Source organism: Bos indicus, chromosome 12 (genome assembly GCF_029378745.1).
Source record: "Bos indicus isolate NIAB-ARS_2022 breed Sahiwal x Tharparkar chromosome 12, NIAB-ARS_B.indTharparkar_mat_pri_1.0, whole genome shotgun sequence".
In the NCBI taxonomy this organism is placed as follows: Eukaryota; Metazoa; Chordata; class Mammalia; order Artiodactyla; family Bovidae; genus Bos; species Bos indicus.
The window spans coordinates 34,996,598-35,068,686 of NC_091771.1; the positions used below are offsets into that span (position 1 = coordinate 34,996,598).

General features: G+C 48.3%; 1 long non-coding RNA gene across 1 annotated transcript; it reads right to left on the bottom strand.

Moving 5' to 3' along the window:
- Positions 1-25,930: 25,930 nt before the first annotated feature.
- On the bottom strand, positions 25,931-48,739 carry LOC139186211 (uncharacterized). The gene is made up of 3 exons (XR_011569758.1): positions 47,843-48,739; positions 33,709-33,884; positions 25,931-29,724 (listed from the first exon to the last, which is right to left on the bottom strand). It is a non-coding gene; the product is annotated as an uncharacterized lncRNA (long non-coding RNA).
- Between the last annotated feature and the right edge of the window lie 23,350 nt (positions 48,740-72,089).

Here is a 72,089-nt window from a genome sequence, read left to right on the forward strand (position 1 = left end):
ATATGTATATTCATAACTCATTCATATATATTCATGTATATATGTTCATAACTGAATGACCATGGTGTACACCTGAAACTAACACAATATTGTAAGTGAACTCTAATAAAAACAAAGAAATGAGAATGTGAGCATCTGTCGTCTGCTCCAGAGAGCTCCAGTTTGGAGGACTAGAGCATGACGTGTCATAAACATCGAAACACTACAAATCTCACTGGTATGTGTGGATTAGAAAAATCGAGGAAGACACCTGTGGACCATTTCATCCCAAATGTGCTCAGCAAGGCTTCAAACAGTTTTCCTAAAACTGAAAAAACAAGACCGTGGACCAAAGGCTGATGCGTGCAAGAGCCTTGGATCCAAAGACTGATGATACTGAAAGTGTGGGAAGAAACATTTTCTGAACTCTAATACGGTGCCACCCACACAGGAAATCCAACAGACATATTAATTATACCCGGCATGTAATCCCAAAGACCCAGAGAATGTGCGCTGTTTATTTGTTCTTCTCGGGACAGGAGGCCGGTAAAGCAAGATGCTATCTGCCCGAGATGCTGAGGTCTGCTGGGCTGTTTCCATCTGAACAATCTTGTCACACTGATTTTTCCCCAAATTGTTATCGTCTCTGTAAATAAACTCAAACTTTCATTTCAAAAAACTGGCCCAATGCAGATGGTTACTAAACTCAGCTCCGCTGCGGGACCTATTGCTCAACTATGCAAAAGCGTCCCCAAAACAAGTCTGCCACTCTGAGCTGTGTTTTCAGTCTTTTCACAAGTCTGCTGTCACACACCAATGTCCAGGTTGGTCTATTATTTTTTCTACTTCCTGAAAGGAGATGGGCCTGTTTCCTGGACTCTCTCCCATCCCAAATGCAAAAGCCTAAGCAATTTAAAAACGCCTGGTGCTGAAAGAACTGAGGCGGGGTCAGAGAATGACTGAAATGTAGACCATCTTAAAGAGCCTGGAAACCCTGGGAGCCTGAGCCAGAGCTGGCACGTTGGCTTAGCACAGATGTGACTTGGGTAGGTAGGCGGAGACCTTACAGCATGGGGGTCTGACTCCAGGTCCCCGGCATTCACAGGTTTGGACTTGCATTTGGGCCTGGGGGAGTGTCTGCCTCGGAGGTGCTCGCTGAACTAGTTGACGTTGAGGCTGCAGGTGCTCCTGGGGGCTTTGCACCGGCCCCAAGGTCACCCAGCAACTCCCCCCTCGCTTGGCCTGGCAGACCAGTCTCATGTTTCCTGGGTCCCCTCCCACTCCCCCACAGCCTGGCACAAGCCTTCCCTCTGTCTGGAACTCCCTCCCTCTGACTATGACTCTCGATTCCAAAATCAGCTCAAACGATTCTTTCTCGACCCCCAGACGAGGCAGGGTTCCCTGTTAACAAGCCTCTAGGGCCGTGTCCTGGCCCTGCCCAGTGCCCAGCAGCCCTGAACATGGGTTTAGTGATGACTCCTCTGCTCTGAGCGACTCTGGAGCCTGGCCCTGAAAATAGAGGCTGGCTGACCATTGCGGCCTGGCAGCCTTCTACTCGAGTGGGGACTCTGTCCTGTTGTGTCAGCACTTCCCAGAGAACCTCGAACACATAGTGTTTCATAAATATTTATTGAATGAGTAGCAAGGGCATTTATTGTGTTGGCCAAAAAGTTTGTTTGGGTTTTCCATAACATCTTATAGGATAACGGGAACAAGCTTTTTGGCCAACCTAATATTTCTAATTTATAACATGACATGGAGACAGATAATCAAGTAAAAAGCTATGTTTTGTCCTTTAAAAAATCCCTGTGGTTTTAAACAAAATGCCCATGATATAAAATGATTTCTTGAAGAGCTAACACGCTTCAACCCTTCCCATCTCTTTTCTTCAAGAGCACCTCCCCAAAACAAATCAGATATAACATAAAGAGTTCGATCAGCCATTGCTATGGGTTTGCTGTATTTACCGTGATCACAATTGAAGGCTTTCTTTTTTAAAAAACTAAATCCAAACTTATAAAAAAAATCTAATTTGAATTTGGGAAGCCTCCATAAAATAAGTGTATTGTTGTATATTTTCATCCCCAAACTGAAATAGATTTCAGGAGACCATTTTCTGATGATCAGTCCAGAGGCATTCAAGCTGGTTGTTGTTCAGTTGCTCAGTCATGTCCAACTCTTCGCTACCCTATGGACTGCAGCATGCCAGGCTTCCCTGTCCTTCACCATCTCCCGGAGTTTGCTCAAACGCATGTCCACTGAGTTGGTGATGCTATCTAACCATCCCATCGCCGCCTCTCCAGCCATTCAAATCTCGAGCTGCTGGTGTTAGTGGGAACAGCAGTGCATCCTGCCACAAGGAACACCTCAGGCAGAGAGACAGAAGCTGCCAGGTGGAAGAGCCCAGCACGCTGAGTTGCCTTTCCTACAAGAAACAAAACAGGAAAGTAGAGAAGACAAAAGGAAAAGAAGCAAAGAGAAAACACTGAACAAATCACACTGACCGCAGAATCATCCGGTCACGTGGCCTTGTGGGTCTCCTGCTGCACAGAACCCAGATTCCTTCCCCTGTGTGATGAGAAGGTCCATCCTGTAAGGTTGATCTCCACAATTCCAGATGCTTCATCAAGACTTCATGATCCTAAATTTTCCAATACAGCTGCTGCCAGAAACTGGAATCCTGAAACCAACAACGTTGGACTGAATTTCCCATAAGCTGGACCCACTGGTGAACTCAGTTCCCACATTTCACCAGTGACTCTCTCCTCACCACCTTTACAGTACTGGGCTTCCCAAGTGGCTCAGATGGTAAAGATTCCACCTGTCCTTGCAAGAGACCCCGGTTCGATCCCTGGATCAGGAAGATCCCTTGGAGAAGGAAATGGCAACCCACTCCAGTATTCTTCCTGGAAAGTCTCATGGACAGAGGAGACTGGCAGGCTACAGTCCATGGTATCGCAGAAGAGTCGGACACAGTTTAGCAACTAAACAACAACAAACAATAGTATCACCACAATTGATTATTGATATTCACCTGACCTGCCTCTTGAGAAACCTACATGCAGGTCAGGAAGCAACAGTTAGAACTGGACATGGAACAACAGACTGGTTCCAAATAGGAAAAGGACTACGTCAAGGCTGTATATTGTCACCCTGCTTATTTAACTTCTATGCAGAGTACATCATGAGAAATGCTGGGCTGGAGGAAGCACAAGCTGGAATCAAGATTGCACAAGGAGAAATATCAATAACCTCAGATATGCAGATGACACCATCCTTATGGCAGAAAGTGAAGAGGAACTAAAAAGCCTCTTGAAGAAAGTGAAAGAGGAGAGTGAAAAAGTTGGCTTAAAGCTCAACATTCAGAAAACAAAGATCATGGCATCTGGTCCCATCACTTCATGGGGAATAGATGGGGAAACAGTGGAAACAGTGTCACACTTTATTTTTGGGGGCTTCCAAATCACTGCAGATGGTGATTGATTGCAGCCATGAAATCAAAAGACACTTACTCCTTGGAAGGAAAGTTATGACCAATCTAGATAGCATATTCAAAAGCAGAGACATTACTTTGCCAACAAAGGTCCATCTAGTCAAGGCTATGGTTTTTCCAGTGGTCATGTATGGATGTGAGAGTTGGACTGTGAAGAAAGCTGAGTGCCATAGAATTGATGGTTTTGAACTGTGGTGTTGGAGAAGACTCTTGAGAGTCCCTTGGACTGCAAGGAGATCCAACTAGTCCTTTCTAAAGGAGATCAGTCCTGGGTGTTCTTTGGAAGGAATGATGCTAAAGCTGAAACTCCATACTTTGGCCACCTCATGTGAAGAGTTGATTCATTGGAAAAGACCCTGATGCTGGGAGGGATTGGGGGCAGGAGGAGAAGGGGACGACAGAGGATGAGATGGCTGGATGGCATCACTGACTTGATGGATGTGAGTTTGAGTGAACTCTGGGAGTTGGTGATGGACAGGAAGGCCTGGCATGCTGCGATTCATGGGGTTGCAAAGAGTTGGACATGACTGAGCGACTGAACTGAACTTATGGTTGACTTTATTAAGAAAGATCAACAGGAGAGCACAGAACTTAGCAAAGAATAGAGCTGCAACCATACATAAGTCAAAGCTCTGTTGCCTGAAACTCTCCAAGGCATTCTGGGCTTCCCTGAAATATATATATATATGTATATATACACACACACACACACACACACACACACATATATATATATAATGGAATATGACTTAGCCATTAAAAAGGATGGAATAATGTCACTTGCAGCAATACCTATGGAACCAGAGGTTCACTGAACATTTTCATTTGCTACTTGCTGCCAATTATTCTACTTTGTTGGCTATCAGAAGTTCAGACCCTTTATTAACCAGCTTGCAGTAGAGATCCCTGGCTCTGGTAAATGCTGAAATAAAAAGAAGCAATCAGTTAAAAGTTTGCTTTTATCCCCAGGGAGGCAGCTCTTCATTTTCAATGAGGAATGACCTGTCAAATAAATCAGGCTTTCACAATGATTAGAAATACACTGCAGATTATTTTGCCAAAAAGCTTATAGTCCACTGAAAACTCATGTGAAATCGGGAGGAATTTGGTTTTTTCCAGCCTCAGCTGAAGATAAAGCAGAGCTGTGAAGGTGAGGAGGTCTGTGATTCTTGAAGCTCCCAGGAATTTGGGAGGTGTGGTAAAAAAATCACAAAAATCCTATCCCTGATACCTTTCTCTTGCTCTGAGGCAAAATCGTTTGTAAAAACGTTCCTTTTGATTTCTGTTATCCAAATAATTCCAGCTTAAATTGGAACTCAAATATTAATCTGATAATGACAGCGTTGAGACACAGTCTCTGACGATTGATCTCGAATGACTTACAAGGCTTTACTTTACCCCATTTTCTGCATTCCTTTCCATCCCCTCCCCACCACCTCCACCATCATCTGGGAGCAAAAGAGACCCTCAAGTGTGTGTCTTAGGGTGATTACTATGTGCTTGGGAACATCCTTTAATTTAAATTTTGTCTTATTTTATTTTTAGCTTCAAAGCTTCTGCAGGAATGAACACCTGTCTTTCAGGGCATTATCAGAAATTGTCAGGTACCTGACGCACTTTGTTTTGTCAAGTCCTTTGACAGTGACACTGCGGATAGAAGTCACATTTTAATTAGTGATCAAAGCGAGGACACCTGTGAGCTGGGTGAGACTCTAAATTCTCTGATATTAGGTTTACACATCTGAAAGGACCCTTTGATTCTCCCATGTGTTTGTCCTTTCTGGGAGATCAACTCTTTTTTTCTTTTTTTAACAAAGGCAACATGTTTAGCTAATCTGAGCCCTGAAGTTACAGGTGACAATGTCTGTTCACACAGCAATGTTAACACCTTATAAAAGTGGTACCATGTCACAGAGGACGCCAGGATATGCTCCAAAAGACCCCCCTGCACTAGAGATGTGATTGGCTACTTAAAATACAGGGACCCCTAAGTGGTTTCAGAAACCTCGGGGCCTGAACACCAGGGTAAGGAAACTGTGCTTGTGGCCTGTTACTATAAGGGGAGAAAGTGGGACGCACAGAGACAACTCAGGTTCAAGGTCAACCAGAATCAGTCTGTGTTGTAGGCAGAACTCATTTATTTTACATAAACTAAAATACATACCTAGATGTATATGTTTGTATGACATGGTATCAACCTATGATACATAATTACTAATATAATATGCAAATCAGTATTAATATAGTAACATTAATATACTAACATGTTCACAAGTTATAACATATATATACTATTATAAATGTGATATGTACTATTAATATAGAGCAATTTTATATACATATTTTATATATATATAATAATTTCTGTGGTGAAAATGGGATAATTGAAGCTCAACTATAAAGGTTTGAACTGACAGGTAAAAAAGTAACTTGGGATCTCTGTTTGCTGCTAAGTCAATTCAGTTGTGTCCGACTCTGTGCAACCCCATAGACAGCAGCCCACCAGGCTCCTCTGTCCCTGGGATTCTCCAGGCAAGAACACTGGAGTGGGTTGCCATTTCCTTCTCCAATGCATGAAAGTGAAAAGTGAAAGTGAAGTCGCTCAGTCGTGCCCGACTTTTTGAGACCACGTGGACTGTAGTCTACCAGGCTCCTCTGTCCATGGGATTCTCCAGGCAAGAGTACTGGAGTGGGTTGCCCTTGCCTTCTCCTATATTCTCCCTGCTGCTGCTGCTGCTAAGTCACTTCAGTCGTGTCCAACTCTGTGTGACCCTATAGATGGCAGCCCATCAGGCTCCACCGTCCCTGGGATTCTCCAGGCAAGAAAACTGGATCTCTGTTTAGCTACTATAAATAGTACTTTAAATATTTACGAGAGTGGAGATACAAAAAAATACAAAGAATAAGATCTAGAAACAATCCTCCCATGTTTTGATGTACCTTTACACAATTTTTGAACCTGGACAGAATTTTTCAATTTGGGCCTAATGAATGTATCATTTTGTATTCTTCTTTCTTACAATTAACCCCAGTGTTTTCCTTTAATGTTAAAGTTGTCCATGAGGACTTCCCTGGGGGTGCAGTGAATAGGAAACCACCTCCCAATGCAGGGGGTGCGGTTTCAATCCCTGGTCTGGGAAGATCCCACATGCTGCAGAACAACTAAGCCTGAGCACCACGACTACTGAGCCCGTGTGCCTGGAGCCCCTGCTCCGCAACGAGAAGTCACTGCAAGGAGAAGCCCGCCCACCACGACAAAGAGTAGCCCCTGCTCACCACAACTACAGACAAGCCTGTGAACAGCAATGAAGACTCAGTGCAGCCAAAAACAAATAGTTTATTTTTAGTTGCCCATGAGCATCATCTAATGACTGTATCATGATATATCTTATTACCCATAATAATATACTTGCTTCTTTCTAATTTTCTGCAAGTATGAAAAGACCACAATGAAATAAAGTAGAACCAGTTAGAAAGTTCCTGTTGCGTGAGGCTAACCTTTCTTTCAAAACAGCCGTATCAGTCACAGCTCTACCAGCGATACATACAAATGCCTACCTACCAGTAATTGATATTTCTTTTCATTCTTTGATACTAGTTTCATTTTCAAATTTCTGCACTATTTTGATTACCAACATGGTTATTATTTTTTATCAGACATTTTAATTTCCTCTTTTCTTGTTTATATATCAATATGTAGTCTGATTGACTATAGGTTCCAATTATTGATTTGCATGAGTTCTTTATATATTAAGAAGAGTAATTTTTCATCATTAGACTTATTGTAGATAGTTTTTTAAAAACTTTGTCAGTGGAGCTTTTAATGCATCAAGATATATAAAGATTTTTAAAGTCTCATACAAGCAAATTTGCCAGTCTTTCCCTTTGTGATTCCTCCCATTGCTTATTATTGATACTTTAGAAAGTCTTTTCCCTTAGAGTTCAGATAAACATTTGCCCCCGTTTTCTTATTATTTTATCTTATATTAGCTCTACCTAAACTCATTTTCTATAAATTCAATATTTATGACAAAGCAAAGCTTTTCTTCTTCATTACAATGTATTTTGCAAATATTTCCATTATTTTGCAGAAATCAACCAAGAAGAAACTAGCCTATCCCCCAACTAAGAAAACTATGGAAGTGTTAAGCTACTCTCAATGGAGTTTAAGGAGTTCTCATGCCCTTCCTGCCCGGAGTTCATAAAGGACAAATGCATAGGTTTAAGTCACAGACTGCGACACAAAGAATGATCATTTCTCACCGAGTCACAATCTGGATACAAGGTTTGACTTTATAAAAGAGACGGGCATTGTGATGGGCTGTTTTTCTAACAGGTGATCTTCCAGTTCAGTGTGACAATCTGAATATGTTTTGAAGGGTTACAAATGCTCCTTGAAGAGATTTGATGAGAAGCAGCAGCTTAGTACTTGTAATGAGGCCACTCGCCTTAAAGCAGCTTTCAACATCTTTTGGAGAAATCACCCTTTAAAGTTTCACTGATCTAAGTGACATAAGCACAGAAGTTAGATTCCCTCTGGCCTATCCATGACCACCGGGCAAGGGGCAAAGAGCAGGACCACAGGGCGATGGAGAATCCAGAAGCAGAGTCATTGCCCAGTACTCGCCCATCAAAGAGAAGGAGGCCAGCCAAGAAGAAGCCAAGACTTCAAACCAGACACAGGGGTCCGTGGAAATGGGCGCAAGCTGACTGGTCCTAAACCAAGTGATCAGACAACTATTTTATTCTTCCTCAATCACCAGAAATGGCTGGAGTATCCACTCCTCCTTTTTGTCCGTGATTTCTGAGTCCAAGGGGAAAAATGCTCCTGGAAACACCATTCATTCAAAATCTCACTTACTGTGAGACCATATATTAAGGTCCAATCTGGATTTTACAAGAATGAGGGGAAATTGCTTTAAACCTACTGAGAGAAAGGGAATCTAGCTGTTACTCAGTTGTGTCCGACTCTTTTGACCCCATGGACTATAGCCCTCCAGGTTCCTCTGTCCATGGGGTTCTCCAGGCAGGAATACTGGAGTGGTTTGCCATTTCCTTCTCCAAGGGATCTTTCTGACCCAGGGATCGAACCTGGGTCTCCTACACTGCAGGCGGATTCTTTACCATCTGAGCCACCAGGGAAGCCCATATGTTCAAAGACGACGGTCTAAAAGTGAGGCTGTGGTTAAAAGAAACATAGTGAGAATAAATAAGTTTCACTTGGGAAAAATGTAGGACATGAGAAGTAGATGAGAGGCGAGAGAGATGGATTCGGAGGAGCATTTCTGGAGTCTTATCCACCTGATCAACCCGATAATCTCAACCTAATTCGTGGACAGAAACAAGACTTTGATGGGCTATGGTCAGTCCCTCCATCGCAAAGAGCTTCCCAGGTGGCTCAGCAGTAAAGACTCTGCCTGCCAATGCAGGAGATGCAGAAGACGCGAGTTCAATCCCTGAGTCAGGAAGATCCCTTGGAGAAGGAAATGTCTATCCACTCCAGTATTCTTGCCTGAAGAATCCCATGGACAGAAGAGCCTGGAGGGTTACAGTCCATGGGGTTGCAAAGAGTTGGACATGACTGAGTGACTGAGCACACACACTCTATTGCAAAATGTTTGCCTAAGGCGGTACCAGTGCAAATTATAGTATATGAGACCCCATGTGAGGCACTTACTGTATTACACTAGAGACAAGCCCAGTTGTCCTACATTATCCACAGCATTCTCAACTGGGATCATGAAATCCGGGCCTATCAGAGCATAAACGTGTCACGATCTCATCTGTGTAGACTGGGGTCATGTACTGTTACTTTTTACTATCTAGAAAATAAGAAATTTGTTTCATTAAAAATCCAGATCCCATATACCATTGTCTCACATTTTTAAAAAAGGGTAAGGTAAGTCAGGTCGCCAAGGACTACTAGAGATCTTAGAGGAACAGAGGAGGAGAACCGTAAATTACCAGCATACTTTTCCTGGGTCTACAACACGTTAAATTGGCCCTTCTCCTCCCCCCACCAGCTGCCACTCCCAACCTGTAGCCCCTTAGGCGCACACGTAATTTCACTGTAATTTAAGCAGAGCCGGTTGTTTTTTTATGGAAAGTTAAGTGAAAGCACACATGTAGGCATGATCATCTTCTCAACTTCTGAGCCAAAAGCCTAACAGAAACATTTCTCCTCCTTGGAAGGGGACTGTGGACGCAGAGGGGCCAGCAGTTCCATGGAGGAAGTCAGGCCCCAGAGAGCCGTCACCCACCACCCCAGGAAAGCGCACTGACTCCACTCTTCCTGAGTCTTCAAAGGAGGAAAATCAAATCTGGCTCCGGCCAGAGCTTCGTGCCTCTTCTCTTCCGGTCTCTCCCGAAACCCCCCTTCAAGGGGGACTTGCACATGCAGAATGAACAGTGGTTAAGGGCGATCACGGTCTGCATTTTGCTTCTAATGGCCTGCACAACCCTGAATTCTGCTTGTGAAACAGGCAGTGGGAAAGGCCGTATTTCACTGCTCCCAAACGCCCTTGCTGGTGTTCTCTTTCAGCCCCCATCTAAAAGCTTTACTTTTCACACGCTTTCAGTGCTGGGCACCATGGATAAGAAGGAAGTAACCCAGGGCTTGGAGGGCGGGGCTGATGGGAGATTCCCCCCCACCCCCACTCCGAGGTCCCTTGCCCACCCAGGATCCTGCTCATTTGAGAAAACAAAGGCCAGCAGCGGGGAGAGGAGGAGAAGGGGGCACATTCCTGGGACTTAATGGTGACGCCTCCACGGTGCATGGAATCCCAGCGGGCTGTTATCTCCGTCTGCTCCAGAGCCCGGGGGAGGGGGACAGGGGAGGCCCCCAGATTCCATCTCACTGACATAGAAAGGGCAGCTGGTGCAATTTCCCTTTAATTTCCCTTTAAATAATGTTTGGTGCCTGCGGCCCATGTAATCTGCCCTCCAGAACAAAAGGCAGGGAAGGAGGCCTGCCAAAGCGCCTGAGGCCAGGAGGTGTGAGCCCTGAGCCTTTCCTGGTAGGGCCTCAGCACTACCCCCAACTCCACACACATCCCTCACCACTCCCACCGGCTGCTCCCCCAGGGCCTGTGGCTGCCCAGCCCCACCGCCTGGTTTCTCAGTGAACAAATGAGGGTTGTTTCCTGTGCTCCTGGGAGGTCAGGTCCTGAGCCTTCTCTGACCGACAGGCTGGGTGCCACAGGAGAGGTGCGGGGGTGTCACCGTGCTCACCCCCGACCCCCAGCCAGGAGCCCAGGTTCTCTCTCAAGTCCCCCGAGGATCTGACTCCTTGTTTCTAATGACAAAACCACAAGAGCCTAGTGATGCTAGTCCTCAAGTCATCGACTGGCTGGGGAGGAGAGGGCGTAAAAACAGCAGGTGGAGTATAAATCCTACACGTTAGACACTTCACATGTGAATTCCACCTGTTAGAGCAATGTACCCAAAACATATATAATAAATGCATTTGGTTTGTGTTGCTATGGATAATACATGGATTTATATTTATACACACATATGCATATCAGTATTGTAAACTGCAGGAACAGCTACTCAGGGTCTCTAGTGTTAGTGTGACAAATGGCTTCTGTTCTCAAGAAGCATGTGCCCTGTGGATGCCATCTGGGCGCCTGGTGATTCCTTGGAAGTGCTGGCACCTCAATCTGTTTAAATATACCCATTAAATATACCATTCTGGGATGGGCTTCCCAAGTGGCTCAGCAGTAAAGAATTTACCTGCCAAGCAGGAGGTGCAAGTTCAATCCCTGGGTCGGGAAGATCCCCTGGAGGAGGGCATGGCAACCCACTCCAGTATTCTTGCCTGGAGAATTCCATGGACAGAGGAACCTGGCAGGCCACAATCAATGGGGTCAAAAAGATTCAGACATGACTTAGTGATTAAAAACAACAACAAAAGTCTGGGGTGTCTCCATGTCAGCGCCCCGTGACTGACTTACAAGTCTCACATTTACTCTGCATCCCAGCTCCCCATGGAATATTTCACATCCACGATCCAGGAAATGCAGGTGATAAAAGCAGGTGCATTCCACAACATCAGTTAACCCGTGGAGGTCACACAGCTGACCCAGTGCATCTGGACGTGGAGCCCGGGTTCTGGGTGGGCAGGTCACTGCTGGGCCATATTCAGTTCAGTTCAGTCACTCAGTCGTGTCCGAGTCTTTGTGACCCCATGGACTGCAGCACACCAGGCTTCCCTGTGCATCACCTACTCCCAGAGCTTGCTCAAACTCATGTCCATTGAGTTGGTGATGCCATCCAACCATCTCATCCTCTGTCATCCCCTTTTCTTCCTGCCTTCAATCTTTCCCAGCTTCAGGATCTTTTCTAAGGACTCAGCTCTTCGCATCAGGTGGCCAAAATATTGGAGTTTCAGCTTCAGCATCAGTCCTTCCAATGAATATTCAGGACTGATTTCTTTTAGGATTGAATGGTTTGATCTCCTTGCAGTCCAAGGGACTCTGAAGAGTTTTCTCCAACACCACAATTCAAAAGCATCAGTTCTTCAGTGCTCAGCTTTCTTTATAGTCCAATTCTCACATCCATACATGACTACTATAAAAACCATAGCTTTGACTAGACCGACCTTTATTGGCAAAGTAATGTCTCTGCTTTTTAATATGCTGTCTAGGTTGGTCATAGTTTTTCTTCCAAGGAGCAAGCTTCTTTTAATTTCATGGCTGCAGTGACCATCTGCAGTGATTTTGGAGCCCAGGAAAATTAAAGTATGTCACTGTTTCCATTGTTTGCCTGTCTATTTGCCATGAAGAGATGGGACCGGATTCCATGATCTTAGTTTTTTGAATGTTTAGTTTTAAGCCAGCCTTTTCACTCTCTTCCTTCACTTTCATCAAGAGGCTCTTTAGTTCTTCTTCACTTTCTGCCATAAGGGTGGTGTCATCTGCATATCTGAGGTTATATTTCTCCTGGCAATCTTGATTCCAGCTGGTGCTGCACCCAGTCTGGCATTTCACATGATATACTCTGCATATAAGTGAAATAAGAAGGGTGACAATATACAGCCTTGACGTATCCTTTTCCAATTTGGAACCAGTCCATTGTTCCATGTCCAGTTCTAACTGTTACTTCTTGACCTGCATACAGATTTCTCGGGAGGCAGGTCAGGTGGTTTGGTATCCCCATCTCTTAAAGAATTTTCCACAGTTTGTTGTGATCCACACAGTCAAAGGCTTTGATACAGAAATAGATGTTTTTCTGGAATTCTCTTGCTTTTTCAATGATCCAACAGATGTTGTCATTTGATCTCTGGTTCCTCTGCCTTTTCTAATTTCAGCATAAACATCTGGAAGTTCTCAGTTCATGTACTGTTGAAACATAGCTTGGAAAATTTTGAGCATTACTTTGCTAGTGTGTGAGATGAGTGCAATTGTGCAACAGTTTGAACATTCTTTAGCATTGCCTTTCTTTGGGATTGGAATGAAAAATGATCTTTTCCAGTCCTGTGGCCAATGCTGTTTTCCAAATTTGTTGGCACATTGAGTGCAGCACTTTCACAGCATCATCTTTTAGGATTTGAAATAGCTCAACTGGAATTCCATCACCCCCACTAGTTTTGTTTGTAGTGATGCTTCCTAAGGCCCACTTGACTTCACTTTGCAGGATGTCTGGTTCTAGGTGAGTGATCACACCATCTCAGTTATTTGGATCATTAAGATCTTTTTTGTATAGTTCTGCGTATTCTTGCCACCTCTTCTTAATATCTTCTGCTTCTTTTAGGTCCATATCATTTCTGTCCTTTATTGTGCCCATCTTTGCATGAAATGTTCCCTTAGTATCTCTAATTCTGAGAACATAAGCCAGGCAGGACAAAAGTATGAGAGCGTCACCAGCAGAAGCACCAAACTGGTACCCAAGGCAAGACCCAGCCGTCCCCAAGGAAGGGCTCCCTTCAGCTCCATGACACAGTTAAACACTGGTCACAGGACTTCCCTGGTGTCCAGTGGTTAAGACCCTGTTCTTCCACCGCAGGGAGTGCAGGTTCAATCTTCTGTCAGGGAACTAAGATCCCAAGTGCCTCACAGTATGGCCAAAACAAAATAAAGCTATATTAAAATAAATAAATAAAATGGTGGTCACATGGTCAGGTGTTTGACTTTGGACAATTAAGTTCATCTCCTTAAAATGTTGCTTTTCTTGAATATAAAACAGTGATGATTAAGGTCCTCAATAAAGACGTGTGATGAGGAGCAGATAAGATACTGTGTGTGAACTGTGTTACTCAGAATCCGGGCACAAGGGATCTTGAGAAATGGTATTACTGTCACGGCAGTCAGTAAGGTCCCCTACCTCGTCTCCAGAAGCACCCCCATAATGTTCTCTATTTAACATTTTAGAAGGTGCCAAAAAAAGATGATTCCAAAGAAAAAACAAAGCCCTGTGATCAACACATTTGCTTCTACATAAGTTTAAATTTGGAGAAGGCAATGGCACCCCACTCCAGTACTCTTGCCTGGAAAATCCCATGGACGGAGGAGCCTGGTAGGCTGCAGTCCATGGGATCGCTAAGAGTAGGACACGACTGAGTGACTTCACTTTCACTTTTCACTTTCATGCATTGGAGAAGGAAATGGCAACCCACTCCAGTGTTCTTGCCTGGAGAATCCCAGGGACGGGGAAGCCTGGTGGGCTGTCATCTCTGGGGTCGCACAGAGTCGGACATGACTGAAGTGACTTAGCAGCAGCAAGTTTAAATTAAGACTTGAAATCTTTCATGCATCATTCTGCGCTGACATCTCCTCCCTGATCTCTGCCATGGCCGAGCCCCGACGCTCCCCACAGGGACAAGGGGGTCCTGATGGCCACGCTGATCTGCACAGAATTCCAAGGCCTCGAGAAATGGCATGTTTTTCCCCACCCCAGGGCCCTAGAGGCCCATTTGCACAAAGATGCTGAACTTGAACTGGAGGATTACGGGCGTTTTGAGGTCAAGACACCACTTCCATGTGACAGGACAGAGGAAGCACGCTGCCGCCCTTCTCCCGACATGCAATGAGTCCTGAGAGCTCGGAGCAGCAGCAGGTAGGATCTGTGTCTGTTTGGAGACGACAAGAGGGAGGCTCGGGGAACTGCTGTCAGCTGTCTGTGGGCACGGGCGGATGGCACCACTGTCCAGGGTGAGTGGCTGCTTCCTGGAGCCCAGGTTCTTCTCTGCTCGCCTCCCTCACAGAAGGAAGGTCTTATTTCAGAGCAGCTTGGTTCCCGGCCGTCCAGTTCTTCACAGATCACTGACATCACATCTACCCAACCTCACACTCCAGCCACTATTTACGAGTGGTGTTTATAAGCCCCAGAGATCTCCTGGCAGTTATCCACACAAACCTGACCCGAGCCATCGTGAGTCGTTAATCGAGACCCGACACAGGGTGCCTCCAGCCCCTCGTGCGGTGGTCCACCTCTGGGCTCATCGAGGGCACCTTGAACGTCAGCTTAGAGATTTGTCAGCTCCCGTCACCAGCCTCCCAGTGATGACAATCAACAGCAGAGCTGAACTCAGCCAGGGAGGCCGCACAGCCGGAAACCGTGGGGAAACGTTGAAAACAAAACCAAAACAGAGACAGAAAAAACCCCGTCAATTTTAAGAAAGATTTCAGCAAAAATAAGACTTGTCCCAACCGATGTAATGAAGCACCCAGACCAGGAGGCTGTGAGTCAGCCCCGCGCATCAGCCCCGCCTCAGCCAAGCCCGGGCTCCAACCCGGCTGGACCCGCGCCCCCCCAGGGCCCCGCTTCTCCCCGTGGACCTGCCACAGCCCTCAGGCTGGGTCAGCCGCACAGCTAATGACCTGTCGGTGCCCACACTTCTCACCTCTCACAGCCGGGCCTGTCACAGCTGGGCTCCCGCTGGCCCAGCCCTGTAATTTAGCTCAACAGCTTTACGGACGAGAGGAAACAGCGAGCGTCCTGGAGCCCCCACACTTGCTCCAGGAGTTCATTTCCATCCCAGGCTGGAGACACATGCCAAGTATTTCAGGCAAACAGCGTGGGCAGGGCAGGCCCAGCTGGGCACTGGGCACCACTGGCTCTGTGCTTCTGGTCATGGGGGGAGGGGTGTGCGTGTGTGTCTGTGTGTCTATGTGTATGTGTGTCTGTGTGTGTATATATGTGTGTCTGTATATGTCTGTGTGTATATGTGTGTATATGTGTTTGTGTGTATATACATGTGTGTGTACATGTCTGTGTGTGTATATATGTGTCTGTGTGTGTATGTGTGTCTATGAGTATGTGTCTGTGTGTATGTATGTGTGTCTGTGTGTGTCTGTGTGTCTGTGTGTTTATGTATGTCTGTGTGTGTATGTGTGTCTATATGTATATGTGTGTCCGTGTGTGTGTCTATGTATGTGTATCTGTGTGTATATGTGTGTGTCTATGAGTATGTGTCTGTGTGTATATCTGTGTGTCCATGTGTCTGAGTGTGTATATGTGTGTCTGTGTGCATATGTGTGTCTGTGTATATGTATCTGTGTCTGTCTGTGTGTTTATGTGTATGTGTGTCTGTGTGTATATGTGTGTGTCTGTGTGTCTATATGTATGTGTGTCTGTGTGTCCATGTGTCTATGTGTATATGTGTGTCCGTGTGTGTGTCTGTGTATGTGTGTCTGTGTGTTTGGGTGGGTGTGTGTGGGTGGGTGTGTGTGTGTGTGTGTGAGAAAGAGAGAGACACAGAGAGAGAGAGGAGCCTGCCCCCGGGGTGGGTGGGTGGTGTGAGCAAGTGCATGTGTGATGCTTCGAGAAACATGGGAGGTATTTTTTATAAACAAGCACAAGCTCTGCCCCCAAACCTGTGGTTGGGGACTGCTCCCCACCCTTACACAGAGGCCCTGAAGTCCATGCTGGCTGGTAGGGAAGCCCCAGGCTTGCAGGGGAGTTGCTTCAGCCCCCCAACTCTGTAGCTTCAGAAACACCCCCAGCCTGGGCAGAATGGAGGGGCTGCCTCTCCCAGAGCCCCTGGCCCAGCCCAGGTGGCAGTGTCCTCTCAGTGAAGACCCTGAGCGCCCTGCATGCAGACCTGCAGGGCAGCCATGCTGGAGGCATGTGAGGCTTCAAAGCAGTTTCCTGTCCCACGTTCTCCCTCTGCACCCCCTCGGCACCCAGGGCAGGAGAGTCTTCAGGGGAGGGTGTGGGCAGAGGTTCCCAGAGCCAGCCCACTTTGTCCAAGAAGCCGTGGGCCTGGGGGCACCGGGACATCCCCCACGACGCCTGAGGGCAGCCCCACTGGCCCATGGGCCCTGAGGTGGTCACACGGGTGACCCCACGGTCAGGGCTCCAGCAGAGAAAACAGAAAGTAAGCTGTAGCGCAGTTATTCAGCCCTTAAGTTGGGCCTGACCCCTCCATCTAGGACACCGCCTGTCCCCTCCATCCTGCCAGCCTGCAGACAGACCATATTTCTCCCACTGGAAACACCCTCTCATCACCCTGGGGCCATACGGCCGCTCCCAGCTCCCTCCACCAAGCTGCTTGGGCGCAGGTCCTGTCCGTGTCCACCGCCCCCCTTTCCATTGGGCACCCCAGGCCCCGTCTCTCCCTCAGCTCACTTGCAGCCACCTGGCAGACTCCCCAAGAGCCTCCAGCCACACACTGGACCCACGGGGCCACCATCAGTCAGGGGGCAGGACAGAGAGTTAAAGGTCAGCAGCGCTGAAACCCCAAGGCCTGGGGGCAATTCCAGCTCAGAACCCAAGAGTCACTGATCAGGTCAGTGTCTTCCTCCGGGGCCTCATATTCCCTCTGCAGAGTAGACCTCCTGGAGCAGCGTGACAGTGACACAAACGTGTGTAAGGACCCAGGGCCAGGAAGGCTCCTGTGCACCCTATGTCGGCCACCCCTGGTCCTTCACTTGACTCCCAGGACTCACGCCGGCCCATCCCTTTCCGGGCTCTTCCCTGTCCCCTCTGCCCACCCCAGGTCACCTCCCCAGCCCAGAGAACTCCAGAGCCCCAGAGCTCACCCCTGACCTTCTCTCCTGGGACTTCACCCAGTCTCATGTCTTCAATTCCACCCGAATGCTGACACTCCCAACTTATAGCCCAGAACAAAGTCCCAGAACTAAGCGTGAGGCCATACACAGATGGCCTCCTTGCTATCCAGACCACTGCCCTCAACAGACATCGCAGCCCAGCTTCCGGAGGCTCAGGGACTCAGCGGTAACGCCTGGCCTGGCATGTCCTTGCCAGGGTTCCATACCACGGCCCCTCCCCTGCTCCCAGCCTCGCCTGTGTCCTTCTCAGTGAGGCAGCCGGTCTGTGCTACTGCACTTTCCACACTCACACCTTGTGGTGTGTGTTTGCAGTCTCAGGGCCTCTGTCGAGGTGGTCCCATCTGCCCAGAAACCCTCCCTCCCTCTTCTCTTCCTCCCTGAGAATTTCAAGTCCTTCTCCGGCCACTGGAATACAGGTGGTTTCCTCTAGGAGCTATTTCTTGAGGAAGTAAAATGTGTTCACCCAAACTGGTCCATGTTCAGTGGCATCTCGTGGGCCCATTTTGGTCCAGCAAGGCAAGCTCCACGTGACTCCACGAAGGACGGAGAGCATCATGTTCGTCTGGCCTATGGCTGTGTCACCAGGACCCAGGACAGAGCCGGGCATAGGACAGGAGGGCTGTGGATGCTGGAAGATTCCCTGATCATCAGTGACCGACTCGGGGGACCAGGCCACCTTGCTGACACTCCCAGGCCACTCTCCAGTGGTGCTTCCATTTCCCTCTTTGAGATGAACACCCAAAGGCCCCTTCCAGGGTGCATGGGATTCTCTGACAGAGCTTGATTTGTCTCACTTGTCTTTATCAAATTGTCACCAGGTGTGAGAATTATCCATTTTTATCATCCCAACATGTTCACTGATTATAACAGTAGGTCGCCACGTTAAACATGACCCAGTAAGGGGAAATAAAATGTGTTTCACCCAGACTGTCAAGACCGAAGACAAGCAACATTCATTTTCTATAGATGACACATAAAGGTTTAAGCCAGTCCCTTTCTAGATGACGTTATGATTTTGAGGGTAGCGAAGACATTAGGAAAGATCACATGACACTTCAATTAAAAATGCCCTTTGTTTCTCTGCTGGGCCTGTCCAAGCTCCCATGGTTCACCGAGGAAACTGCCTTATTAAGGGAATAATGGGTTCCATGCTTGCCTCAGCCAAGAAACAGTGCCTGCTGTTAATTAATCTTTCTGGGACTCTGACCTATTTGAATTTGGCCAAAATGCCCTGAGAGGGGATTTTCTTGACACATACGACTCAGCTTCAATGGGGAAGAACTGGAGTCTTCTCAAGTATGATGTCCTCGTAATAGTCTCTATCAGCCTGGCCTTGGGGTTCGTCGTCTTGAGTAAAAAGAGGGGATGGAGTCAGGCTGAGCATCTCGAGGGGTCAAGGTGAGGGAGACCCTCTCTACACTCACTATGAACATCAGCCAGTCCAAGAGCAGGGCTGTGTGTGTGTGTGTGTGTGTGTGTCCATGTGCACATGTATGCATGCATGTACATGGGCGTGTGCATGTGTGTGAATTATACTGCCCACACATTTGGTCTCAAAGAGCAAGGCAACTTCTCTCTCACAGGATCTCATCTTTTCTTCCAAAACTCTATACATGGTTTATAAGTTAATTCCGTTCATTAAAAGATCAGTGAATCAGTCCCTTGACATCTTCTGCAAATTGTGCTTGTGTGTTTACATGTTGTTCAAGACAGAGGGTCTGAAGCTGATGTCTGATTCTCAGAGAGGTCTAGCCCTGCTCCAAAATTAAGAACCACTGATTTAAATAAAAGGAAGAAAAAGTGGTGGTCAGGAGCGCTACCTCTGGAGGTGAACTGACTGAGATGTTTACCCTCTGCAAATCTCCTTAAGGGAACCACGATCCCTCTCCCGTGGGACATTCCTAGGAGTAAAGGATGTGAGGCAAGTATAACGCTGTGAAGGTGTGGAGGCACTAACAGTGTTGAGCGAATAACGAACACCAGTTTACACTGTGTTCATACATCCTAGCCCCTATGGAACCAGTTGGAGGTGAGGCCAGGGAGCAGGGGAATTCTCCTGACCTTGACTCAAGTTCGTGGCACCTGGGTGCTGCTGTCTGGAGGTGTCACCTGCCCGAAGACTGAAGGCAGGATGTGACCTCCTAGTATCTTTCATCTCAGAGGCATGGCTGTGAGAATAATACTGTCTGTGACCAGGGTGCTGAAAGAGCCTCCAGGGAGGGCACCACACCTGAGGATCCCCTGACCCCTCCTGGGGGTCTTGTCACGAAGCCAACCACGGCCAGCACCCTGGCCTTGGGGAACCACAGGGTTATTCATGGCGCTCAATAGACCGCAGGTCTCCAGAGCCACGTTTGGGAGCAGTCTACTTTCCGCAGCCAAGCAGAGGGAAGAAGACCTCGGTTCTGGCCCCATCATAGCCCTTCCCGGCTGAGGAGCTGCTAGGCGGCAGGGACTGTTCTCCTAGCATCTCAGCCCATCTCCAGGTAGACCAGGTGAGCACTGTGTGGACCACAGTGAATCTGATGAGGTCCCGATTTCAACCTGGGGGTCGTGAGAGAATCACCCACACCCGCCACCACCTCCGTCACGTGTAGGGTGACCTCTGGGACCCTCTCCTCCAGGACGCCTGGCAGTGAATCAAACGCCAAATGGCTGATGTTCACACTTGAAAGCAATCATGTGGCCTGTACTGCTTGCTCACAACAGTTCCTTCTTTCCCACGCTCACCCAGGCTTGCCGTAGACAGAGCAGGCTCCCCCATCCCACAGCAAGCTTGGCCATGTGGCTTATTGCCGGCCAGCAGAGAAAGCGGGCAGGTCCAGCTCCGAGCCCTGGCCTCAGGCATCATCACCTACTGGTCCAGTCCTTCTGCCCACCTCTGCAGGGCCATTTCTGCAGCCTGAGTGCTAAAAGGAGACCTGCTCGAATGGGTCCTGATCCTGGAGGTCATGACCAGCTGAGCGGTAACCCACCCGTGGGCCCCACCTTGAGTTTAACCCCTGAGATATCAAGTTGTCTACTATCAACCATCACTTGCCAGAGCCTATCAGCTGACTCATCCTGCCCCCGAGAAAGCCTTGTCTGCCTGGAAGTGGTTCCCACACTGCCCGATTTCCCAGGCCTCCCATGAGGCACTGGGTCACACACCATGTTCAGCAGCTAGTTACCACTTCACGCACCACATCTTCCAACCAGAAGGTGGGCCCTGAAGGCAGGAGACACGTCCTGCACCTGTCTGCATCTCCTACTCTTTTCAGAGTGTGCTGTTGCTCAAATGTTTTAGATTTTCATCATGACATCTCCCGAATGCTCCACAAGGACCATCCAACCCTGGCCAAGGAAGTGCGCCATCCCCACACGATCACTGACCAGCAGAGTCGGAAAGGGCCTCAGCCATCAGAGCCCACGCTCACTGACGACCCCTGAGCCCCAGAAACCGCTTCAGGCACCTGACTTGAACTGGCTTCTCGCTCACAGAAGCAGGTGAGGGAGAGATGGCCGATCTCCCAGATAGTAAGGACTGAGTGGCGCAGCCAGAGTTAGACTTGGGCGTCTGGGTACAGGTCATGCCAGCAGCTGAAGATGCTTGGACATCAGTGCTGTCCGCCCCTCTGAGGTGCGTGGACCTCTCCTCAGGAGGGGCTCCCGGTGCCTGGGCCAACTCCTGATGCACAAGTGGGGCTCTGCTCTCCTGAAGGGGCACCGGCCAGGCCTATTCCCACAAGCTGCCCATCGAGCCCCTGAAGCCTGCAGACACGTCCCCTAAGGTTCTCCTTCCCAGAGAAAGAGAGAGACAGCCAGGCTTCCCTGTGGACCGAGGGTCATGGCTCCCCAGGCCCAGCACACAGCTCACCACCACCAACATGGCCTTGCCCACACTGTTCATTAAGGTGCTCTGAAGTCAGTAAAGCCTGAGCAGACATGGAAGCCCCACAAGTGAAGGCTTGTGACAGGGACCTACCCCAGAGAGTCCTGAGAGGTCCTGCCAGAAGTAGCTGAGAGGCAGCCCCGGCTTGGACGGCACCACTTGGGACACCTCCTCCCCATGGAGGCCCCGACAGACATCCCAGGGGTTCACCCGGCCACATTCAGTTTTCAAACAAACCAAAAAAAACACAGACTATTGATAAAAGTGCTCTTCCATTATTTAATCCCTAGTTCTCTAAACACATCAAGATATTTTTGGCATCTTTTTTCTGGGTCTAAGAAAATCCAAGGGACTTTCCAGGTGGCGCTAGTGGTAAAGAACCTACCTGACAGTGCAGGAGCCACAGGAGACACGAGTTCAAACCCTGGGTTGGTTGGAAGACTCCTTAGAGTATGAAATGGCAACCCACTGCAGCTTTCTTATCTGGAGAATTCCATGGACAGAGGAGCCTGGCGGGCTACAGTCCATGGGGTCCCAAAGAGTCGGACACAACAAAGCATACACACAATCATGGAAATAGGCTTAATTTGCTAGTTAAGAAACAAAAAGTATCAGATACGGTTTTTATAAAACAGCCCTAGGAGAACTGAAGACACATCTACCCTATCGAGCCAGCCCTTCCACTCGTGCAAACAGAGCTCGTACAGGAATATCAGCTACCACACCGTTTGCAATGGCAAATATACTAAATGCCCATCTGCACTGACCAGTGCTGTGCATGTCTGTTCACAGAAGGGATGCCCCTTCACAGTCAGAAGGAACCAGCAACACCAGCCAGCGTGGACTGCGTCAACATCCCAAGACCAAGAGAGTCAAGCTGCAAAAGTACACAGAGAGCATCACATCATTTTTATATATTTACAAATATGCCAAACTAAAGTGTAAAACTACATTCACAGAGGGTAGAAGCCTCAAACCCCACCAGAGAACAACAAACAGTAGACTCAGACTCTGCTTCCTCTGGGGAGACAGAAGGAGAGGTGGGATCAGGGAGGGGTGCAGGGTCCTCAACTCGGTTGACAATATTTTCTCTAAATAATATTGTAGGAATTATAATACAGGATAAAAGTCTATAGGAAACGTAGTAAAACACTTCAGACAAAGTTTGGTGGAAGATACCACCAAGATACAGTGTTTGGCTATTACTATTACTTAGTATTATTTACTAAAGTGTAGTATTATTACTGTGGGTGGTGATGGCAGCCATGAAATTAAAAAGACACTTGCTCCTTGGAAGGAAAGCTATGACAAACCTAGACAGCATATTAAAAAGCAGAGACACCACTTTGCCAACAGAAGTCTGTATGGTCAAACCATGACTACGGTTTTTCCAGGAGTTGTGAGAGGTGGGCCATAAACAAGGCTGGATAAATTACAAGCTGGAATCAAGACTGCCAGAAGGAATATCAAGAACCTCAGATATGCAGATAACACCACTCTTTTAGCAGAAAGTGAAGAGGAACTAAAGAGCCTCTTGATGAAAGTGAAATAGGACAAAGAAAAAGCTGGTTTAAAACTAAACATTCAAAAAACTAAAGCATCCAGTCCCATCACTTCATGGCAAATAGAAGAAAAAAGAGGAAACAGTGACAGACTTTATTTTCCTGGGCTCCAAAATCACTGCAGATGGTGACTGCAGCCATGAAATCAAAAGATACTTTCTCCTTAGAAGAAAAGCTATGATAAACCAGACAGTGTATTAAAGAGCAGAAGCATCACTTCACCTAAAAAAGTCCGTATAGTCAAAGCTATGTTTTTCCAGTAGTCACGTATGGACATGAGAGTTGGACCATAAAGAAGGTTGAGCACCAAAGAATTGATGCTTTCCAAATGTGGTGCTGGAGAAAACTCTTAAGAGTCCTTGGACAGCAAGGAGATCAAACCAGTCAATCCTAAAGGAAATCAACACTGAATGTTCATTGGAAGGACTGGTGCTGAGGCTGAAGCTCCAATACTTTGGCCACCTGATGTGAAGAGCCAACTCATTGGGAAAGACCCTGATGCTGGGAAAGGTTGAAAGCAAAAGGAGAAGGCGGTCAACAGAGGATGAGATGCTTGGATGGCATCACCAACTCAATGGACATGAGTTTAAACAAACTCCAGGAAACAATGAAGGACAGGGAAGCCTGGTGTGCTACAGTCCACGGGATCACAAAGAGTCAGACACGACTGAGCAACTGAACAATGACAATAAAATATTATTTACTATATTTTTCAGCATAACTTAAAAATTTTATACTGAAATAAGCTGTTGTTATTCAGTCTCTCAATTGTGTCTGACTCTTTTCGACCCCAAGGACTGCAGCATGCCAGGCTTCCCTGTCCTTCACTATCTTCCCTGTCCTACACTATCTCTTTGCTCGAATTCATGTCCATTGAGTCGATGATGCCATCCAACCATGTCATCTTCCGCCTTCCCCTTCTCTTTCTCCCCTCAATCTTTCCCTGGACCAGGGTCTTTTCCAAATAAATGAATAAATAATATTATGAGTTTTAAAAGGTTTAAGTTTTTTAAAAGGTTTAGCATTATTTCTCAAGTTAGAGGAAGAGAAAAACTTTATGGTGTACTGAAAAGTGTTCAGTGAACTGGAGGCTACCACGATGGTGGTGAATCCAGCATTGTTCTTACCACCAGGACCTAAGAAGCAGGAAAGACATAGTGAAATAGGATAGGTAACCAGAGAGCAAAACAACGAGAAAGTAAGGGCAAATACCTGACCCAGTAAGCGTTTGATAAATAATGGATAAATTAGTGAGTACACTGGGAGAAGGCAGGTGTAGGTGGAAGCCTGTGTGTTCCCGATCCTGAGCAACAATAAAAGGCCTCCAGCAACACTAGGGATCTCAGCGTGAAGAAACCACCAGGCAAGGCCAGGGAGCAGTAATCATGTGGGCAGACAGAGTGCCCCTCGTGGATAAGACACAGGACAAGAGCAGAGTTATCAGGGATAGAAACCTGCTATTAAAGACCCAGCACAGGGTCCATCTAGTCAAAGCTATGGTTTTTCCAGTAGTCATGTATGGATGTGAGAGTTGGACTATAAAGAAAGCTGAGCACAGAAGAATTGATGCTTTTGAACTGTGGTGTTGGAGAAGACTCTTGAGAGTCCCTTGGGCTGCAAGGAGATCCAACCAGTCCATTCTAAAGGAAATCAGTCCTGAATATTCATTGGAAAGACAGATGTTGATGCTGAAACTCCAATATTTTGGCCACCTGACACGAAGAGCTGAGTCCTTAGAAAAGACCCTGGTACTGGGAAAGATTGAAGGCAGGAGGAGAAGGGGACAACAGAGGATAAGATGGTTGGATGGCATCACCGACTCAATGGACATGAGTTTGAGTAAACTCTGGGAGTTGGCGATGGACAGGGAGGCCTAGCATGCTGCAATCCATGGGGTTGCAAGGATTTGGACACGACTGAGCAATTGAACTGAACTGAACTGGACTGACAGAGACCTAAATAGTAAGCAACTCACACGCACGCACAGAAACGGATTGAAGTGGGAGGAGGGGGGAGAATGCGGCAGAGGAAAGATACAATATTGTTCATCAATTATGAAGTAGCTTTCTCCAAAGACAGGCTGAGCATTTTAACTTATCAAAAATGATCACACTCAATCATCTATCTGCAAGTGACTTGCCATGTCGACTCAGACCTGCCAGGATGTGGGGCGCCAGCTGCCAGTCCCCACCCCCTCACCAGGTCACCCCCCAGTCCTGCCTCGAGGGTCCCCAGCTTGCTGGGGTTGATGCACAAGGATCAGGTGAGGTCCAGACCTGGGCCATTCAATTCCAGGGCAGAGACAGCGAGCTGTGTCATTTAAAAATCTAGCAATGATCTGCATTTTAAACATATGTGTTATTAGGGAGTTGGACTGTAAAGAAGATGGAACACAAGAATTGATGCATTCAAGCTGTGGTGCTGGAGAAGACTGTTGAGAGTCCCCTGGACTGCAAGGAGATCAAATCATTCAACCCTAAAGAAAATCAACCCTGAACATTCATTGGAAGGACTGATGCCGAAGTTGAAGCTCCAATATTTTGCCCACCTGATGCAAAGAGTCAACTCACTGGAAAAGACCCTGATGCTGGGAAGGATTGAGGGCAAGAGGAGAAGAGGGTGACAGAGGATGAGATAGTTGGATGGCATCACTGACTCAATGGACATGAGTTTGAGCAAGCTCTGGGAAACAGTAAAGGACAGGGAGCCTGGCATGCTGCAGCCCATGGGGTCAAAAAGAGTTGAACACAACTGAGCGACTGAACAACAAATAGGAAGTAAACGTTGGGGGTAACTGTTTTGACGGCTAGCAAATATTTCCCATCCTTACTGTGGACTTGAAAATGCTGATCTCTTAAGGCAGCGATTTCTCCTGCCATTTAATTCTGCTGATGCATGTGCACCCTGGTCAATTTCAAGTCTTCAAATGCCCTGAAGACGCCCAGCTGAGATGTCACCGTGTCACCTTGCGTTCACCTGGCTCCCCCGCCTGCTGAAGTCGCTGTCTCAGCAATTTCCCTTCCTCCTGAAAACTCCAAGGACAGGTCAGCACTGCTGCTCTTTGCTACTCTATCAACTTACTCCTATCACTAAAATGTCACAAGCTAGAAAAGCTCCTTTAAGATAAGCACACACACTTCGCAGGGTGTATCTGTATATACCTGCCTCAGCCTGTCCCCTATGGTCACCATTTTTCCAACATCTACACACTACACTCTGAGGATCCACATAACAGTGAGAGATCAACAATGCCACATTACTGAACTGGGTTTTCCCTACATTTCAGTCTATTCTTTCCACATAAATATTATTCACAAATTTCTGTTTCTACTGCACATCTCTATTTACTAAAATCAGGTTTGAAACTGCTTCAGAAAAAAAAAAAACTAGACATTTAAAACAAAACACTCCATTCTGTAAAATATTTTCTTAATTTAAGGTTAAACTTAGATGTCCTACAACAATGAAAATCCTTATTAGAAGTTGAGGCCATTCCCTTATTCATCCATGCTCTCTTGGCGTGCTACAGTAAACATTTTTCTAAACAAGGAATTCAGTGTCTTTGCAGTGACCTAGAGCTGATTAAGAGGCTGATTAGCTAAAACCCAGTATCTCCAAGAGGTCTATTGTAACCAGAGACTGGTGGTATTTCAGAGCTGAAGACTATGGTGGAGACTTCTGGTCAATCATCTTAATTTAACAGAATAAGACACTGAGGCTTGAGCTTTATCAAAAGCCCACAGCTGGTTGGTGGCAGAGAAAGGAGAAGGGACCCTGGGCATGGGGCTGTGTTCTGCCACTGAAGTTCCCCTACCTTGTTATTAAGGTGGGGGTGGCTCTGTTGTTATTTGACACAGAAGAAGGAATTCTGCAAAGTTGGCCTTAAAATGTGAATTAATTAATGACTGGAATCTTTAGCTGATTATTTTTCATCTTTGTTTATTTATGCCAAAATGATTCCCAAGTTAGCGAAAAAAATGAAAGCCATTCTCTACCAATCTCTTTTGGCATGGAAAATATTTTTCTTTATAAAAGAACCTAAGAGAGATACAAAGATTTGTTGAAAGAAATACTATCTTAGAGATAATTCCCTTGAAAGAAACTTAATTTAGCAGGAGATAATTAAGATCAATTGGATAATGATACAGCAAAAATTTCAGCAGCAAAAAAAAAAAAATTAAAAAACCCTGAAACAATGTAGCATTTGTTTAGTGTGCTCCCACACACACTCATTCACATACACTCTCATATCCATACACACACACACACACACACACAACTTTAATAACTTTCAAAGAAAGATAGAAAATGACCAGAAGTTGAAAGAAACACAAAGAGCGAAGGAAATACAGAATTGTCCACAAAAGAAAGTCATGCCTGTGTGTTCTGCTGGCTTTAGGGCCCTCATAAGATGAGAAATTGATTTAGAAGTCTCCCCCAAGAGTGCTATTTGGTTGAATAGCTGGAAAAGCTTCACCATTCAGAAACACAGTTGGGAGACGTCATCGTGAGCAAACATCACGTGATATAATATAGGATAAGCAGTAAGCATTGTTTCAGGTTAGTTGGAAGAAAGACATCTTTGCTTAAGCAGTGAAACCTCTTTAAAATTCACTTCAAAGGCTGTATTCTCTTAATGATAATACTTTAAAAATGATCATTACTTCTCCAAGTATGCATAATTTTTTAAAGAAAAAATTATCACAAGAAATTAAACATATACTTTAAACATGCAACTCTGTGAGCATAAAGGAAGTCTGCAGATTTTGTAGGCAACTGAATGGATGTAGTTTCCTCAATACAACCTCACTAATTAATCAAGATTCAGAACTAAGACAATTCATGTATTCTTTCATAGCCTGCCCCCACACTCCAAAAACAAGTAGTCATGTTAAGATGTTTTAAAGAATATTGCTGTGGCTTTTTGCTGTGGTCTTTTCAAAACCTGGGCTTCCCTTGTGGCTCAGCTGGTCAAGAATCCGCCTGCAGTGTGGGAGACCTGGGTTCAACCCCTGGATTGGGAAGATCCCCTGGAGAAGGGAAAGGTTACCCATTCCAATATTCTGGCCTGGAGAATTCCATGGACTATGTCCGTGGGTTTGCAAAGAATCAGATACAGCTGAGCGACTTTCACTTTCACTTTTCAAAACCTGAAGCAAAATGTACAGATTTTTGGCAAAAAGATTTCCCCAAGCTCTCAGCTCACTTCCCATAATGAACTTGTATAAAATATCAGAATACCTGCTTTGGGGATGACAACAAGCAGCAACAACAGCTCACATTCTTCACACGTGGCAGATAGCACAGCGTACTGTGTATAGCACGACATGGAGACCATTGTGTCAGGGTCCTTCAGGAAGTCAGGCACAGCACTAGCACAGGATGGATTCATTTTACTCATAGGTGGACACCCAAGAGGGTTGACAGCATGGACAGAACAGATATTTGTCCACAAATGTTCATAGCAGCACATCGTGGAAATAACGCATGTCCATCAACAGATACATGGATAAACACGATGTGATGCACACATGAGATATTTTCAGCCAAAAACAGAATGAGGTTCTGACACAACAGGGATGAGCCTGACCATTATGCTCAGACACAAAAGGATGACGGCTGCATGATTCCCTGCAATATATGAGGCCCCTGCATGCATGCTAAGTCACTTCAGTCGTGTCCAACTTTTTGCAACCCCATGGACTGTAGCCCACCAGGCTCCTCTGTTCATGGAATTCTCCAGGCAAGAATACTGGAATAGGTTGCCATATCCTCCTTCAGGGGATCTTCCTCACCCAGAGATCAATCAATCACTCTCGTCAGCAGCACAACAGAGCAGGTGTTAACAGGCATACTCCACTATTATTTAAATCAGAGAGATATGTGCAGTTCACAACTTATCCCAGCCTTCATTGCCAAGGTAAAGGAATTTTCTCAAATTTGCATGCCACATTCAGATACCTTCATTCCACAGAATAGATGTAGCCACTTACGTGCACACCATGAAATGGTAAAATCACTGTTGAAATTTTTTAAGATCAGGACTAGAACAGAGTAGCAGGTGGGGAAGTGAGCACCTGTACGCAGGATATAAAACCCTGCAGAGATGGCAAACAGGGTACGAGCGAGGGTACAAACATGACTGTTGAACAGTTTCTCCACAGAGAAGACCGGCAGTTCTGGGCAGAGAGCAGAACTCCGCCCAGCACGTGCTCTGAAGTCGCTCCCTCGCTCAGGCGCACACAGCAATGCTGGGAGATGGTGAACCAGGGCCTTTACGTGCTGCCTCAGCAGTGCCATGAGCTTTACAAAGTTGTGTCTTGGAGAAGCCCCAGATTTAAGGCATGCATGCTATATCAAAGCCTGTTTCATGATTTTCATCGTGAGATGGCCAAGGCAATGTGGTCCCCAAAAGCTGCTTCTTGAACATCCTCAGAGCAACTCACATTTACCTCATTTCTGCCAGCTTGTTCAGAAAATAATTTTTTAATAAGACACTGTGACAGCAAAAGAAAATCCATTCTTGATGTTTTTCCCAATAATTCTTTTTTATTCTTTGAGGCAGCTCCCAGTCCTGGATGACCAACCATCCAGAGTCAAAAATGCAGACAGGCTGACCTGGTAGCAGAGATAAATCTCAAACCAGATGCAAGATTTTTACCCACATTTCTGTAGATTTTACAATAGACTGTGGTGCTGCAAGTCAGTGTTTCCACTGGAAAGAGTGGCTCCCATCCAGGGCCCAGCAGGGTATTTTTTTCCAGTAGGAACTAAGAACCAGCTCTCTTTTCCAAGAATCTTTTTCTTCTGCAAGAAGAAAGAAAACATCATGTACGTAAGACATGGTCAGGCTCAGCCCTTTCTTCGCACTTGCTCACACCTGCTCCTGAAGAGCTAGTCTGGGAACTCAAACCTCCACCAAGTCCTCTCAGCTTGTTCAAAATTTCCAAAGAGTTCTACACCTTGGCTGCATCTGTGTAAATATGGCCCAACAGTTCTAGAACAAACCAAAAACACTTAAGCTCTGTAAGGATACTCTCAAGGCAAAGCTGCTGATCGAGAAGAAAGCATGGGAAGTGCTTCGTGCAGGTGAGCAGGATGCTGTCGATGCCAACCTGGCCATCTGGTCCTGCCGCGACGCTGCTGACGGAGCAGGCGGATGGTGAGACCCGTGCCCTCCACTCCTTAAAAAACATTGCAAGAGACATGCGTCCAGCATTCCCTTGTGGACCGTGGAGATAAACAACCAGAGGAGATGTAAGGACACTGCGGTCACTCCCTGCCGACACCCGGCTCCATGGAAGGTGGGGGTGGCATCTCCCCTGTGGTCCACGGGAGACTCACCTGTTGTGCCTGTACCCGAGTGGCACAGGTGCCATGCAGGAGACAGGTAGAAAATCGGTAGGCCTAGCTTCTTTACAAAATAAGGAATCTGTTTTACAGGGAGCACCCAAGACTCTGTAGTCGTAAAAGAGGACAGACACGGTCAGGAGGTGGTTGTGTTTTTGTCCCAACCATCCAATTGCCTGGGGACACGCAAACATCTAGAACTGATTCAACTTTGTGGAAAATTTTTTCTCCGATGTGTGGAGTTCTGCCTTATTGAGGATAGTGCACTCAATGTCAAGCTCACCTTTTAAGAAAATTCCTGAAGGAAATATTACCTCTTATAATAACTTAGGTTTTACCAACATAAATATATCAAAGTATCCAAAACCATAAGCAGTCACTTGAATCTTTACTTTCCCTACAACATACATATATTAAAATATATCCTTGACCTGAATTCAAGGATATTTCTCATCAAGGGAAAAAAATGGAGTGTGATTAATTCAGGACTTAATGTAGTATTATATGATGTATCCTGACAACACAAATGCTTAGAGACAGTGGTGGCATCTGTTAGTTACTGAGGGCTCCCGTGCCCACACATGGGACAGATCACCACCAGAAAGGGACCAGGACACGGAATATTAACCATTGCTGTAGCACTGGAGAACCTCAGAGCAGCTCAGCTGACAGCAGGTGTGTAAGATTCCTGAACTCAGTTCAGTCTCCTGACTGTTACACTTCTACAAAAGTGAGCAAGGCGCCAGGGCAGAGAGATGTCCCAAGCCTGAGCCGCAGACACAGTTTTGGAGGGAAACAGGGACTAAAGAGACACTCCTGAGACCGCGTGGTCTGTGTCCTACGCACTGAGCAAACTCTGAGAGTGTGCAAAGAGCTGAGCCCAGCTTTACCAGGAAACGTGGAGAAGGCAGGGCCTGAGAAAGGGTGTGTGAGCTCTGATTTGAAGAGTGAGGATTCACCATGAAGGTACGGGGCACTGAAGACAAGAGCCCCCCGAGCAGAGGTGACATCCGTACAAAAGCAACGACTAAGACTGTGGCCGGGCACCCCCTCCAGCACAGCCTGAGACAAATCAGGCAGCACCTCTTTTGTTCTCCAAGTTTGTGTGAAACTGGAAGGCCTCATATCTTATCAATTCTGTAATGTGTGTACCAGCGTCGCCACAATTAGGATGGATGTTATGATCATGGAGTGCCACAGTTTAATGGGCCAGGACTTTCCTAGTCACATCCCCTATTGCCCTTATGTCACGGTTTTGATGACCACTTAATGTCAGTAAAATCCAGTGTTAAATTAGAACCCCTGTCCTTTGGGGTAAAACTATTTCTTTCAATTAATTCCCTATCTAAGAGGGACTAAAATGTATTTACAAAAATTATACATTTATTTTACCTATATAGAATACATAAATATATATCAGTATCTAGATATAGATGTATCTTATTTTATAATTTATGGATTTCTACTTCTCTAGTACCATTTTGATAATATTTTCTAATAAAAAAAAAGGATTGTGCTGTTTATAGAATTTCTTTAAAATATGAAAAATAAAAACTGCCATGATGTCAGCATCCAATGTACTATTCTTAATTGTTGTTGCTGTTTTAGTTGCTCAGCTGTCTCTGACTCTTTGTGACCCCACGGACTGTAGCCCGCCAGGCTCCTCTGTCCATGGGATTTCCCAGGCAAGAATCCTGGAGTGGGTTGCCATTTCCTCCTCCAGGGGATCTTCCCAGCCCAGGGATGGAACCTGCATCTCCTGCATTGGCAGGTGGAATCTTTACCAGTGAACTGCCTGGGAAGCCCACTATTCTTACTATTTTGCCCATTTTTATTCCAGTCTTCCTGGCGTACGTATGATGTATGTGGAGAGAGTCTCGGAGAAAGAAAGAGAGAGAAATGGAGAAGGCCTTGTGCGACACAGGAATTAGAAGTGTGGGTCTGACGCCATAAGTCAGGGCAGCGGGGCAAGAAGAGAGCCATTTGGGGAAACAGTAGTACATTCACAGCAACTGTTCCAGGACACCAGTATCAAGTGGAAAGGACAGAGAAGGGTAGACAGGCCCTGACGTCAAAGCAGGTAAGATGGCTGCACGTGCCTCGGTCAGGAGTGCGGCGACAAGGGCAGCTGTCTGAGAAAGCAGGGAGCCCCCGCGTCCACACCAGACATGCCTTGGGCACCGAGGGACCCTGTGCATCCATTGGCACTGTCCTCCCCTTGCTCTCCCACGTGAACAGGCCCTTCTGGGGCCAAGGTCGGCCACATCTGACTCTTCACCCACCAGGCTGTCACTGCCAGCCAAGTGTGTGCTCCGGGAGGACCCCAGAGCATGTTTGTATGCTGACCACCTGAACTATGGTGACCACCGGGTGGCTGTGACCTCAGAGTCCCAAGGCTGTGCATCTGTTTGTGAGCTCACTTACATGGTGACCCTTTTTAAACTAGCTTTGAGACATTCCACATTTCTGACATTCTATCAGTAAGAGAATGTGTCAGCTCACATACTGGCTGGTTTACAATCATCTGTTTTTTGAATCCCAAGGGATTCTAAATATAATCACATATATATATATACACACACACACACACACACACACACATATATATATATAGTGACTCAGTGATGTATATCACTGAATCACTTTGCTATACACCTGAAATTAACACAACATTGTAAATCAACTGTATGCCAATAAAATGAAAGTAAGGGGGCTTCCCTCGTGGTTCAGTGGTAAAGAATCCACCTGCAATGCAGGAGACACAGGTTGGATCCCTAAGTCAGGAGGGAAATGGAGAAGGAAATGACAACCCACTCTGGCATTCTTGCCTGGGAAATCCCATGAACAGAGGAGCCTGGTGGGCTACAGTCCATGGGGTCACAGAGTTGGACATGACTGAGTGAATAAACAACCACCACCACAAAGTAAGAGGACCTGGGCGATCTCAGTGAGAATTCTCCTAGGACTCTGCAGGCTGAAAAACACCCCAATCAACTGAAGTGCAAGCAGACTGGAGTTGAACACCCAGTTGGTCTGACCTGTGGGGAAGAAGGACAGACTGAAGCAGGTCTTGTCTTGCCTGGCACATCAGTAACACCCCACAACCACACAGCCACGGTGAGGCCTGGGCCTCCCTGTCCTTCCCCAGTCACCCGGGTGGGGACAGAGGTGCTGAGAGTGGGCAGGGAGGCTGGGGGCTGGAACAGTGCAGCTAGAAAAACCCAACTGTTTCTGGACTTTAACACGACCCCTAATTAGCTCTGGGGACGGCTGACAGGGACGGACAGCACGGCCTAACAGGCACTGGGTCTGGGGAGGGGCGACTGATCAGCACAAACAATATCTTCGCTTTGGTCCAAGCAGGTTGGGCCCGCTGCAGCCTCTCAGCTCTGAAGATACCAGATTCAGAGACAGGAGGTCCAGACACAGAAGCAGGCTCACCTGGAAGGGTCGTCACAGGGTCCTTCTCAGTCCTCCTCAGGACAGTGATGATCATGGGGAAGAGAAGTCTCGCATCACAGAGGAAGGGGTGTGCCAGGCCATGACACTGGATACCCGTCCTCCAACACCACGAGGGCACCTGTCCTCCAGCACCTCGAGGACACTGGGTGGCTCCCCTTTACAGGAGAAGGCGAAGGGAGTAAGAAAAAAAGAATTCAAACATATTCTTCAAAAACACTGTTGTGTGTGCTGTGTCCCTGGCTGCAGGCAAGGAGGTTCTTGTTGCTGTTCAGTCACTCAGTCATGTCTGCCTCTTTGTGACCCCATGGACTGCAGCATGCCAGGATTCCCTGTCCTTCACTATCTCCCAGCGTTTGCTCAGACTTATGTCCCCTGAGTCGGTGATGTTATCTAACCATCTCGTCCTCTGTCGGCCCTTCTCCTTGTGGAAGGAGGCAGGGATGCAGAAACACTGAAGGTTTGTTCTCTGCCCTGGATGGGAGCTCAGTCTAAGGGAGCCATCAGTTCATGACAATTTCAATTTCTGGGTTTTCTTCCAGTATTTTTAGGAATGTACAAATCCTTGGCAAAAAACATTAATGAGGCAACTTTAACAGCAGACTTGACTGTTTTTTAGGAGTATCTCTGTAATTCTAGCTGATTAAATGACTCGATACATGGAATTCTAATAAATTAATAACATCCTATCATTTCCTCCTAGTCACTCTGGCTTAATAGCACAGTATCACAGGTTTTCACCTGATTTAATGAGAAAATAAAACTTAGCATGAAGAGAGAACAATGATCGTAAATACCTTGCCCACCAAAAAAAAAAATTCTGAAACATCACAATATCTGGGCAAACTGTATTTGCTTGATTCATTATCTGCAAATGAAAAGAAACAAGCTCTTGATTTAAAGGTAGAATTTTAAAAACTTTTTTCAGAATTTGTCCATTTATACTGTCACCATTGAGAAATTTCCCGTGAGCGCTGCTCACATCAGCCTGGAGGTACAACAGCAAAGGGCGCTCCTAGTCCTTGTCCCCAGACTGCAGGACAGGTAGCCACTTCACTATTTCACAGAAAACGGGGGTTTCACCCACTCACTCAAGCACTCCAGAGAGGGTCCTACAAGCCTGCGGCAGCCATCACCGTGACCACCCATAATCTCCCCAGGTCCCGTAATGGCATCACAAGTTACTTTCCAAATAGCAGAAATAAAAAATGAAATGTGTATTACAACACAGCGTCCTTCAAAGAGTTGAATGCTGTTAAAAAATTTAAATATCATTAGCAAAAAAAAAAAAAATTTCTGGAGAAGGCAATGGCAACCCACTCCAGTACTCTTGCCTGGAAAATCCCATGTACGGAGGAGCCTGGTAGGCTGCAGTCCATGGAGTCGATAAGAGTCGGGCACGATTGAGAGACTTCACTTTCACTTTTCACTTTCATGCATTGGAGAAGGAAATGGCAACCCACTCCAATGTTCTTGCCTGGAGAATCCCAGGGATGGGGAGCCTGGTGGGCTGCCATCTATGGGGTCGCACAGAGTCGGACATGACTGAAGCGACTTAGCAGCAGCAGCAGTAGCAAAAATTTCAACCCTAGTGATTCTAACCTTGTATTAACATACACCGCAAACTACTAGGATCCGAGGGACGTGATAGGCCTTTTATTTTTATCCTGAACATCTGTCCAGTACAAAAGGTTTGGAATTCTCAATCAAGCTCTTCCAGAAATGGAAAAAATTGAACATAACCTAGAAGCTATTCCACCACCCACCCCACACTTTAAACAAAGATTAAAAGAAAGATGCTGTAAAAATGTTTTTGACATTTCCCATTTTAAAATATAAACATGCTTGTGTATTTTAATACTATAAAACAGATAAAAGAGAGGGTAATATTTTTAAAGGGTGGAATACTTTATGCTAAAGTAAACAAAACAAAAGAGCCATCCAGGAAGTCAGAAGTTATTACCCATGAGAAGCCACATGTTTTTTTCATTACAGAGATGAGCAGGTCCAAGTGCGCTCGACACGTAACGGCCAAGGCTGGGTCCTGGGGTGGCCACGCCCATCTGCTCATAGGATTCGGGCCCCGGGAGGGAGAGCTGACCGCCCAAGGCCCGGAGGGACATTCCCCACAGATCTCAGGTGAGAAGGAGAGCACACTTCATCCAGCCCTGCTTCCTGCACTGAGCACACACACACATATGTGCACACGTGTGCACACATACATGTATGCACACACGTACACACAAAAGCACACCCACACGTGCAAATGACAGGTGCTGCTCCGCCCTCACCTTAACAGCAGGCAGGTTGCACCGCCAGCCACGCGGCGCCCGTGGCCGGAGGCCAAGCTCAGAGCAGGAGCACCATCTGGCAGAATCTGGAAAACAGCCTCCTCCGCATCCCATGAGCCACCATTGCTCAGGGTCCAGGCCACCGCGGTGGCTGCAAAGCTCAGGAAGCAGCTGAGCGCCCAGCAGAGACAAGGGCCTCATCCAAGGAGAAGCAGGTATGAGGGGCGAGGGGGAGGAGTCGGGCTTCTCAGCGCCCTGGGCGTCCCCCCAGGTGCTGCTCACTCGGGTGAAGTGTTCGTGTCCCTGCCCTGACCAAAGGCAGTCTCACCTACAGAGCTCGGACACACCATACCAGCACGGCATCCTCAGGGAAGAGACGGACACGTGAGGCTCATTAGCTGGTCCCCCATGATGTGGACCTGGCCTGCTGCGCTCATTTCTATGAAGACTGTGATCTGTCTTGGTGACACCTATCCAAACCTTAATAACTATCTCACAAGATGTATGCTTAGCAAACAACCTGCCTGTTCAGTTCAGTTCTGTCAGTCGTGTCTGACTCTTTGTGACCCCATGGAGTGCAGCACTCCAGGCCTCCCTGTCCATCACCAACTCCCAGAGCTTACTCAAACTCATGTCTATTGAGTCAGTGATACCATCCAACCATCTCATCCTCTGTCGTCCCCTTTTCCTCCCACTTTCAATCTTTCCCAGCATCAGGGTCTTTTACAATGAGTCAGTTCTTCCCATCAGGTGGCCAAAGTATTGGAGTTTCAGCTTCAGCATCAGTCCTTCCAATGAACATTCAGGACTGATTTCCTTTAGGTTGGACTGGTTGGATCTCCTTGCAGTCCAAGGGACTCTCAAGAGTCTTCTCCAACACCACAGTTCAAAAGCATCAATTCTTCAGTGCTCAGCTTTCTTCACAGTCCAACTCTCACATCCCAAATGACTGCATACAACAGAGCATGCATGCACATGCACACACACACAAGTTTGCGAATGTACACACACTCGTTCACATGCCTCACGTCATCAGCATACTAATAGAGAGCACTAGCCATCCTCTCTGTGTTCCAAGTCCACAGTCTCCTTCCCACCAGCAACTCAAGGTCACCAAGTCCCATCACAAAGTTTCGAGATCTCGCCCTCTATGCTGAATACTGTACCATTCTGAGCACAAGTAAGAAATCCCACAGGTAACTGACCAGCTGTCTGGGTTTGGGTGGCTCCCCTTGCTACCCACTACCCCCCAGGAGAGCTCACTTGGAAGTCAGAAAGTCCAAGGTTCTAGTTAGGAGCTAACTAAAATGCAGCCCTGAATGAACTGTTTATTTCAGATATGTCTGCCCCAAACTATACAGAATGGACTTGTTTTGTTAAGCTGAGGATTTTTCAAGCATGATTTCTCTGAAAAAAATGTAGTCAGAACTTTACTTGACTAAACTTCTTATTTTCAGAGAGTTATAAAGTGGGCTTATCCAACTGCAGCTAAAACAGACTCACCACACACATCACAAGCTTCCCAGATGGCTCAGTGGTAAAGAACCTGCCTGCCAGTGCAGGAGACAAGGGTTGATCCCTGGATCGGGAAGATCCCCTGGAAAAGGAAATAACAAATTGCTCCAGTGTTCTTGCCTGCAGAATTTCCAGGGACAGAGGAGCCTGGCTGGCTACAGTCACACAGAGGGTTACACAGAGTCAGACACGAATGAATAAGTAAACAGCAACCTGAACACATCCAAAATTCAGGGGTGTGAGCTGGGTGGGGAGTGGTGCTGTGCACACACCCTCCCCTTGGACTGGCCGCCCCCCAAGAGCACACTGGGTTGGGAATGGTTGACCTGTGGAGGGCTCTGCACTGCGGCAGAGTGAGCCCAACAAGGATGACGGGGAGGGTGGAGGTCAGCCAGGAAGGCTGCACGTGGGTGTCCGGTCAGCCCAGCTCAGGGCCACACCCAGGGCTTCCCCTGACTACAGACCTCAGCTCACAGGAGGACCCTGCCCCTGAGAAACAGTGGCTACAGACACTTCCAGGACGTGTCCGGAGGCCTGAACTGTGCCCCCCAGCGGCCTCTTCCACCAGCGGAAGCCCTAAGGTCCCCTGAACTAGTAACTGCTGAGAAGCTGGCGGGCTGGGACGTGACCTTCACACGTCTGTCCAGGGCTCTGTCCAAGGGGGTGGACTCTGCCAGCGCCACTGACAGTCCCCGCCCCTATCCCACCACTTTCTGTTTATATGTCTGCAGAAGGTATTTCCCTTCTGGAGAACAGAAATTTCGATTTTAAAACTTAGATTTAAATTTAGATTTTAAAATTATAAAACACCCTTGAGTCCTTTATTTTCAAAAGGCATTTTCTTATCGAAGAAAAACTACATTTATCTGAAAGGAACTCATAGCTAAAAGCTACTCCCTGGTTGTCAAGAGTCATCACCCATGGACACAGCTCAGTAGGGTCGGCGCACATTCAGATGGGCCCATTCTGAAAAGGACAAGTCGCAGAGCCTCTAACTTTTTAATTATACAAAGTTTATTTTCTCATATTATATATGAAGCTTACATTTATATATCATGTATATATGACATGAGAAAGTGGAATTTTTATACCTCTAGCACAATTTGTGACAGGTTTTCAGTCTTACTTGTCCATAAAGTAAGACTGTGTTAAATAAGGACCCTCCTAGAGTGAGCAGAGGAGATGAGTGCTCGGCCGAGGCTGGAAGGAAAGGGAGCGGGCCTCTGCTGAGCTGTAGCCCAGGCTGTGTGGATGCTTGTGTGTCCATCTGTATATGGTCTGTGTGGACAGGCAGACAGACAGAGAGGGAGACAGAAGATGTTCTCTGTGGTAGAGAAAAAACCCTCTTACCACATTCCTATCACAAGATTTTGATAGTTAAGGCCACCCAATCCCATTGCTTCATGGCAAATAGATGGGGAAAAAGTGGAAGCAGTGACAGATTTTATTTTGGTGGGCTCCCAAATCACTGCAGACGACGATTGCAGCCATGGAATTAAAAGGCGGTTGCCCCTTGGAAGGAAAGCTATGACAAACATAGACAGTGTTTTAAAAAACAGAGACGCACTTTGCCAACAAAGATCCGAATAGTAAAAGCTACAGTTTTTCCAGTAGTCATATATGATGTGAGAGTTGGACCATAAAGAAGGCTGAGCAAAGAAGAATTGATTCTTTTGAATTGTGGTGTTGGAGAAGACTCTTGAGAGTACCTTGGACTGCAAGGAGATCAAACTAGTCAATCTTAAGAGAAATCAACTTTGAATATTCATTGGAAGGACTGATGCTGAAGCAGAAGCTCCAATATTTTTGGCCACCTGATGCAAAGAGCCAACTCACTGGAAAAGACCCTGATGCTGGGAAAGACTGAAGGCAGGAGGAGAAGGGGACAGCAGAAGATGAGATGGTTGGATGGCATCACCGACTCAATGGACATGAGTTTGCACAAACTCCAGGAGATGGTGAAGGACAGGGGAGCCTGGCATGCTGCAGTCCATGGGGTTGCAACAAGGAGGTAAGGAGAGCAAGGTCACTCGTGAATCTACAAGCCTGCACGTGGAGACATTGGCAATGGATGAGTAAGGAAGCCTTTTCCCTGTCTGTGGCTCCATCGTGGGTGGGGGTGGGGGTGGGGTGCAGTTCTGTTTAACCTCCAACTGCCTGGCCTCAGGCCTCTACACCAGATACAGGAGCAAGGGCTCCACCGACCCATCTTGCGAATGTCCTTCCAGGGCCCAAGTACACCCAGGAGGTGGCTGATCGCAGTCAAAGAAAATCTGAGAAAATCAGAGAACACAATGCTTAGGGGGACCAGCTTCTGCTCTGTCTTGTCTTAGTTTGGCGAGTACACTTCACTGCTGGTGCTCTGGTTTCTTATTTGCCACAGGCTAGGCTCACCCTTCTCCAGTGTTTTCTGGAAAAGCGATTTTTACTGGAATCCACGTGTTGCAAGGCACATGGTCCACAGCCGTCCAGCTCAGCCGAGCAGCGGGGTGGTCCCCAGCGAGGGCCCAGGTTTGCCTGGCACAGAATTACACATCAGGACAAGAATGTGACCCTCTCTGCCCCTCTGCTCCTGGAATATCACAGTTATGCAAATTCCTTGTGTGCAGGCTGAGGAATGTGCCCCATGCGTTTGCAGGGGCATGGAGGAGCCGTCGTCCCCAGGACAGAAACACGGTCATTAAATCATCTCCAGGAACTTGAGCGTAACTGATGTTGCTATGTCCTCTTCGTAGTCTGCACCTCCTACCTTGAAGAGAGTTCTAGACCCGCGTCCTTCTCAAGATCTCTGCTCAGAGCGCTGTGTTTCAGAACAAAGGGAAGGTGAACCCCTCATTAGGAACAAAGTTATAATTCCCTGTTCCTGACTTCCTCCAGCACATTTGGCGCTTGGGACACACCAGGAGCAGACTCTCATCCCGGGAGTCGATAAAACCATCATTTGGGGAAAAACAAAACAAAACAAAAATCTGGCCTTAGGAAATGGTGAGTCATCTCTGTGATCCTTCCAGCTGTGCTTTGCACTGGGGGTAATAAATCACGCGTAAATAATAATCACCAAAATCAAATGTGTGCATGCGGGAGAATTCCTTGTCATTGTTCTTCACTAATAACAGTAATTTGGATAAGTGAACTGTGTAGATATCAAATGTTCCTCATCTGTAGCTTTCAATTAGCAGGTCAAGCATTCCTGCTTCACAGGACACCACGTTTCGCTTGATATTTCCTCCCTTATCACATGGGAGGTCTCGCTTCCTTTAGTTTCCCGATGCCTTTTACTTCTCTTTGATTTTCTGGCCTGCTTTTCCTTTGATGGCCCACACTGCACCAGACTGGGCCACTGCAACAGTCCCAGGGCAAGGTCAAGCAGGTGGGAGTCTAAGATCAGGCAGGTGGGCACCCCAGGTCAAGCAGGTGGACTTTGGCTGTAGGAAGGTGACGCTGTGCCTTCCTGGCTCCTGTGTGGGGGCCCAGCCGGCCAGCCGAGGATGCCTGGCACTTCCTTCTGCTGGCCTGGCAGCAGGGCTTGTAACCTTGGCGAACAGAGGTCAGGGACCCAGCAGCATGAGGAGTGCTCAGCCAAGGAAGCACTGGGCAAGATGATTCGGGAAATTCAAGGAGAGCAGACGAAAGGAAGGACCACGTGGGTGCAGACCCTTCAGGAAACTCCATCTGCAGACCAGGTTCGCCATAGGTGGCAGCATCATGCATGTAAGAGCTGGAATCACGTGAGAGAAGGAACACGGGTGACTCAGGAGGGGGAGCCCTCCTTGGGGTGGGGGTTCTGCAAGTGCCTCCGGGGAGCGGGGCTGCAGCAGGGACTCTGTCCCAGCGATGGCTCGTTCCTGGACTGTCCATCTTCTCCTTAAATGGCTGGTGCAGGCCGAGTCCAGGATTAGACTGCTGGTAGGCTCTCTGATGTTTCTTCAAGCTCACAGGGCCCTGATGCCGCCACAGCAGCTGTGGGCTCAGCCTCAGGGAACAAAGAGCCCAGAGGCCAGGCGGCCAGGTGGTGAGGGAGGCCGGGTGCCAGACAGGCCGGGCTTTCAGCCTCACAAGGCCGGGGATCTGGGGGGCTCCAGCCCTGCCAGCCCTCAGTACCTGGCACTGTCCCCTCTCTGAGGTCCTTGGAGCCCGAGCGCTGAGGGTGGAGGGCCTGGCCCAGGGTCTCAGCCATGTGCTCTTCAGCAAGCTTCAAAAGCTCTGACATGGAGGTTTCTGTGAGGCCCCCAGAGGCACTGGGGTGGGCTGTCCCTGCTCAGTCCTCAGGGCTACAACCCCGGCCACCATCCCCGCTGGTGGCAGGGATCCTTTCAGGAGCAGGGGTTTGGGGGGTGGGTGTCTAGAACTCACCAGACGAGACAGACTGGGGAGCCCAGAGCAAGCCCTCAGTGTGTCAGCGTAGGATGGGCAGCAGGGCTGGGACAGGCCCCAGATGCACGAGATCACCCGGCCCTCGGGGGAGGTGGCGGCCCAGCCCGAAGCGGCAGGCCCGGGGCGGGCCTTCCTGCTCCCCCGGAGCCCCATTTCCGGGGTCCTGCCCTCCCGCCTGCCTTTCTCTCCTTCCAGGAGGCACTTTAGGACAAGGTGGGCCCTCCACCTCCTACCTGCTGGCCCTGAGTGAGGGGCTCACTCATGTCCAACATTCTAGATAGGTTCTTCCAAACTAGTAACAGCAGGACAGGAAATGGAGATTTCAAATAGAAAAATCGAGGACTACGCAACTGGGCTGAGCCCAGTCTGACGTCCGGTCACACTGGCAGAAGAGGGGTCCCGGGGGCTGTCTGAGCTGTGCATTTCCTAGAGCCTCGGGTCCTCTTGAGTGGAACCCTGCCCCGTCCCCCTCCCTCCACGAGCTTGGGGCTGGGCTCCGAGCCTGAGACGGGGCTCCAGTCACTTTGGGGACAGGGCAATGCTAACCTAGATGCCCTGGTCGCTCCCAGGAGGACGTGAGGACCGTCGCCCTTAATCCGAGGGAGTGCCGTCCTCTGTGCATTTCCCCACCTCCCCGAGGTGTTCGTTTCGGGAACCACGACTTAGTTTTCAGAGCAGAGAACACAAAACCCAAGACAACATGGCCCTTCCTGGGCTGCACCCCACTCATGTTCCATCCCCCGGGGACATCTCCCTCCGACTTGCATGATGAGGGCTCGTGTGGCCTCTGCTGAGCAGGAGCTGCTCACGGGTCTTCCTGGTGTGTGGGTGTCGGCACCTCCCGGCCTCTGCACAGTGAGTGGCCCCCGGTGACAATCAGCGACTCTATGGAACTGATGAATCAGCTACAGAGCTTGGGGAGCAGTTGACACATTACATGTTTGCCTGGGCCTGTCTGCTTTGGACTTGCCTGATAGACATTGCTTACCTGGCCTTAAATCCTTCCTCTTCCGGTAAAGTGAAATTTGGATCAAACTAATGACCACATTTGGCTCAGAACCCATACACTTAGCACGTTTCCTGTCTCAAAATTCCTACCACACTGGGGACAGCTCCTTCATCCTCAGTGAGAGAGACAGCAACCCGGATAAACCACCCGTCCAGCCAAGGGTGGAAATTATCCTCTGAGAAAACAAGTTCAAGCATCTTAAAAATAGCGCGTTCTGGAGACTGGTCACGTGGACACGGGTATATTTCTGGACTGTCTCCGCTCCGAGGCATCTGTGGGCTCCTGGAAAGGAGCCAAGGTCCTAATCTGTCTAAATTACCTTCTGCTGGAGTGAGGGTCACCGGGTCAAACAGAGATGTGGAAAAACAACAGTGTAATGGCTGTTTTGCCCAGAAAACAAGGGGACCCTTCACAGATACCACCAGACAGGCCACAGGGCCTTTCTGAGAAGGGGGTGGGCAGGTGAAACTAAGAAAGCTGTGAGGTCAGCGTGGGTCCGTCCAGACCCCTCCCTGCTGCCCACCAGTCATGCTTTTCATCTCTCCAGTCCCCGACAGCGTCTGAAGCACTTGCTGGGGGCAGTGAGTAACCAAGATAAGAGTTCACTGATGGATGAAGGGTCTGACCACCGAGGCCATGCCAGCTCTGGGACGTGGGCTCTGCACCAAGCCCCAAGGCCACCGACGTCAGACAAGTCAAAGCACTGCGGTGATGACCCACACGCCTACAGTGACGAGCAGAAGGGCCAGGTTCACAGTGGGGAGGACAGGCCTGTCTGAATTGGGAGCGGGAGGCCAGGTCAGCATCACCAGGTCCAAGAAATACATAAAAACTAGAGTGTGTCATAGCTTGACAGTAATATATTAATATCAAGTAAATTTAGGCCAGGAATATTGGGTAAGCGTGACATTCAACAGACCACAAAAGACAAGCCATAAGACTATCCCAATAGACGCAGAAAACAGATTTGATAAAATTCAACACCTGTTCATGACTTAAAAACAGCAACTCTCAGTATGCTAGGAATAGAAGAGACTTCCCTCAATCTGATAAAAAAGCTCTACAGAAAAACCACAGCTAACATCACACCTTATATGAAAACTTCGGACTCCATCCCTATGAAATCGGGAGCAAGGCAAGAGTGACCTCTGTCACCTCTTCTGTTCACTATTGTACTGGAGATCTTAATGCATAAAGCAAGAAAGGAAACAAAACATGTAAATATTAGGTGATCACAATAACAGAACTGTCTTTATTCACAAGCAACATGACTGTCCATGTAGAAAATCCTAAAAAAATCTCCAAAACAAAAAACTACTAGAATAACTGTAAGGTTACAAGACACAAGGTCAATATAAAAACTGTCAATGGTATTTCTGTATATTTGCAATGAATGATTTAAAATATAGTTGACACAACAGTAATTAAAATTCACACCAAAAGCATAAATTATTAGGGATCTAGTCAATAAAACAGATGTAAGACTACACACTGAAACTATAAAATATATCTTAGAGAAATAAGAAACATTAATTTAATTATTAAATCAAATTACTTAGTTGTTACATTAAAATATTACATAAATAGATACATCATGTTTGTGGACAGAAGACTCACTCAAAATTTCTAAGATGCCAATTCTCCTCAAATTGATCTACAAATTTGATACAATCTCCACCAACCCCAACAATCTTTTTTCTCCAGAAATTGACAAGTTCTTTTTTCAAATGTATGTGACATGCCAAAAAACAATTAGAACACCCAGAACATACTTGAGGGGAAAAAAAAAACAAGCTTGAAGAATTACATTCTCCAATTTCAGGACTTACCGTAGAGCAACAGTAATGAGTCAATATGGCACTGAGATGGGGATAAACAAGCACATCTACAGAACAGAAGCCAGAAGCCAGGAACAGATTCACACTGATGCAGTAATTAACTTCTAACAAAGGTGCCGAAGCAATTCAGTCCAGGAAGGAAAGGAAAGTCATTCTGATGTCTGGAGCTGGGACAGTAAGATACCTCTGTGAGGAGCACGTGGTCTCCCCTCCTCTCCCCCTTAGCATGCACACGGAGGATGTGCATAATTGCAGAAGCAAAGCCAGCAAAATCTACAGGAAAACGTGTTTTCACCCTTCTGTCGGCAAAACTCTCCCAGAACACAGAAAGCACAACCCAAACCTTTCAGGAAAAAATTGAGGCTTCCTCTGCTACCAAAACACAGTACACAGATGGCCAAGCAGGGCACGGGCTGGGGGGAGCGCTCCCAGATAAATCTCCCAGAGGACCGTTATCGAAAATGCTCAGGACTACGACTGCCCAATGAAAAGACAAACACCCCAATTACTACTATATATAAAATAGATAACTAGTAAGGACCTACTGTAGAGCACAAGGAACTCGACTCAACACTCTGAAACAACTTCTATGGGAAAATAATCTAAAAAAGGGAGTATGCTAAGTCACTGCGGTCATGTCTGACTCTTTGTGACCCCCTGGACTGTAGTCCACCAGGTCCTTCTGTCCATGGGATTCTCCAGACAGGAATATGGGAATGGGTTGCCATTTCCACCTCCAGGGTATCTTCCTGACCCAGGGACCAAACCTAGGTCTCTTAGTCTCCTGCATCAGCAGGCAGGTTCTTTACCGCCAGTGCCACCTGAGAAGCCCCCTAAAAAAGAATGAATGCGTGTATATGCACAACCGATTCACTTGGCTGTACACCTGAAACTAACACAACATTGTAAATCAACCACATGCCAATAAAAGTCACCAAAAAACAGGACTGGAGGCCTATCAAACACTTCACAAAGGAGACAAATGAGTGATCAACATTCCCAAGAAAAAAGCACTCAACATAATTAGTCACCAGGAAAGGCACCATGAGATGCCTGAGTGTCCCCCCAAATAGCTCAGGCTAAAAAGAATGACAACACAGCATTGCCATCACCTAGACGGCCAACTCTCTCATCCACTGCTGCTGGGCCTATAGAGGAAAGGGAGCCATCGGTTTGGAGAACTGCTGGGAGTTTCCCCTGAAGTTAAACATGGGCCTTCACAGGACCGAGAGCCCTGTTTCGAGACACTCACCCAGGGAAAAAAATAATGTTTGAAAAAAAATAAAACAAAAACATGCAAACAAACAAAAGCCTGCATAGAGACATCTTATAACAGCTTAATTTATTAAAGCCCAAAATTAGAAGCCACCTAAGTAGCCATCAACAGGAAAACAGACAAACAAATTTTTCCATATTCATATAATAGAATATTACTCAGCAATCAGAAAGGAATGAACTACAAACACCTGCAGAAAGAAACACAGAAGCCTCTCAAAAACATGATGTTGAAGGAAGAAACCGAGATGTCAAGAGGGCCTGGTTCAGATTCTGAAAGGCCCTGAGGCAGGCCAATGGTGCGCGTGTTGACAGAAGTCAGATGTGGAGGTGCAACAGAGTCGAGGGCGACTCTGGAAGGATGTGGGCCCTCCTGTGTCGTGACCAGGGAGAATGCACATAATGCCACCACACCACACAGCTGATACATGCTAACACGTGTGTGCATGCCACTACATGTGAACTACACTGCCATCAAATAAGCTGCTAAAGTTATGTTGAAGGAAGGAGAACACGGCATTTTGAATTCTAAGATTTAAGGAAAGATAACAGTTCCCTTTTCCCAAAGTCAACTTTCAAACAGCATATCCATCTATAAACCATATTCATGAAAACAACCAAACAGCCACCAAAATCCAATATGAAAGAAAGTGAAAGTTGCTCAGTTGTGTCCAACTCTTTGCAACCCCATAGAATTCTCCAGGCCAGAATACTGAAGTGGGTAGCCTTTCCCTTCTCCAGGGGTATCTTCCCAACCCGGGATTGAACCTGGGTCTTCCACTTTGCAGGTGGATTCTTTACCAGCTGAGCCACGAGGGAAGCCCAAGAATACTGGAGTGGGTAGCCTATCCCTTCTCCAGTGGGTCTTCCTGACCCAGGAATCAAACCAGGGTCTCCCACATTGCAGGCAGATTCTTTAGCAGTTGAGCTACCAGGGAATCTGCTATAGTGTCTGTCAAAATCCTACACAGCTCATACAGATGATGTTACAGGAAATATTTGATCACAGAAGAAGTTCACAATCTTAAGTGACTATCTCAGCTTATTAAACAGGATGTGCAATGTGATTTCCAATTCATAAAATATTTCCCAGTGTGTGTGCTTACATACAGAAAAAAAGGCTAGAAAGATTTATAGCAAAACAATGACTACTTTTAGGTAGTGGAATTACACGTGATTTTATTTCTTGATGCACTTGACATTTTCAAAATCGTCAACAGTGAATATATGTTACTACCATACTGAGAGGAGAATTATTTTCAAAAAGTAAAATTTAGACCCTGATACTGGGGAAGACTGAAGGCAAAAGGAGAAGGCAGAAGAGGATGAGATGGTTGGATGGCATCACCAACTCAATGGACATGAACTTGAGCGAGCTCCAGGAGACAGAGGAGGACAGGGAAGCCTGGAATGCTGCAGTCCATGGGGTTTCAAAGAGTTGGACACAACAGAGCAACTGAACAACAGCAATAACAGCTGCTGAGAAGCTCTTGGGCTGGAACTTTTGTGAAGCTCACCTGCCTCTCTGTAATTATTCATTCTGTCCCAGTTCTTCATACTTAAAATCAAAATGTCTATGATCCTCAACCAGGTACATTATTGTCAAAGAGATGACAAAAGTACAAGTTTTCTGTAAAGCAATTTCAAAAGCCTAAGGCACTACAAAACTGTGAAGTCAGTCTGATGCATTTCTGTCCACCCAACTATAAGACACACGACTTTGGCGACTTAGACTAAAATTATCTTATCTGCCTCATGAAACCTAGTTTTCTCATATTTTCCTCCATGAAAGTCCCTTATAAACACCTTCTTACCTCCAGTCCAAGGCATTCCACCATTTTCCAGATCTCCAACCTTCTTCATCTCCCTCAGTGCCTCACGGGCAGGCTGGCTATATTGCCTGTACTTGAGTCTTGGACATGTTGCTCTGAGATTCATGGCTGTGCTTAAAGTCTACCAAAAAAAAAAAAAAATTGTAAGCATTTTTAAACCATTATAAACCCTCAGACCCTCCCTAACAGCTCAGTGCAGTTCTCTCGGGAATGACCACAGCATGCCACGGGTCTTGTTGGTAAGTATGCATTGCTCACTACGGATCTGCAAGGACAAACTCAAGTTTCATAACTTTGCTGCCTTTTCTTACTTGGACTTCCAGCCAGCACGTGGTACAAATCTGGAGAGAGGATACAGAAGAGATTTTTTTTAATTTCAAGGTCACGGTATTTGTAAAACCTTCTCTTCTGCTCTGGGGAATCTGCAGTCTCAGAAACGTCAAAGTGCGTCACGTCAGTGGCCGAGCACAGACAGAGCTCAGACTGAACTTAAAGGCTGTTCTGGAGAGTCTGGGCTGGACTGCGACCACCCTGATAGGAAATATATATACATATATATAAAGGAAATCCTGGGTGTGCCTGACAGCCACAGTGACCACACACACCCCAACTTGGTATCCATCGAGAGAGGTTAACAGACGCTCTTCAGAGATGAAGGACTGGTCTTTGCCGGAGGCACTTGGGATCGGCTTAGTCACAGGACAGCAGCGAAGACCCAACAGCAGCATTAATCACCCGAACCAATGCCTGAAGAAAAAACATTTCAACAATGCTTCAAGAGGCAAACATGAGCTGTGGAACCTGCTTCCTCCACTCCTAGGCACACCTCCCAGGGTTACCGGGGAGGCTGTGCAGGTGGGCGCACAAGTATCTCCCTCTCAGGACACAAAAACTCTCACAGCCATGCTCCAGGACAATGATTGTTCCCACCTGTTCTCAGAATCGCTCTGCAGCGTCTTTGTGGGGCTGTGTGTGCACGCGTGTGTGGTGCGCATGGCGGCACACATGTAAGACCACACAGACTCTGTACATTTCCGTCTTTATTCTGATGCACATGGAGCAGGGAGGCTCCTGCTGCCATTCACAGGGCAGCTGACTGGAGGCTGCGTCTGGCACGTCCCCGACACCCAGGGAACCCTGGTGACTGGGTCTCTCTGGGCTTTCCTGATCCCTCCTGGAAAACGCAGGTGTCTCCCTTAACTGCTCAGGGCTCATCCTGATGGGCTTTCGCTGACAGGAAGTCTCATTTTTAATTTAAAATAGTAACAACACAAGCTTTATTTGTGAGCATGACAACAGAGTTAAGAAAGTGATGGAGTGTGCGAGGACCTGGAGGAGGGCCAGGACAGAGGGCCTGTCCTTCCTCCCCTATCCTGGATGAGCTGGAGGTCAAGACTGTGTGTGAGTTTCCCAACTGAACCAGAAGTATCCCAGACGCTCGGAGACGTCCCCTCGAGTTAGGACAGACTCGAGTTATGCACAGAATGTTCAACTTGACTTCTCGGTGGAGCGCTGGCAGGGCCTCCGGAAGGGCCCGAGAAGCCCACAGCATCCTCGGAGGCCGGTCACCGGGGTCCAGGGCCAGCCGCCTGCGCCGATACTCTGAGCCGGTCCCCGTGTGGAACGAGACTGCTGACAGCGCACAGCTGGTCCCCCCAGCCGCCCAGAGCTCTCCTGGGTGCTCTCCAGGGCTGGATAAACAGCTCGGCTGGGGCCAAATTCAGTTTGGAGACTTGTTCACACTCTGACAAGTCACTCCCTCCCTCCTCAACTCCACACCCTCGCACGGCCCGGATGTGCACAGGGTGACCTTGGGCCCAGCGCCTGTCTCCCCTGGGCTCCAGGAGGGTCTGCTGCTGTAGCAGGTAGGTTGGCTCTGGGCATGCTGAGCCCCAACATGCTGACGGGGTGCCCTCAACATGACAAATCTTACCTTCCATCTTGTTTCCTAACTATGAGGGCACGGCCCCAAGGAGAAAGGATGCTTTCTCAGGACAGGACCCTGGTTAGCCAGCTCAGAACTCCAAGTGCAGCAGTGGCCTAGGTCTCGGTTCCCCCTCCAGGCATGGCTGACAGGGCTCCCCAAGATAGCGGGGATAGGGCCTGCTCGCCTGGAAAGGAAAAGCCACCAAGGTCCTAGCCTGGCGGCGGGAGAGGCCAGGCACTACCTTGTCGCCGGGAAGGAAAACACTAAGGTGGACAGAGCTGTGGTCAGAGGAGGTCAGAGCAGGAGCTCAAACACTGGCAGTGCCCTGAGAAGCGTGCACCTGAGTGACTCAGAGCTGTTCTAGGCGGTGTTCATGCACCCTCTCCTTACAACCCTGCCACCCCAGTCCCTAAAGTCTACACCCCCACCCCCTACAAACAGAAGGACTCAACACACAGGCTGTTCAGTGCTGTGGACTCAATGTCCCCCCAGGCATCTGCATGTTGAAACCTAACCCCCAATATGACGGTGTTGGGAGGTAGGCCTTCAGGAGGTCATGAGGGCGGGGCCCTTGTGATGGGGTTCATGTCCTCATGAAGGCAACCCCAGAGGGCTCCCTCATGCCATGAGGACACACGGATGGGGAATCGAGTCCTCACCAAACACTGGATCTCAAGCACCATGATCTTCCTAGACTCTGGAGGCTGAGGAACAAACATCTGTTGGTCGAAAGCCACCTGGTCTGTGGTATTCTGTCACTGCAGCGAGCAGACTGAGATAGCAGGCCATCAGCCCCATCACACCTTCCATGAGGACGAGCAGGGCTGTGACCCCAGATGATGGAGATCCAGGAGACTGAGATAGCAGGCCATTGGCCCCATTGCACCTTCCATGAGGACAAGCAGGGCTGTGACCCCAGACGATGGGGATCCAGGAGACCGAGACAGCAGGCCATCGGCCCCATCACATCTTCCGTGAGGATGAACAAGGCTGTGACCCCCGACAGTGGAGATCCAGGAGCCCTGTCTTTATGAGGACACGTGGCCCAGAAGGGAAGCCGGCCTGCAGGTGGGGGATGGTGGATACTTAGGGACTCGGCCTTTCTTTGTGAACAAGATTTGTAAGCTCCATTGGCAACCATTTCTCAATAGGAATTCATTGATGTAAATACTTTTTTTTTAATTCTCAGGACTTTGCTTATTATTTTTCTTTTTCCTAAATGCGTATTATGAATACAGCTGGCTTTTAAGACAAAGCCAGGGGCCCTGGAAAAGCAAGAGAAGGGAATTCATTTTGATTTTAATACACTTGAACTCTGGAGGCATCTTTTCCTCTCTGTGTATGGTCCAAGTAGACTTAATGCATTTAGGGGACATCGGAAAAGACCCTGATGCTGGGAAAGTTGGAAGGCAGGAGGAGAAGGGGTGACAGAGGATGAGATGGTTGATGGCATCACCGATTCTATCGACATGAGTTTCGGCAAACTTCGGGAGATAGTGAAGGGCAGGGAAGCATGGCATGCTGCAGTCCATGGGGCTGCAAAGAGTCGGACATGCCTTAGTGACTGAACAACAACAAATGTACCTATGACATTTTACCTTTGGGGGATCAGAATTTCTGCCACACAGACGTGGCACCTGAAGCAGAGATAGGCCCCACCCACAGCAGCCTGGCTGTCCCAGCCACACCATCACAGGCACCCAGCAGAGCCGGTGGTCTCAGACATGACTGCATGCCTCTGTTCTACCCAAGACACACAAGTCCCGGGACAGCCTTTCCTGGACAAGCAAACTGTGCGTACCCGTCCAGGCTGGAGCCCGAGGAGCAGGAGAGACAGGCGCCACTTTCTCCCTCTGGGCCATAAGAGGGAGACCAGCATGTCCCAGAGTCACAGCTGCAAGGCCTCTGCACAGCCGTGAACAGGCAGCCCAGCAGGCTCCCATCAGCAACAAGCCCGCTGCCCGTTTTCACATCTGAGCTCTTCCAGCCTCCTGCCAGGACTACAACACTAAGTCCAGGAATGGGGAACCGCACAGATGCACCTGGGAGAGCCCCCTGTGCTTGCTCCTGAAGAGACACATGCTGCAGAGGGAAAGAAAGCCGCCTCCACACAGAGTTCTCCTGGATTTAGAGAACACAGGGTGGGGATCACTGAGTGGGGACCGGCCAGCCAGGACTGAACCGCTCCCAGACCCACTTCCTGGGCAGACCCTGGCTGAACCCGCGGTGCAGAACTGACCACAAAGGTCTTACTTAACACGGACTCTTGAAGCCAAAGCCTGGCCAATTTCGTCTGTGTGGTTTGAGGCAAGTTTCGGTTTACTCAGGAACAGAAATAGAGAAAAAATCCTTATGCAAAAAAGCGAAACACATCAGACAGCTAAGGGGTAATTTTATCAGGCTGCTGCCCCAAGAAGGATGTGCACTATTGAAAACTTGGGGTCTTATCAGAGGGAATAAATAAGGGAGTCACTGCAGCCCCAGAAGCCACATGGGGATGGGTGAGGTGGGTCTCACCTGGCAGTGTGTGAGAACCGGGGCAGGGGGGTCCTTTGTGGGTGGCCACTGGTGGTAGCACCAATTGTGGGGTGCTGTCACAACACAGGCTGCATCCCCCAGAGCACAGGACTTGTCACCTGCCTCCAGGTACAGGGCATACACCCAGAGCCCAGCACCAGCCCCAAGGCACCCAATCAGTTGACTGGGACAGCCTCCAGGGAGCCTGACTGGACCGCTGTTCACATGGGGACACGACCCATGGCAGGCTCCACTAGCACCTTCGCTTCTTGAGAAGATGCGACCAGGAGACAGAATGGGAGGACGCAGACCCACCAGCAGAGGACGGAGAGGTTGAGAAGCCACGTGGACAAAGCCTGAGACGGCAGGGCCAGGGGTGTCAAGAGGAAGCCAGGAGGAAGGGCTGGGAACTGGGAAGGGAAGGCAAAGACAGAGAGAACCACGCTGCCGCTGACAGCTGAGGGCACAGCCTCCTGAGGAGCGGGGGTCTGGACCCTTGAGTCATCACCCCCAATGCATCCTTTATGGCCACCCTGCCCCAGAAAATCTGCTTTGAGGATCTAACATAGTCTGCGTAATTCTACTATTAATAAAAACATTAAGTGTTTTGTTTTGTTACAAATTTTACCATATACACATAAACAAAAAGAAAAATAAAAAATTACCTCTTTGGTTCCACCAGCCAGAGAAAGTATTGTTAAGTAGATGGGTTTATTTTTTTTCTGTATTTCCTCAGGCAGACTTAACCAACCATATATTTTGGTCCCACCTTTCTGAGAGGTTTAAAAAATTAGATGAGCCCACAATAAAATAATAAAAATCTAGTAAGGTTTTCATAATGCAAACTGTAGTCTGTTTAAAAGACTCAAAGATTTATTTACAGACTAGAGACCTAAGCTTTTCAAATATTTTGGTGTTGAAGTTTTATTCCTTTTATGAAATATTCAGTGGTTTTAGATCAAAGAGGGAGCAATTGTTGATCTGATTTTGATTGTTTTTTTTAAAAAATTTTTTCAAATGTTCTTCGTTTTCAGCAAAATTAAAAACTGACAAACATGTCAGGATTCTGATGTTTTGGGAAACTGTACTGTGTGTGAAATTCCAAAGTCTGAGAAGGACAGCCTCATCTGTGGGGACACTGAGGCCCCCTGGGGTGCTCTCCATAACAGAGCGATGGTTACAGAGAAAGCTCTGAATTCCCAGTCCTGACGATGCTCAGCCATGTCCACACGGGCGTCCTCTCAGAGGCACTGGCTCCCGCCGCGGCTGCAGGGTCTGGGGGAGCAGACCCCTGCCCCCCTGTGGACTCAGAGGCTGTTTGTTCATCGGGTGCTGGAGACACCACACCTGCCTGTCCCCACGACGCCTCACTGTGTTCACCACTTTGGGAGAGAAGGCACATTTCCCATGATGGAGTAAGTCACAGCCTCGGTTCCACCTGCAGGAAAAAGTCAGCTCATAACACCCCTGGCCTTCCCATCACCTCTCAAGTTACACCTGAAAAGAGAAGGAAAATGACTGAATCCACTTGCCAACAGGCAATGACCTCCAGCCCTTCAGATGACAGAGAGGGAGGGCAAGGCGGGCAGCAAGGGGGTGACTGGCCCACATCACACCCTCAGGAAAGGAAGGGTGTCATGCAGACCACAAAGGTAAACCTCACATCGGCGGGCGCCATCAACCCTTGGGAAAGCCTTTCCAAGCTTGGAGGGAAAGTGACTTTTTAGTTAGCTGTTGGAATCATGGTGGCCATCCACCGTAAGCCCCGCTCCTGGAGACGTCTGTCACAGCTGGGGGTGGGGGTGGTCAGGACCTGCTGCCACCTAATGGGAAACAGCAAGTTACCTGCCAGGAGAGTCGGTGCGGGGCTCCAGGCTGGGGAGTAGAGAGCCCCCGGCCCCGTGGCAGAGGTACAGTGGAGGACAACACCCTACCAAGCCTCTCAATGGGGAGCCCATTCCCGCAGGCCAGAACTTTCTGAACAAGCTGCAGAAGCGATTGCAAAACCTGTTTTATGACAGAGAGTAACTCGACGGGCAGGGATGTGTGTTCTCAGTACATGCAGATGTCCAACCATAACACTGCACACTGGAGAATTCCATAACTAAACAGAATGGAAAAGAAGAGGAAAAGGAATCTATGCATGACTTTGCTGTACAGCAGAAACTAGCACGACATTATAAATCAGCTCTATGCCAATAAAATATATTTAAAAACTAAAAAATATATATATATTTTAGAACAGGTCCCCTTTTTTCCATCCAAACAAACACAGACTTGAATTCAATCCCCAAATAGCATCCCAAGCCTCAGTTTTCAGAGGTGTAAAACACCTAAGCACCCATCCTTTGGCCTCTCAGGCTCAGGCCTCACACCCTGAGGAGCTGACCCTGTCAGTTACCGTCCTCTAAGTGCAGACACACGGCCATGAGTTGGATCCCAAACATCAAGCCGACCATGGAGCCAGCTTGTGTCCGTGGTCCAGCTGGACGGCGCGGCCAGAAGAGAAGGGGCAGCTCATGGGTCGCACAGGAGTCGCCTCCATGAGAACGGGGTGGCCCAGAGGCAGAGGCCAGCCTGAGGGTGGCTCTGCAGGTCGGGGGGTGACACCAGAGTAGGGGCGCTCTACACACTGGCTGTCCCCTCATCTTCACAACACCTGCAGCTGGATCTAATCATTTCCCCCAATGCGCAGCACAGGCAGGGGGGCTCAGGCCCGTGGTAGTGGCAGGACACACCCCAGGCGTGACCACCTCCAGCTGTGCGCTGGGGTCAAGCAAGGATCTGGGGGTGAGTCCAGTCTGGAGGAGCGTGGCTGCCCTGAGGACGCACCAGCCGCCAGGCTGGACACCGGGACCCACCTGCTCAGGGAACCCATTCTCTCTACCACCAGTTCTGGTCCTGGCACTGAGGGTCTCTTAGCTCCCACAGGGTTTCTCCTCCAGGCCTCTCAGGGTGCAGAACTGCCATGACTTACTCGAAATTCAGTCAGACAGTCGTGAGAGCCTAGAGGAAGCCTAAGACCCAAGCCCGTCTACGTGGCCTCTGAAGCCGTCTGCTTGCAGTCGCTGAAGGGGACCCTGTGAAGGACCCATGCCCCCTAGCCCGACCCACCTAGGCTCCAGGTCTGCTTATGGCTGAAGGACAGGGCTGTGCCCTTCGGTCCTCTCATCACCCTCAAGTCAGAGAAGGAGGATGGATGGAGTCAGGAGGGCCAGCCCCGTGCCCTGAAGGGGACCCTGTGAAGGACCCATGCTCCCCAGCCCGCCCTGCTTGGGCCCCAGGTCTGCTCATGGCTGAAGGACGGGGCTGTGCCCTTTGGGTCCTATAAAGGCAGCCTTCGGTTCTCCTGTCACCTTCAAGTCAGAGAAGGAGGATGGATGGAGTCAGGAGGGCCAGCCCCGTGCCCTGAACCCCTCAGTCTCCCACTAAGTCCCTGGGCAGACCTCCAGCAGTCAGGCTGACTCCCCCAAGGGGGCTCACTCCAGCCCAGGCTCTGAGAGGGAGGCCAAACCCCACCCTCCTTTGACTGACAGCGGGAAGGAAGCTCAGCCCGCATCTCCCCTGGGGTCACAGGGACCCACCCCCAGCATCCACAACACAGTCACAGCGAGCCGCCTGAGCCCCAGTCGGGGTCCCCAGTGTGACCCCCAGAGCCCGGGTCCTCATCCGAGTAGTGAGGACGGGGCGATGGAGCATCCCTAAGGCAGGGCACATGGCCGGGACCCGTGACCACTAGGGCAGGGGCGGGGTGGGGGGGGCGGCCTGGCCTCCAGTCCTGACGGGCTCAGCCTGGGCTCCCTCCCAAGCGCTGGCTTGTGTTCCTTCACCTTCTACTTTTTCAGTTGGATCTCATTTAATTGTTGTCATTTCATGCATTCACCCTGGGGCCCCGGGACGCCCTCTGCACCTTTAAACACGTCAGGCGCAGAGCACACAAAAATAAATTCAGTCTCAACCTTGCCACATGGTGAAAGGCAGCCACTTATAATAGAACCCTGATGTGTGTGTCCAGAACCTTTGAGGAGCACCTCCTGGGGTGTGGAGTGGGGAACGACCATGCAACAGTTTCACAGTCTCCAGAGTGAGGTGACAAGGAAGAGAGAAAAGAGAAAGAAAAACAGTGAGGGAAAAGGAAAGAAATGGATTTTGTTCTTTTTCTTCCTAACTCATTATCCTGCTGTGCTAGTTTCAAACAATTTTGAGGCCATTTCACCATAAATATTGAGCCGAATTCTACACACCTTGGCTAACAAAAATTTGTTCCAGCTGGAAAATCAGATTGCTGGTGATTACTTGATGCAGATTGCTTTATTTTTCTTTCTTTTCCCATGTTTTAAAAGTCTACATTCAATTAAATTCATCGGGACCATGGTCAGAGAACAGAAAATTGAAGATCCACAGAGAAACAAACTCAGATTCTATTTTCCATCAAATGGAGTGGAAATGCTGGAGAAGGGCATGGCAACCCACTCCAGTATTCCTGCCTGGAGAATCTCATGGACAGAAGAGCCTGGCGGGCTGCAGTCCACGGGGTCAAAAAAATAGTCAGATGTGGTGAGCAACATACATGTTTATCAAAAACAATACATGGATGATACCATGAAAAATTTCAAGAAAACTTTCACCTTTTTAAAGCATTTGCATGTAGAATGGATATGCCATGAAGGCAACTCTTTGCCTTTGCTGTCAGCATGGTTCCTGAAACCTGACAGTGAAGAATCAGTAAGTAAAGGGGGACATGAGCATAATGGGAAAATGCTCCTGTCACGTGAACCATGTTGATATCAGTTGAGTCTCTTTTTGAGGAAGTGCCTATCCGTTCTTTTTTTCATAAACATTTCCTAAGAACGAAAGTATTTCTGAACATATGGGCCATGTCTCTGTTTTGGATATAAAAACTTCTGGCATTCCATTGACTTCATTTCATTCTGAGTCATGCTCTCATTTGCTATAAACATCGGGGTATTTTGATCAATTAGGAATAACTGAGATGGTCTGAGAACCACATAGCTATCACTGTCTTTCCCATGAGGGTGACGGATGGCCCAATGGGCTGTCTTCCTAATTATTTTTAAATTTGTATTTTCTATTTATTTAATGTTCCCAAAGCAGATGGTCTGAGTAGAGTTTTTGCTAAACTCCAGATGAAATGTTGCCTTGTCCAGTGTCCACAGTAAATGAAACAGAGGTTGACCAAGCCAGGCACTCAGCTGGTTCACCCCGTGCTGCCTCTGTAACACGGTCGCTACTCTCAACCCTTAACAGGAAATGTAACCGGGAACCTGTGAGGCTAATATGGACAGTCCCTGTGAGGGGTCCATGAGCTCCAGGGATGAATGACCTTTTAAGACTGTGTCCTTGTGCCTGGTCTGCCATGCCCTGGAACTGTGTGGTCACGGGTCTACAGGTGCGTGTGCACACACACACACACACACATTCATTCTTTCCTTCAGAAAAAAAAAAATAGTAATCAAGGTCCTGCAACACAGCCTAAAGCAGTGGCCAAGACACACATAGTCTTTTTTCCCACAAAACTTAAATTCTAGTGAGAGAGGCAGACAAACAGGTAAATAACCACCTCAATTTCCAAGAAAGAGCTGGGAAGATATAAATCATGCAATTTGAAGGAAAAGAAAGCATAAAAAGGGTGAAACCTATTCTAAGGTCAGGAAGTATTTTCCAAGAGGGTGACTTCTCAGCAGAAACATGTATGTTGTGCAGGAAGAGGCAATGTGAAACGCCGCCGTCTGGGGGTGAGGTCAGTCCATCCTGTGGACAGAAACATCCCGCTTATGCTGGTCAGTGGTTTCCGCTCGCTGGGGAAACAAGAAACGGGGGGAAGGGGGTCTTGGCCCCAAGACAAGCCAAGTGGGTGCTTTATAGATGTGGGGCCTTTTCTTCACTGCTGTTTGCCAGCTTCTGGCCCGACTGAAATGGGGGCTAAGTAGAACAGGCTCTAGGCCCCCACGTCTCTGCCTGTCTTACGTGGTATGAGGCCATTTCCAAGTGGCTCCTGAGCTGTGTGTCCTCCACACCCACGCACATGGTGTGGGGGATGGATGGGAAGCTCAACCCACCTGCTCTTGGATTTTGTTACTATTTGGCTAGTCACACACAGGAAGTATTTATTTTAGAGACATTTTTGAGCACTTCTGTTTCCCCGGGGACCACCCTAGACACCAGGGGCTGAGCAGAGATGACACTGGGTCCCTCTCCACGGAGCACCTGGCTGACAACACTTCCCATATGCACTCTCTCAGCTCACACTCCTGACACCCCAACAGGTAAGGTCTCAGTCTCCCCAAGTGTAGAGAGACTCCAATCTCCCCAAAGGTCCCCAACTAGCAAGTGTCAGCATGTGGCCCTTGATACATCAGGAGGTAAAGTACTCCCAGAGCACTGCTCCCTGAGGCTCGCTCCCCATCTACTCACTCCCACATGTTTGGAATCCCAGAGTGAACTGTAGAGAAAAATTAAACCAAAGAAAAATTCAATGGGAAATTGATCAGCTTTCTTACCTATCAAGTCTAGACACACTATTCAGACAGTATAGTTTTTGTGCTTTTAACTTTCCATAATATTTCAATCCTCAGGTCTCAAACTAGAATCTAAGAAAACATTTATACACACACATTGCAAGCACACACATGTACACACAGGCACCTGGACATCTGCACACACACACACATACAAACCTGCACACACTCAAAGACACCTGCACACACACACACATACAAACCTGCACACACAGGAACACACCTGCACACTCAGACACAGGCACACACATGCACACACCTACACACACTCATGTACAAACCTGCACACACACCTTCACACACTTACACACAGGCATATACAGGCACACGCCTGCACATACTCACACACGTGTACACACCTTCACGCACATGCACACACTTACACATGTACACACATGCACACACATCTGCACACAAGCACACACATATACGTGCCTACACACACATGTACACACCTGCATGTACACACACCTGCATACACAGACACACACCTGCACATACTTGCACCTGCACACACACACACCTGCACACACATACCTTCACACACACAGGCACACATGTACACACCTGCACACACCCACACACATGTGCACACACTTACCTGCACACATCTGCACACACTCACACACACACCTGCTCCCGGGCAGTGAAGCACCATGTCAAATGAGAGGAACACATGCCAAGTGAGAGGCATCCACAGACTCACTTCGTTCCGTGTATTTTCTGGGTCATTTCTTCCAGCATAAGAGGAGTATTACTTGGTATTTTAGCAAAAGTCTACACAGCTCCTGGGTGACACAGCTAGTGGTCAACGCTGCCTGAGTCTCTGATTCCATAGTTTCAGGAGCAGATAGTGACAGTCTGAGATGTCAGGGGTTTTGCCAATGGCTGTCCAAAGCTATGTGGCCTCTGAGGACAAGAATCAGGGCCATAAGAGACAAAGGACATACACAACCTGATCCATTTGCCAGTTTAACCAAGATGGTGAGTTTTCAGCCTTTCCTTTTGTTTTGTTTGAGCCAGGGACCCTGTCTCCAACTCAGATCACACAGTGACACCACCACCAACCACCAAGAGATCAAGACAGAACTGCTGTAAGGAGGGGGCCAGCCCTCACCCTTCTCAGGAGCTGAGCAGACCCCTGAGAGACCCCCCAGTCCCCTCTGGTCATATGGATGCAAAGGCCTGTGTGACGAAGGCAATGAGTTAAGCATCCTTGAGGGGGTGGGGGGGCAGGAATCCCAAAGAGGGCACCCTGAAAGCGGGAGCATCCTGGAAAAAGCAGCAAATGAGGAGGAAACGTCAGAGAGAAGGAGGGAGGGAACATGTGAGCCGACCTAAATTGTCCTTTTTTATACCTTGAATAAATGTTGATCTTGTATTTTAAGATTTGCTTTTAACAGATAATGACTTCAGCACAAATTATAGGAAGGCCAAAAACACGAAGGATTACAGGGAAACAATATGTTCAATGTCATTTTCAAAGGTCCTTTTTGTGAGGAATTATAGTAAATTTCTCTGAATACAAAGTGACTTTGAACTAACTTGCACTGTGTGGCCGTCTGCTCTGTAACTCCGGGCAGGGCTATTATTATGCTGTCAGCGAGGGGGCCTCTTTTCTGTACCTGTCTGCTCCCTATTCACAGAAAATCCTGCCTCTGAAATCCTCTAACAAGTTGCTAAAACTAATAAAGAGGGTCATTATGCACTCTGAGAAGTCACACTGTTGTGTCGCCAGGGAGTCTTTGACTACATAAATGAAACATATTCCAGACCTTTCTTTTCTTTGTTTTGAACTCTTTTTTCCCCTACTCTTTCTACAAGAGCTCGGATGAAATCTTCGTTCCTGAAAGATAATAGACAGGCTTACTCCTCGCACTCTTTCAAACAGACCACACAACAGCAGATTTTCAGGGCAACCCAACGTGTCAAGTAGTTCTCACAGTTATCAGATCATCTGTTCCTCTTGGGGTTCAGAAAACAGGGTTTCATGCCCTTTGGGATGTGGCCGGAGAGAGAGCTGAGGATGCCTCAAGTCCCTCACAGGAACCGTAGGCCCTGCCCACCCAGCTCACTGGCCCTGCCCACCCTGTTCTGACCCCGCCCTTCCCTGCCCATTGTCCCCACCCACCATGCTCATTGGCCCCGGCCTACTCGTTGGCCCCACCCACCCACTCGTTGGACCCGCCCACTATGCTCTCTGGCCCTGCCCCCTTGCTCATTGGCCCCTCCCTGATCTGCTCCTCTGGCCTCCATTCCTCTAACCATGGAGGGGGAGGCCCTCCCCAGAAGGGACCACCCCTGTGTTTTCATTCAGTCTGAATTCTCTGAGGTTACAGAAGTTTCAGTGATATCTGAGGCTTTCCACTTCTCTCAAAGGCAGTGTTCTGTTTGTGTAACAACGATCCTTCTGGTACTTGGTATGTTGTGTGCCTGCACAGGTGACTCCCCCATAACCGTGGTCAGGGTCCCCCAGCTAGGAGAACTGGTGTGGCCGCTGAGGCTGACCTCTCACCCTGGCCTCCCTGCCTCCTGGCCCCACCTGGATCCTCAGCTCCAGCAAACACTGGGATCCTTTCTGTCATATGAATACTCAGGGCCCATCCCCACCCCTGGACCTTTGCATGTGCTGCTCTGCTCTCATCATGTACTTCCCCCTCCAAGAGCCTTCTCTGTTGCCCTCGATGAGAGCAGCCACATTCACCTCCTCCCAGCCGCTCCCCAGCTCAAAGCCTAGTTACGCACGTGAGTGTCTTAAGACGACACTGCATTATGTATCAGTGTCATATTATGTATATGGGTCAGCTGCCTGCCCCTCCCAGCAGAACTGTGAGTCCACCGTCTTGCTCATGCCATTATTCCTGGTCCCAGCACTGAGCTGGTAGACAGAGGAGCTTGCCGTCTGTTTCCTGACTGAACACACAGGTCGGAATTAATGGAGGTCCTGCATTCCCCACTCGCCTCTCCAGCTGCAGCTCTTTTTGTTCAGCCAGGCATGTACTGCAGCCTAAGGCTTTATGCACTCATTTCATATGGAGCATCTTTCCATCACAGATGCTAGGATATAAGCAAGGGATCGTTGCTGCCTGAAGGTGCTCCCACCAGCCGCACACTTCCCACAGGTGCCCAGGCATCGTGGAGTCCCCCTCGGATACTGGACCAGGCTCAGTGCAGCCCAACATCCCCACATGGAGCCCATCCCATGAATCTCTAGGACACTGTACGTTTTCCCCCACTGAATCCTTTATCGCATTTCATGTAACTGTCTCCCCAGATGTCTGCAGACTTCCTGAGGGCAGAGACTCCCTGCCTTTTTATTCTTTCTTTTCCTTTTCTTCACATTTTATTGAAGTATAGTTGATTTTCTATCTTTAGCACTTACTCCAGTGCTTTCGACATGATGGAAGCTCAACAAACATCTGTAAAGTCAATACAGTCTTCTTCCATGATTTACTTTCTGACAACTTTAAAGGCAAGCTCTTTATATGAAGTTTCCCCACAAGCACCTACATTCACAGACGCTCTTTCTACTCTAAAGTGCAGTGTATAAGGCTAACCGCAGTCTGCTAGAAACTTTGCAAGGGAGACTTTTAGAGCTAGACTCCCTCCTGGCCTGTAGCCTGTGTGGTCATTCTTCCATCAGCGAGTGGGATGCAGATGAGACTGCTCACTGAGCAGCTTCAGTTCCATGGAAAGCTAAGCCGGAGTGGTCACATCATCACCCTCCGTGCCACTGCATCTCCGCCCTGGCCCTGGCCGGCAGGAACAAGAACAAGATCTAAACCCATCGGCCACCAGAACATACTTGTTGGTGAGGATGACTGTTTTGATGGCCACATTCCACCTGAAAACCATGAGGAGCGGTCCATACACAAAGCCCGCGACAAGGCCGCCATAGGGAGGATGGGTGGTCGTGGAGGGCGACCCTCTCCTTAGAGTTCTAATAGACCATTAAAGCTGGGGTGGTACCTCTGACACTGAGCATCTTGCACTAGAGATCCAGGACTGAAATCAGAAATGATTGATGATGCACTTCTCTTGTTCCAGAGAAAGAGTAAGACAAGTAAGACCCCCGCTCAGCACTCAGTGGGAACGTGAGGCTCTAGGGATGAACAACTCGGGGTTAGTACTGAGCTGGAGCCTATGGAGCAGCCCCCAAGAGGCAGCCTTTTCAAGCAGAAAACACCTGAGCTAAGGGCCAAAAAGTATGATGTGGGAAGCCAGCCAGTGGTTGAAGGAAACGTGTCACATGCCCCCACAAGCCGTTTGTGTGTGCATGTTCACACTGAGTCCTCCGGTTCACCAGGTGCCCCTGCACTTCAGACCCTATTTCTCATGTCCCACTAGGTGCGTGTGGCTCTTACATTTTGCAAATGATGACACTGAGGCTCACTCAGCACAAGAAGAAATGAAATTTATAACTACATGAAGTGACAGATGTTAAGTACACGTACCGCGGCGATCATCTTGCAGCATAGACGGACCTCAAATCCTATGCAGTCTGCCATAAACTTGTGCCATATTGCAGGTCAATGGTATCTCAATAAAATGGGGGAAAACTGAGGCTCAAAGCAGCTAGGTAACACTTGCAAAATGGCACAGCCAATAAGTAACAGAGAATTTAAAGTTCTCTCCAACACACAGCCTACATCCATGAAAACAGAATATAAGAAGGAGAAATCTCCAAAGGGCGTGCGTGCACAAGTTTTATTTTATAAACCCTGTTGGGGTTGAAGCATGTCAGAGACCCAGGACCAGGAAAACAGGAGTGAACATGGAGGGTATTCAGGAAAGTGATGTGCGAAGAATAAGAGAAATTAACTGTCTCTGACAGGTGATACATGCCTCCAGTTCCAAGATTCTCTTCTCAGGTAAAAATGGGCACTCATGAGGTGAATGTGTTAGGGGACACATGTGGGTTCTTCAAGAAGAGAGGGACCCTGCCCTGGCCTGAAGACAGCAAGGGAAGGAGGAAGGTTGAGAGGGAGGAAAAAGAAGGGAGAGAAGCACCAGACCCAGTAAGTGCTGCAGTCAGGGTCTCTTCTATGACCCTGGGCATCCAGCTCCCCCCACCCCACAAGAAGACCCATGTCCATGCTCTGCTCAGCCACCAAGAACCGTGTAATGCATCATTACGACCCAATCAGTTTCAACAACCTTCCTCAGGGAAGTCGCTTCCTACATTTCAAATGTCAGACTTAAAACAAATCATCAGGTCATCTCCCCATGATCTATGAAAAAAAGTATTTCCAAATGAATGCTGTGTACAGCCACCACTATCTCATGACTAAATAACAAGACCTGTTAAAATATTTTTATAGCCAAGATCCTTCCAACTTCAGGAGACCTCTGAGACCCAACAGACCAAATGTTTAAATTCAGAATCTCTTCTTAAGTAGATGCCAGAGTTAAAAGCTTCCTAGTTTTCACAAATAGACATTATAAACCCTGTTTTTTTCCACTTCTAGATAAAAACTCTGGCAAGAAAATGGGTATTTTCTGTGCTTTTCCCAAGCAATCACTTCCAAATGCTCTTCCCTTCTCTGTTCAATAGGTAATCAGACTTCACAATAAACGCAGGTTCTCTGGGCCATCCAAAGCTAACTGAGTGTGCTTGCAAGATCTTCAGGGCACAGCACACAGCCTCTCCCAGAGCCCAGAGAGCCCAGATGGGAGCATCACGTACTTGCTCTGAATCCACTCTTCAGAAATGAGGAGGCCAATTTTTCTGGAACAGACCAAGCAGCTCAGACTTGAAGACGTTAAAAATAAAATCATTTTCTTAATTTACATCTTCTTGACCCTTCTTTACTAAAATTGGTTATCTCTCGTTACACCTTTTTCTCTTCGTTATTTGGAGAAATTCACACATGTGAGATTGTAACCCCTCTACAGGGGACAGATGATGGCCGACTTTGGACCCAAAGGTGGACATGAGACAAAAGTCCATCAGCCTTCCACAGGCTTGATTCCACTCTTGAGACCTACTGTGGCCCCACTGTTTCTCTGGAACTTCTAGCTCACAATGCATTACCGTATTAATTTTGTTGACTTTAACAATCACCTTGGAAGGTAAGCAGCATGGCCACAGTTTTCCAGTTTCACAGCTGAAGGAACTAAGATGCCAACATTAAACATGGTGTTGCCCCAGGGAGACCCAGGTCAAGCCCAGACCCTCTTCTCAACACCTCAGGTGACCCCTGCCCACCACCTCCCCACCTGCATGCACCAGCCGAGGCCTGCCCAGAGCCAAAGTTCTGGTTCTCCTACCTGGTTCCCACCCTCACCACACTTCTCTGCCTTCAGAATCCACTCCATCCACCCAGACCTCAGTGAACCTAATGCCCTTCTCAGAGTGGAATTAGAGTGAAATGACTGAAAACACCAAAGAAACACTGAACAGCACATATTCGTCTTTTGTTTAAACTTCATTTCAGTCCTCAGCTTTTCAATATTAAATTGTGAGTGTTAAATTGCAACCACTTTGTTCTTCTAAACCACAGGTGATGGATGAAACAGTGAACCTCATAACCCAGAGAACCATGAACTCACAAACAAGACATTCATCCAGGGCTTGAAAGGTGTTCCAGTGTACCTGCTGGACCTTAGGGAGACAGTGTGACATTTATAAACAGATCTTCAGCCTCTACTCCCTGGTTGTTCAGTCACCAAGTTGTATCTAACTCTTCACAACACCATGGACTACAACACATCAGGCTTCCCTGTCCATCACCATCTCCAGGAGTTTGCCCAAGTTCATGTCCATTGAATTGGTGATGCCATCCAACCATCTCATCCTCTGTCATCCCCTTCTCCTCCTGCCTTCAATCTTGCCCAGCATCAGGGTCTTTTACAATGAGTCAGTTCCTCCCATCAGGTGGCCAAAGTATTGGAGTTTCAGCTTCAGCATCAGTCCTTCCAATGAATATTCAGAACTGATTTCCTTTAGAGGTGAATGGTTTGATCTCTTTGTAGTCCAAAGGACTCTCAAGAGTCTTCTCCAACACCACAGTTCAAAAGCATCAATTCTTCGGTGCTCAGCTTTCTTTACAGTACAACTCTCACATCCATACATGACTACTGGAAAAACCATGGCTTTGACTAGATGAACCGTTGTTGGCGAAGTAATGTCTCTGCTTTTTAATATGCTGTCTAGGTTGGTCATAGCTTTTCTTCCAAGAAGCAAGGGTCTTTTAATTTCATGGCTGCAGTCATTTCTGCATGGCTACAGATAATTTCACCATCTGCAGTGATTTTGGACCCCAAGAAAATAAAACCTATCACTGTTGCCATTGTTTCCCCATCTATTTGCCATGAAGTGATGAGCCCAGATGCCATGATCTTAGTTTTTTGAATGTTGAGTTTTAAGCCAGCTTTTTCACCTTCCTCTTTCACTTTCATTGAGAGACTCTTTAGTACCTCTTTGCTTTCTGCCATAAAGGTGGTGTCATCTGCATATCTGAGGTTATTAATATTTCTGCCAGCAATCTTGAGAAGCTAAAGGCAAAGGATGCTGGTGGGTTTCTCCAGATTCTGATCTAAAAGTGGAAAGTGAAACTGTTAGTAGCTCAGTTCTGACTCTTTTGTGACCTCATTGACTGCAGCCAATGGCACCCCACTCCAGTACTCTTGCCTGGAAAATCCCATGAACAGAGGAGCCTGGTAGGCTGCAATCCATGGGGTCACTAAGAGTCAGACATGACTGAGGGACTTCACTTTCACTTTTCACTTTCATGCATTGGAGAAGGAAATGGCAACCCACTCCAGTGTTCTTGCCTGGAGAATCCCAGGGACAGGGGAGCCTGGTAGGCTGCCGTCCATGGGGTCACACAGAGTTGGACACGACTGAAGTGACTTAGCAGCAGCAGCAGCAGACTGCAGCCCACCAGGCTCCTCTGTCCATGGGATTCTCCAGGTAAGAATACTGGAGTGGGTTGCCATTTTCTCCTCCAGGGAATCTTCCCAACCCAGGGCCTGAACCCACGTCTCCTATGTCTCCTGCATTGGCATGCAGATTCTTTACCGTCAGAGCCACCAGGGAAATCCCTGTATCTAAAAGCAAGCAAGTATGTAAAAAGTGTCTCAGTCACCTCCCCCAACCCCCATCAGGCTCCAGCCCTGGTTATCAGTCTTGATGTGCTCACTCCAAAGGCAGAATTTCCCGGCGTTCAGCGTGCTCCCAGTGCTTGTTTCATAGGAGACAGAGCTATTGGCCAACTTCACAGCATGTGACCATCGATGCCAGCAAACCAGCACCTCGCCAGGCACGACATCAACAGCAAGTCAGGCTGTACCACTCGGTCAGACGTGTTTATCTTTGCTAATATGTCATAACCTCATTTACATTTTTGCTGGATGACTGAATCAACACTTGCACATTTAACTCCACAGATAAGAGACTCTACCCAATGGGGCAGACACGTGAGGACAGCCGCTCTGCTGCCTGGAGCTTCCTGCTGTCATTTCTCTGCCTACTTTCAACATAGAGGATCAAGTTACTCCTTCAGAAAATAAGCAAAACAAATCATTAGTGATATTAATCATTGTCAGTTTATTTTTCCTCCTCTTTTTTATTTAGTTAGGTGCTGACATGTATAAGCTTTAAGTAAATTGAACGTCCACTTGTATTTTATTGCTCGTTACAAACCCTCAACCCGCAGCAAGAGGCTCCGTTTATGTTAGAAACAGTAAAATCAACGTAGGTTCTGAGTCGCCCCTGACGGACGGAAGCCCCTCGAGGATGCCCCCTGCTCTGCAAGTCCCTCAGGGACGCTGCTGCCTCGAGGGGCTCAGACGGCCTGGATGACAATTCTCCCACCCATTTCCGCTAACCCCACCACCCCCATTGCTGGGTTTAGCTCATAGGCAGTGCAGACCCACATCATTGGCTAAATTTAAGAAGCAAACCCAGCAGGAGAGCAGTGTGGGCCACACATTCCGGGGTCTGCAATCTGCCCGTTGCCAGGGCAGCCCTCCCATGGACCTTGGACCTGTGCTCAGATCTGGAGCCAGGGGAGGAGCCGCAGGCCTCGGCTGTCCGGTCAACAGTCAGCTTCGTGTGCCCCTTCACGTCGGTGGAGGACCCTGCAGGCTGTGTCTCCAGCAGCTGGGATGGTTTTATGCTGACCCAGCTGCCTTTTCTCCCTGCCCGTAGAATACACTGTCAAAGCACCGGGTCAGCTGTAAGCTCAAGCTTGGAATCTCGTAGCAGAGTGCAGTGTGTCACCTGCAGTGTGTCCCCCACGAGCCCCAGACCAGGGCCACCCAGTGCCACCAGACTCAGCCACCAAAGGAACACAGCCACTGCTTGTGCCCTTCCAGAAAAACCGGGACACAGCAGCGTGCCTTTCCCCAGCACATCGCAGGTACAGATGTCTTCCGAGCAGGGTCTCTGCACTTCTGGAAGTGTGCCCAGCACACCGTCTGTGGAGGCCAAGTCCCTGCCTGAGGTCTGTAGCTCGTGAGGACTGGAGCCAGGACCCGTTGACTGAACCCCAGGGCTCTGCGGGCCTTTTGAGAAGCCAGCTGGAGAGGAGCTGGTCACATAGTTCCATTTCCTGTGGGCGTGACTTTGAAGATACTTTAGGTGAGGAGGTCCGTGCACCTCTCATCACTGCCTTTGAGGTCCTCCCCGGGCTCTTCTGCAGCCCCAACAGCACCTGGTCCCTCTGCCCAACAGTTGCTAGGTCTCAAGCACACCACCCACTGCATGAGCCCACTTGATTTCATTAAGGACTACTTTTACTATTACTCCATTACTTTTACTATTGACTCAAACCACCACATGTGAAGGACCTTTCAGACCCTCTCAAGTCTGGGCATCCCCTCGGAGACTCAGAGGACTTCCTGGAAACGGAGGCCCTGCCCTCAAAGGTAGGTGAGGCCACCTTGTCTGGAGGGAAGAGGGAGGGGGGATGCTGCCTGCTCACAGCAGAAGCGCATCCATGTTCCTAGCGACTCACATTCTTGCCATAAAGTTCAATCCAGTAATGCGTGTAGATGTAACATCTCACACCACACTGAGGCTCATTGTTTTTTTATTGGAGAGTAACTGACACCCAGCATCATCCTAGCCTCAGAGGTGTGTTCTGAGATTTATATGCATCTCAAAATGGGCCCCTGGAGGAGGGCATGGCAACCCACCCCAGTATTTTTGCCTGGAGAGTCTCATGGACTAAGCAGTCTGGGGGTCTACAGTCCATGGGGGTCGAAAAGAGTCAGACATGACTAAGCCACTTTCACTTTCACTTTCCCCCATCAGAGGTGTGGCAGGACAGTGCCCACTTGCTCAGTGGGCTTGTCTGTGTCAGCTTGCCCACCTTTGATGGTCGCTTAAATGGGGCACAGTAAGGGCCCAGTGCCTGGGTCTCCTGGGGAACATTTTCACTGTCTCCTGTCCTTCCACTGATGCTCTCAGTTTCACAGACAACGCTCCTTCACATATGGTCTAAGAACTTTTCAAACTGTTGTTTCGCTGATCTCCGTCGGATGAGCCCCTGAGAGGGGTGTCTCGGCATCCTGGGCACCCTGGGACACTCGGACGTCAGCCCTTCTGGTTTCTGAGCCACACACCCTGGGGACTCAGTTCTGGGGCAGATCCAGGGGCCGGCGGGTCTGATGGAGGCCCTGCCTCCAGGGAGTCCTCTCACTCATCCTATGAGCCAAACGCTGGTGCCTGCCCCTCTGTTAGAGGGCAGGGAGGGGTGTGAGGGGCTCAGGAAACCAGCCATGGTCCTGGGGTTGGGGGGCAGGGGTGGGAGGCGAAGAGCAGCTGGGAGTCCACAGAGTCCACAGAAGCCACGTTCTAAACAGTGGCTGTCTGCTCCAGCAGGAAAATTTCAGATTGCTGAACTACCCCTAAGAACCACTTCCTTGGGTATTCCTTGGAATACCGCTTACCAACCCCCAAATCTGTAAATTCTGGGCTGACAACAGTACCAGCACACTTGATTTTTAGGTCTTGACTGCATGCCACTTCCAGTCTGCCTGCTGGAGGAACATCTTCTGCAATGTTCCAGCACATCTTGGTTCCAACAAATAGGATAATTACAGGAGGGGGAAGGAGGAAGCCATGCGGGCAAACAGTAACTGAAGCCTTTGAAAAACCCTCAAAAAATGCCATGCCCAAATGTTGGTTCAGGCTGCAAAACAAAGCTTTGAGGAAAAACTCATTTTCCCTTTGTCTCCTGAGAAAAAATGCAATTTTCATCAGACATTGAAGTCCTTTGAGGTAAAGAATCCATCCCAGTTGGCTAAGTTTAACCAAAAATATCAATGCAGTAAAAGTATGATATAGAACTAAAGACCGGATACTTAAGGATGACTTCTCAGGAAAACTTTCAACAAACATGAAATTATAGGTGACTCATCCTTCCAACTCTTATGAGTAAAAAAGAGGCTTGTGGCCCCCAACAGGCATACAGGACATGTGTGAAATCCCTGCCATACTGACGGGCTTCTCTGAATTTGAAGAAATCCTCCCTCCTTCAGCCAACATAAGCTTGAAAGCCTGAGAGTTCTGTGGTTGTCAGAAGCTATACAGCAAACCCAAAACACAGAAGCAATTTGTATTCCAGAGGTTTTGGTCTTTTTATGAAAGTCAAACCAAATCGCAGAATCTCTTTAGATTCTTGAGGCCACAACGTCCCATTAGAAACCAAAGCAAGAGTTTTCTTACAAAACTGTACCCAAAAATTGTTACGGTGAACGATAAATCCCAACCAGTCTCTCTCCAGTGCCAAAACAGCAAGGAGGAATTACACAACATCCTCAGCGTTTTGAATGAAGGAGACCCTGCACCTCCGCCTGTGCTGGTGCCTCTGGCCTGAGTGACCACCCCTCCCGATGGAGCCCTGGGGCCCTCGAGGCCGGCCCTGCATCACCCCTCCATCAGGGACAGGAACAGCAGCGTGACTCGGCCAGGGCTCAGCTGCTGGGCCAGACACACTGACCGCTTCAATACCCCCACCTCACAGGTCAGTCGACACTTCATGACATGTGACACCTGACCCTGCAGTGTCTCCAAGCACCCAGATCACAGACGTTTCCCAAGGAACAGCAGTAGGGAGCCTGGTGGCCCTGCACTGCGTGACTGCAACATAGGGGTCCTCATGCTGCCCCGCATCAGGGCGTGTGATCTGGGAACCACTCGCCCTGCCCCCCAAGCCTGGAATCACTAGACTTGCTCTGAATGCCACACAGGCAGAGGGCTGACCACAGAGGACAGAAGCTTCCCAGGCAGAAGCTACCAGGCATCTCCAAGCAGGAGGCATGTCCCCCTTGATGGTGTGGCAGGTGCGTGCCTGGCCCTGACCCCTCCTCCACACGTGCCTGCACCGTGGACACGGAGACTAGAGAGCCGCCCCAGGTCCTGTGACACCAAGAGCCACGGAGATGCCGAACACCGGGACAGACTCCCGTCCACCTCCCCACCTGACGGCCCCCCCCCACTCACTCCTCAGGGCCACTTCCCCACAGACATCTGCCCTGCTGCAGGGTAAGTAACCAGTAACTCCCATAACCACAGGGTAACTAACTAGTCACCCGGTGACTACAGGGACGAATAACTAGTAACTCCCGTAGCCACAGGGTGAATAGTCATTCCTATAACTGCAGGGCCAGTGATTGCTCAGGGCTTCGATGGTAAAGAATCCGCCTGCAGTGTGGGAGACCTGGGTTCGATCCTTGGGTTGAGAAGATCCCCTGGAGGAGGAAATGGCAACCCACACCAGTATTCTTACCTGGAGAATCCCCGTGGACAGAGGAGCCTGGAGGGCTACAGTCCGTGGGGTCTCAAAGAATCAGACACAACTGAGCGACTAAGCACAGCACAGCACACAGTGGCTAAAAGCCACACCCACTGTCATCCCATCCCCTGGCCCAGATCAAAACAAGGATGACAAATGCCCACACACCAGGAGAAAAGCATGAATGTGGTCTCCCCATCAGCCCTGGAAGGACTCCCCAGAGGAGATGAGCTTTAAGGAGAATTTAAGAAAAGGTATATGCATTAGATAGACCCTAAAGTCAAATGCCTAGAGAAACATGAAAGAAAGGGGAAACTGTAATACCATAGGCACACGTATTTATAGCGCTGTTTGAAGGCTGAGCAAGGAACAAGAAGTCGGAGTCATCCTGCAGGGTTATGGAATAATTTCTGGCTTGAACCTTACAAAATAGTAAATTTCTCTTGGAGAAGGAAATGGCCACCCACTCCAATATTCTTGCCAGGAGAATCCCATGGACA